This window comes from Notechis scutatus, chromosome 5, assembly GCF_049901735.1.
Source record: "Notechis scutatus isolate UNSWTSFEM ecotype Mainland chromosome 5, rNotScu1.2, whole genome shotgun sequence".
Taxonomy (NCBI): Eukaryota; Metazoa; Chordata; class Lepidosauria; order Squamata; family Elapidae; genus Notechis; species Notechis scutatus.
In genome coordinates this window covers 89,330,466-89,402,554 of record NC_142013.1, presented here as the reverse complement: position 1 = coordinate 89,402,554, position 72,089 = coordinate 89,330,466, and positions in this window count along the sequence as shown.

Here is a 72,089-nt window from a genome sequence, read left to right as displayed (position 1 = left end):
CCCTGTTCTCCCTGGGAACAATAATGAGTGGTTCTTTCTAAAAAAGGCCAAGCTTGCCAAAGAGTTATGTTAGCCTCTTGGCACTGTGGATAAAGTAAGAATCAGACAGTGAAGGACAAGCAGTGGCATCTAAGAAATATGAGTGGAAACGTACAGTAAGTTTTTTTTTAAAATAAAATAAAAAAATACAGGTTTGGATTTTGAAACATTTTTGAAAGCTGGGCTTTTTAAAGGAGATGTCAAGTCTTCTGAGGCTGAAAAACTCAAGAAACAAAAACAAGTTGGAGTTTTGGGATTGTCTTGATTGCTAGTAGTGTAATGTAACACAATCAGGAAAGCCTGCCAAAGCCATTCTCCATATCAATTTTTATATAACATAATTAAGACAGAGTTATTCTGAGTCATTTTCATGCTTCCCTCATTCCCTGACCAAGAAAACTCTGTAACAATCTTCTTCCCTCCTGCACACCAAACAGAACAGTGTATGAGGGCAATTCTCTCCAATATTGCAATATCAATTCAAGCTGCATCATCTCTTTTATCAAATCTCCATTATGCACAGGCTCACCTTCCACTCTTTTATTCCCTGCTGTCTCTGAAAGTTCCTCTTCTTTTTCCCCCTCTGAAATAGTAACTCATTAGTTGAAAATTGAGCAGAGTCAGTTTCCACCTGCAGATTAGGTGGAGAGAAAAGCAGGCCTTTGATATCAACCAACGTTGTAGGAAATTTTGAACATTTCTATGTACTGTAAGTTCCTTTTGATTAACGGTATAAATGAACAGTGCTGAATCAGTCAATTGCCCTGGAAGGACAGTCCAATATGGCCTGTATGCAAGTGAGAGCTTTTCACTAAACGGCATTCAAAATCTATACTTCCTGGAATAAAGGGACTTCAACAATGGAAACACAAACCTCAGTGAAAGGGGTTGGATTTTATTGAGAAAGGGCACAACAAAAGCAACTCGGTGAGAAAGGCAATGTAGAAACTGTTTGGGAAGTGGCATCCAGCAGGAGCATAGCATGTAAGAACTATTGAGGGAATAGCAATGAAGCACCCCTGAGAGCAACGGGACAGTATGTACACAGCAGGTTTCAGGAAAGAGACCAAATCTTTACAATGCAGTAGTCTTCAACTTATGATCATAAGTTTAGCAACCATCCAAAGTTATGATGGCACTGAAAAAAAAGTGACTTACAACCAGTTGTTGCATTTACGACTGTCACAACATCCCCACAATCATATGATTGCAATTTGAGAGCTGATCAACTAGCAGATATTCGTGTCATTTGCAGTGTCCCAGGATCATATGGTTGCTATTTATGATCTTTCCAGACAGTTTCCAGCAAGCACAGTCAATGGGGAAGCCAGATTCACTTAATGACTGTGGGGGAAAAGGCTATAAAGTCAAGCATGGTCACTTGATGACTTACCTAATTATTGTATTACTGAGCAATAGAACCTCCAGTCCAAACTGTGGTGACACAAGGACCATCTGTATACAGGCCTTTCTCTTTTCTTACTGTGTGTCCATGCATGATTTGGAGAAACTGAACAGGGATATTGATGCATATTTCTTAGCATTGATCCAATCAATCAACTGCTCACTCAATGAATCACTAGGATGCCTGTCTGTGCCCTATCTCTAGACAGCATACAATAAAATCCATAGTAAAATACAAATAAAAACCCTAGATGGCCAGAAGAAAAATAACCACCCTAAAAAAATAAAAAAAGTCAGGTTCCATCATTCAATCCAACCCAAGTCTTGGGGAAAGAATCCAATTTTCAGAGTTTTTTTAAGCATAGCCAGGAAGAGACCAAATGAATCTCCAGAAGTGATGATCTCTAATGCTCTACTTTAAAAAGGTATGTGAAGAAAATATGGGACTTGTTGATGCACACTAGAGAAGTATACTGAAATATGGTCCTTTATGTCAATAATCCTATGCATTCATTTGATTCTGACCATTTCTTTTGGGACTGTCTCCTTCAACTAGTTTCTGAACTCTGCTCATCTTTTTTTTTTATAGTGATGGGATCACTGATGTCCAGAGTCCTTTCTAAAATGATTTGTTTGAATGGTTGTTGCACCCAACACACATCCCTAACTACTTGAACATATCAGAGGGTTAATACATAGTGGAACTGCTTAATTCAGTATTTACATTGCCAAATGTGGTTTCCATCTTAAGCCTTGCCTACAACTGTCTGTATATTCTAAAAATAAAGTATGCCATTCCAACTACTTAACATATCAAGGTGTTAACTGCTTGATCACTTGTGGGAAGACCCCCTTCTCAACCTTATATTTGATGAAGTATTAATGTATATTGGAATAAAACAACAAGACAACTAATCACTGTGTCAAGACTAAACTGCTTTGCTTCTTTCCACTGTCACTATTCAACTTGCCAATGAACTGGGGGGAGGGAAGGGTGGAATGGAGTGCTAAGAATTCAAATTTGTGCATGGACCATGAAAGCCTGGAAACCATCAAGCTCATGACTGCAGGTGCTTGAGAAGGAGGTGGATTGTTCCCATAACAAAAGATGTCTCATAATTGGACAATGTGATCACCCAGAGATGTGGCAAAAGGGAAGCTATTGTTCAACTACGCAAGCATTTCCGCAGGAAACCAGAGCTAGTTTTGATTCTGCAGTATCAAAATGGTGTATCTAATAAAGCTTTACTTTTGGGAATTCAAAGCTCCCAAGAGTGTTTACTTGCTTTGGATGCACTAGTCAGACAGTTAACACACTGCTCTTATCACTAATGCTAACTGAACTTGCGTAAATGCCTACCAACTTGTTTCAAGTGCTCAATGATGACTTATTAAATAAGAAAGTGACAGTCAAATGTAACCCTGAAAATTACAACATGTACAAAGTGAATTTATTTTATATGTAGGTAGTCCTCAACATATGACCACAATTGAGCCCAAACTTTCTGTTGTTAAATGAGACATTTGTTAAGTGAGTTTTGCCCCATTTTATGACTTTTCTTCCAACAGTTGTTAAGTGAATTACTGCAGATGATAAATTAGTAATCTGGTTGTTAAGTGAATCTGTCTTTCCCATTGCTTGTCAGAAGATCACAAAAAGTGATTACATGACCCTGGGATACAGTAATGGTCATAAAGTATGAGCCAATTGCCAAGCATCTGAATTTTGATCACATGATCATGGGAATGCTATAAAGGTAATAACTATGAAAAATGGTCATAAGTCACATTTTTAGTGCTATTGTCACTTTGAACGGGCAATACTCCTTACTGTAAATTGAGGACTATCTGTAATTTAAAATGTTTTATAAGAAATAATTCATTATTTATAATATATTTTATTTAGTTGCAATCATGCAGGCCTTACATGAAAACAACTCCTTCTGAAGTAAGTAGAAGTTGACTGGATTAGGACTTGCATTGTTTAATATGAAGAAATTGATTTAATATGCAGTGCAGACTTGATGCATGTTTAGTCAAGACAGTTCAAAAGAAATAAGTCCACTGAAAATTCAAATCCAAGTATGGCATTAGCTGAATAAATGTTTTTTTCTTGAATATTAAATATTTAGGGAAAAATAGATAAATACTTTTAAATATGAAGTTTTTCAGAAGAAATAAATTTAGCAGAGAATCCATAGAGAATCATGTAACACATCTTCAGCAGAAGAACCTCTTCACAGGATGTTTCCTCTGATTTACCTGTAAGATATATGCTTTGAAATCATGTTGGAGAAAGTGTAAGGGTGATTTTACGTAACCATTAAAACCTGCTCCCTTCTGTTCTTCTCAGAACTTCTCAGAACCACTTAGAACCGTGTGGAAAAGTTCATCCAAATGTTACTTTATTCCATGCGTAGAAAAAAAAAGCTATATTATTGCAGATAATATCTTTGAGACAACAAGAGTACTCTCCTGTTTGCTCATAATATTGGACATGCTGCATGAAATTTCCTTTAAAATAAGTTGCATTTGTTTGTTGGAAGTTGGAAGAAAAACATCCCCACAAGGGAAGGAGGGAGGGAGGGAGGGAAAAGGAAGGAAGGAAGAAGGAAGGAAGGAAAGAGGAGGGAGGGAGGAAGGAAGGAGGGAGGAAGGAAGGAAGGAAGGAAGGAAGGAGGGAAGGAAGGAAGGAAGAAGGAAGGAAAGAAGGAAGGAAGGGGGAGGGAGGGAGGGGGAGGAACCATATACAGAATACTTTGAGATGAAGTTGCTTTACTAATTTCCCCTAAAAAGAAATATACTGTCTTTGATGGAAAGATGTGCCAGAAACAGGATATCCTATCTTTTGAAGAATGCCAAGGTCAGTGTCACTGAGGTTACCAGCATCTGCATGCTAACAATATACATATTGTGCCCATGTACATATCCCAATGCTACTATGTTAGATTTAGAACTGTTCAGCTCTTCTGCATTGGGAACTGACTGAGCATCTGTTTGACAAATTGCAGTATTGCAGAGGCAAATGGCTGCTATGACACATTATTTATGAAACACCAATGACTAAATAATCAAGGTACCTTAGACAAAAGAGAAGCAGAGCATTCAAATTGGTGTTGATTGGCCTGGGAGATAAAATATTACAACATTAATTATGGAACACCCAATATTTCATTGATCTACATTAAGGAATACATCACAGAGGTACCTTTTCATTCTGATACTCTTTGATTTCAATTAGATTCATGATTCACACATCACTGATTTAGCGTTATCAAGGGCATTTCCTCATGGCAACTTTAATGCACATTCTGCCAGTCCTTGAAAAGACTGTCAAATTTGAGAATTTGCCATCTCTGTTTGGAAGAGATTTGATAACATTCATTTAAAAGAATATAGCTTACAGAATGGATCATGGCTGTTCCAGTTTCCAAGGTTGATTTTAGAGTTGCTCAACCATAGCAAGACAAATTTGTGATTTAGCATATCTCGGATAAAAGGATGGGAGAGGGAGTAAAATGTTAGCATTTTATTCACAGAACTATAAAATATCCTTAAATTTCCCTGAATAGAAGTATTAACTAATGAAGGAGCTTTAAATATTTAGAAGTACAGTCAGAAAATAACTGTGCAGCTTTAGGAAATAATCAAGGCCAGGTTTCGTAAGTGTAAGAGAGCTGGAGAACTGACAATACAAGGTTTGTTTAACAATAGCAGAAGTCTTCTTTTTATGTATACTAGTCTTTATCTGGACTGTTGTGAATCAATAAAAGTTACTAGCATAAATGCAAATCAGGGTTTGAGAACCTGCATACCTGATTGGCCCTTATACAACAACTAGGGATTGGTCCATAAGTAGTCCCTGATTGGCCACTATTTGGACACTTCTCATTGGTTATAAGTTTGAACGTATTGCACATATCATTGGTTAACAAGGTAGCAGATAACCCTATAAAAGGGTTGCTGTTGCCTATAGCCTTGCTCTGTTCTATTCTATTTACAATTATTAAAGAGTTGAAGTCACTGGTCAGATGTCTGGTCTCCATTATTTCCCAAACTTAACATGGACTTTATCAATATGCCTCACATTCATCATTCAATCTAGCTGGTAGTAGTGTTTACTTGACTCTCCTGAACTCATGAGGAATTGAGCTAATCTCATAGGAGACTGTCTCTTATTCCCAAATATTCCCTCAATTTAAATAATTTTCATCCTCTAAGAATGATACTTCAGAATATATGGAAATGCTCAGTAACAGTTGCTTATCAGCAACTCTTTAAAGTAGCTGTGTCTTTTTCCTGGATGATATAACTTTGGCTATAGAATCCCAAGGAAAAGAAGATTTTGGTTTAAGAGTTTTTGATGCATGGTCCCCACACATACAAATACGTTTTTTCCTTTAAATCCAGATCATAACAGAAGCTTATTTCTTACCTAGTTGCCACCTTTACTGTAAGTCAAACTTTGGCTATTCTAAATTTCTTGACATGCAATATCAGCTACTGATTTTGGCCTCTTTCAAAATCTCACGTATTATATTCAAAAACTATGAAACACTGATAAGAATCACCAAAACCTCTCCATGTTTTGAGCATGTATGCCATTATACCCTGAACTAAGTAATTTGAACACATACAGGAAAGAGAATTGCTGTTTGCTTGAAAGTGCAGTTACCTCTTGATGTAACTGAACTACAGTACAAGCCTAATAATTGCTCATCTCTGCACAATGGAACACTGTCTTTTGTTAGTGAAGATGACAGTTTTGATATTTTGAATGAACTGATTTAGTTAAGAATTGAACAAGCCAGAAAAATAGAACAATGATGGTTTCCTTATCTGGTGAAACAGTGGTTCGAATGCAGTATTGCAAGCTAATGCTGTTGACTGCCAGAAATTCTGCAAAAAAAAAAAAAAAAAGTTAGTTTTTGATTTTTTGTTTTTTTGTTGTGTTTTGTTTTTTGTTTTCCCAAATTTTGTTCCATTGTACTTTACTAATTTATTTTATTCTTTGGTTAGCTTTTATTGTTTTTATTTTTATTTTATTTTTTTGTTTTAAATATGGTTTTACATTGCGTAAGCCGCCTTGAATCACCATGGGCGAATAGACGGCAATATAAAATAAATAAATAAATAAATTTGATCCTGACTGGCTCAAGGTTGACTCAGCCATCCATCCTTCCAAAGTCGGTAAAATGAAGAGCCAGATTGTTGGGGGCAATAGGCTGACTCCCTAAACTGCTTAGTGAGGGCTCTAAAGCACTATGAAGCAGTATATTAGCTAAATGCTATTGGTATCTGGTTCTTCTAAAAATCTGGAAAAGCTTCTATCTTAACTTCAAGATCCACAACTTTAAAGCTGATGGGCCCATCTCTATTGAAAACAAGTTTAAAGTCTATGATTACTATAGAGCCATGATGGCGAATCTATGGCACGCATGCCAGAAGTGGCATACAGAGCCACTTCTGCCAGCATGCAAGAGATCGCCCAGAAGAGCCCCACCACGCATGCACGTGTGCTGCCCGCCCACCAGCTGATTGTTGGATATCTGGCACACATGCATGAAGGGCAGGGGTGCGTAGGAGATGCGAGCGCATGTGCAGAGATGCAGGGGGGTCTCGCACGCATGTGCAGAGATGCACAGGGTGCGTGGGGGGGGGTTCACGTGTGCCTGTGCAGGGGCATGGGGTTCTGGGTAATGGCATGTGAGTGCATGTGCAATTTTCAGCACAGGAGCCCAAAAAGGTTAGCCACCACTGCTATAGAGGAAGGCTGCCAAATGTTGTGACAGCATTGTAGGTCCAAAAGGAATATGTCAGTTAGGTAGACAAATGAACACACTGATGCTCACCAACATTATTTTGGAGACTGCAGCACTGCCAGATTATCACTGGAATGAAATATTAGCTAATTCCTGGAAACAGAAACAGAGAAAGAGGGAAGAATAAGGAAATAGATGACCCAGTGCAAAAAATCATGTAGTGGAATTACCATCTGAAGGAGAAGGGCCCCCTGTAGGGTGAGTAAACAAACATTTCAGCTTGGATTGGAACGGGGAATGTCTGAGGTCAAACTCTTAGATCTATATGATCTATATCAGCTGTTTTCAAGATAAGACAGGTAGTCTGATGAGATGCTTGTAGTACAGGCGGTCAGCAGTAAAGTATCTATTTGGCCCTATTCACAGTAGCTCGGGATGTTTGCATCTCACAGTTTCAATGTAAAATAAGTTTGGCATGATGACATGTGGCTTAAAAATGCTCTGTTAGTACAACTAAACTTTGTATTGATTTGTATTACTGTTCAAACATGGAAATAAGGACCTGTTTTTCTGAAGTAACATGTTTTGTAAGTGGTATGCCAAATATTTCAAGCTGGAAATATTGAGCTGGAAAAATTCTGTTTGAATTGGTATTTTCTACATCACAAAAGATTTTACTAGAAGTGTTCAGAATCTGAAATTACCCTGTTTCAGGCTAAAAGTACTTTTCCCAAACTTGGAAAATTTGTTTCAAAATTCAACCTATTTACAGAATGCTGAGAATAGCAGAGAAATACAGTACATCCAGGAAACTGGAAGAACCCACTTTCGTTATGAAACATTTTGTCAGTCTAAGCTCAAGAATGACATAGATAGAACAATTCACCAGAGTTCAGTTCTTTATTTGCTCACATATAATACAATATTGCTAGACTAAAACCATACTACTTTCATCCTAATACCCTGGAAGCAGGGGTGGGATTCTACCAGTTCGTACCTATTCACTAAAACCGGTTGTTAACATTCTAAGTGGTTCGGAGAACTGGTTGTTAGAAGAAATTACTGGCCTAATCCTGTAAGGAAGGCAGGAAGGAAACATTCTGGTGTTGCTTACAGAAACTGCCTCTCCATTATTACATTCTCCCTTATTACATTCTTGGCAGGACTAGACTTCCTGTCTCAGGAACTCCTCTGGAGTTTTTTCCCCCCTCCTTTGCTGGTACTTTGCTTGTGTGGAGTGACCATTCAAAGTTACAATGGCACTGAAAAAAGTAACTTATGACCATTTTTCACGCTTACGACTGTTGCAGCATCCCCACAGTCATGAGAGGACAGGCGAGGAGATGCGTGCCTCAATGTGAGTGATATTGAGTTGGCCACGCCCAGCCAATAACATGACCACCAAGCCACGCCCACCACCTGAGCCAAGCCCACAGAACTGGTTGTTAAAAATTTGAATCCCACCCCTGCCTGGAAGACTCTAGGGAGTGGCTATCCTTATTCTCTTCTCTGCCGCTTATCCAGTTCAGGGAGGGCTACCTCTTATCTTACCCTCCCCCCTTTTTTTTCTGGAATGAGCTCCTGACATCCTGGGAAAATACTGCTTCACTGTACTCCATTACACCAACTTCCATTGGTAGGCACCACTTCTCACACATTTCAATTTGGGGAAATCAAACTCTGTTTTTTCTTTGGCTTTAATAATAACATTTTAAAATAAAGTCTCCTTCAGATTGAGCTCAACTCCTGGCGCCTTCCTGGTCACAACAGAACTATCTATTTTCTCAATAATACATTAACTGTCTTTTTCCTGAATTTGATTTCCTAGTCTTGTGTATAAGTCTGGTATTCTCTGGAGATCTCTCATCCACGTATTAATCAAGCCCAATTCTCTGAGCCCACATAAGGGCAGTCAGATGCTGTCACTTGCTGAAAAAGTAACAACACCGATATAATTTGAATGTTAAAATAGACAGTTTTGAACAGCAGAATAAACAGACAGTCTTCCTTCAAACCAAGAATAAAGTGAAACTTGCATAGCAGGTGCTCAAAATAAAATGTTCAACTTCCATCCAGGTCTCTCAGAATTGTAAGAACAGTTGTACCCTTTCAAAACAAAGCCAGTGACTTTATTGCAGCCAGATAGTTGGTTTCTGTATTCTGGAAAATAGCCTTCAAGGGCACTTCGTGGTAAACTCTGGTGGTGATAGAAACAGAACTTAATGTAATGTTCCTTCCTTATGGAGATAATGGGACTACCAGCCCTTCTTTTCTCAGAATTTTCTTATGTTCTTTATTAGTAGTTGTAGCCATAGCATGATTGAAGACCTCCTATTACATGACATGGAAACAGTCATGGTTGAAATGCAGCTATCAGAGTTAGCAAAGAACTCTATTTTTGTGGAATGAAGCTAGAGAAGCTAAAGTAATTGTTAAAGGACAAAGTGAACTGAAAGAAACCAGAGTGCAGGAAACAAACTGTCACTACAAAGGAAATCTTCATTACAGGGTAAAAGGGGTAGGAGCAGTCCAGAGCCCATAGCTTACAAAAACTGTCCAGAAGATTTAGTATCAGTTACTCACCATATTCAATATAGAACCAAGAGTTTGAGATTCTAGTATCAGGAAAATTATTGCACATATTGTAACTAGTACCCAAACCTAAGAAAGGGTGAGAATTTTTAAAAACCACAATATCACAAATGTCTCCTTTATTAGAGTTCTGAAAACTTCTTCAGTTTAAGAAACCATTTACCTTTGGGGGAGACTGAGGTTTGTAATTATTTCAAAAAAATACAAAATTTGTATTATATATACTACACACACACACACACACACACACACACACACACACGTATATATGTGTGTGTGTATGTATGTATATATATATTCTTATGTTTTTGCGGGTATTTATATGTATGGTATTCAGCTTTGTTTGGGTATTTTCCCACGTCATTATAGTTGTGCTTTTAAAGTTGTAGAAACGTTTCGGCAGAATCTCATCTTCCATCATCAGGCTTCTGTATAGTGTTCATCTGTGAGTCAGACTTTCACAGCCATTTCTGTTTTAAATTTGGGGCTAGCCTCGAGCTTTGTTAGAATGGTTTTTTCTTCATTCTGATTGGTTGGGAGTCTTGGTCTGTGTTTATTGGTCTTGGAGTTTGCTGTGTTCTGCTTGATTGGTGTTTCTAATATCTTCTGTCTGTTTTGTAGCGGTTTTTTTTTTTTTGTCTTGATTAGCTGGCAACATTGTGTTTTGTGTATTGGGGGCTTTTAGCACGGCTTGGCTGAATGGCCGGCTAAGACCAATAAACACAGACCAAGACTCCCAACCAATCAGGATGAAGAAAAAACCATTCTAACAAAGCACGAGGCTAGCACCAAATTTAAAACAGAAATGGCTGCGAAAGCCTGACTCACAGACGAACCCAATACACAAGCCTGATGATGGCAGATGAGATTCTGCTGAAATGTCGCTACAACTTTAAAAGCACAACTATAATGACGTGGGAAAATACCCAAACAAAGCTGAATATCATACATACATACATACATACATACATACATACATACATACATACATACATACATTGCATATACGAATTTTGTATTGCTTTTAAGATAATTACAAAGAAGAAAAAAGGGAATAAAATACAAAAGTTAGTGCATTATCAAAAATATACAACAAATGCTTAAAATAAGTACTGTTGAGGTAATTCCCTGTTAGGAGAATGAGTGCATATAGGGAGTCGTATAGAGAGTAGTGTTGGAATAATACACACACAGCACACAGATACACTGTACAGTAAATGTAGGTTTTTACTTCCAGAAACGTTAAGCAAAGTCAAAACAAGCAATCCAAAGTCATTCATAGGTAATTCAGTCAGTTTTTCAAGCCAGGGATAATCCAAATATCAAATTCCAGTGTCAAAAACAGTTCAGTATCAGACTTACATCAAATCCAGGAATATCAGTCAATTAGGAAAAATGGAACGGCAATACTCTCCAACAGAAGGAAACAGAGACTGACTCACACTCTCTTCTGAGACTAAGACTAAACAACCCAGGTTTCTGGCTCCATCTTATGGCTGTTTGAGAAAACACACCTAATTGCATGCTCTTGCATTCCCTTAAAGAGACAGTATTAAAATGTCTATCCTGGTTTATATATTTCTAACCCAAATACCTGTTAGGTGACTTATATTCCTAAAAAGTACAGAAGTTATAATAGAATAAAATTAAAAGAAAAATATGTTTTATTAGTAAACAAATACAATTCTGTACATAATTTTCTAATGCAAACATTAACAGATAACAGATAATCAGAGTTGGAAGGGATCTTGCAGGTCATCTAGTCCAGGATCCCCAACCTTTTCGACGCCAGTGACCCGGTTCCGGCATCAGCTGGGCGCCGCGACCCGGTACCAGCTCAACTGGGCGCCGCCATCTTTTATGACGAAAAGCGCTTCGGTGACGTCACCGGAAGCGCTTTTTCATCAAAAGATGGCGGGCGCTAGCGCCTCGGTGAGCTTTTTCGGTAGTGAAATGGCTTTCTACCTGGAAAAGCTCACTGGAAGTGCTAGGCGCCGCCATCTTTTATGAGCAAAAGCGCTTCAGGTGAGCTTTCTACCGGAAAAAGCTCACCGGAAGCGCTTTTTACCAAAAAGATGGCGGCGCCCAGCAACCAGCAGCCCGGTAAGGCTTGTTCCGCTGACCCTGGTACCAGTCCGCGGGACCGGCGGTTGGGGATCCCTGATCTAGTCCAACCCCACGCCCAAGTGGGAGACCCTACACCATTTCTGACAAATGGCAGTCCAATCTCTTCTTGAAAGTCTCAAGTGATGGTGCTCCCAGAACTTCTGAGAGCAAGCTGTTCAACATTATGCAAGTGTGTGCATGTATGTATATGTATATATTATATTTCTAACACACATATAACTATCATGCTTTTTAAACTTCTGCATTTTATATTAATGAGTCCCATATTTCATTACACTTCTTCATACAAATTCTATGTCTATAGGCAATATGCTCATATGTGCAAGGGTAATCAATTATTCAATCCATTGAGTAAAAGATTCTGGAAAATAGCCTTCAAGGGTTAACTATTCCAATGTTGTAATATGAGTCTTTTACTCATACTAATGACACACAAAAACCATTTATATTGTCCATTTGCCAAATTCCATGTACCACCGGTAGATATGTGATTCGAGAGAATATTATCCTCTGAAAATTCTACCTTTTTGTACATGTCATATTTACTTTTCCCCAAAAGTTAGCAAGTATAGGAAATTGTAAAAACATTTGTTTTAAAGAAACATTGTCTTCATTACATTGCAACAATTCATCTTTATCAGTTTTCAAATGTTCCAAATTCAATATTCTTTTTGGGTAACTGAGTTGAAAAAAATGTTAAATACAACTGCATATATTGTGGAATATATAATAAATATGGAAAAATCTCCAAGGCATATTTTAATTATATTTGTATGTGTGAGAGAAGAAAGAGTAAGTGAGTGAGACACAGAGAAAGATTTATACTAATTCCCTGCATACACAGTATACATGACACATATACACTGCAGCTATTTAAAAGGATTAAGGTAAAGAGAAAATTTCTGCAGTGTTATAGAACTTGGAAAATTGAACAATGCAGCACACTAACACCTGATGTCAAACCAGAGGTGGTATTCAGCAGGTTCTGACCAGTTCTAGAGAACCGGTAGCAGAAATTTTGAGTAGTTCGGAGAACTGGCAAATACCACCTCTGACTGGAGATTTCCCAGTATCCTTCCCCTGCCATTCCCACCAAGCCATGCCCACAGAACCGGTAGTAAAAATTTTTGAATCCCATCACTGTGTCAAACCAATGAAGTATTAAAATAGGTTAATTCACCTTGGAAAGCAAAACTATTTAAAGAAGAAGAAGCAGAAGTCCATTTCTGCAATGTTTCTCACCTCACCCCCACGTTCTGAAAGAAAACAATAAATCAATAAAAAATAGTCTAAAGTCCCACTGAAATGTCACTCAGCACAGAAAAGAAAATGACAATAAAGCCATTTGCTTAGCCTTAAGGCAACAACAAGTGGAGACTAAAACATGCCACAGCATATCAATGCTGTCATCAACTTCGTTATTTTTCTTCAAAGATAATGACAACAAAAAAAGCATCCAGAGAGGGTCCATAAGGGAAAAGGTGGACTATGCTTTCCTTAGGAGCCAGAATAAATTAGTGTATCTGGCAGGCATATAAACAGGAGTTTAAAAATTATGAGAAAATGCCAATGCATCAGCAATCGTGATTTATTTCATTAAACTTCATTTTTCCTGTATTTCTACATTATTTTTTAAGGAGTTAACCTAAATCAGTGCATCATTACTGATTAAGCCAGCAATGAAATGTCTTGAATAGAAGAAATTTTAATAAACAAAGTTTCCCTATTGACTATCCATATTTAAAACAAATGGTATCATATTATATCATAGTCATTAAAATTCAACCTTTGTTTAAAATTACTGTTAAGCCTTTAGTGGAGAAGCACTTATTTCTGAAGCATACAGAGTTAATTCAGGAAATGCGTGGCCACAAGATGTAGTGGCAGCTACCAGTTCAGAAAGATTTGGAGGGGGATGAATCAAATCCATGAAGATGGAACTATCTATAGCTACATGCCATTGTGGCTAAAAGGAAGGCCTGCATTCGTAAGGACTATGTCAGACAATAGCAGATGCAAGTGCAAGGGAATTGCAAGTGAGACCAAAGTCTCTAATTTCTCCTGGTGGTTTTCCAAAGAGCAAGTTGTTGAGCTCCATGAAAATCAACATATTAAATTAGGGGAATGCTTGATCAAACGTGTCAATCAGATTTTTTGTGAATCAAAAACAAACCATTTTCTTAGTGTTATCACAAAGAAGGAATAAATTATATAAATGTTTATTCCTATCAACTACTTACTATTTAGTATTCTGACAAAGACTACATTGTCCAAAATTGCCTTGATTGCAGTGAGCTGGTTAATTACATGCTTATATCTTTCCCAGTGGAAAAAAAGATATCAAAATGCTTATCCCTGTTCCCATAAACATGCTTTGAAGGGACAAATCATACTAATCCTTATTATGCATAAATTGTATAATTATTTTTCCTCACTCTAGTTGACAATAAAATTTGGAAAAGGGAAGAGACACTGAAACTGGGATTGATGTTCCATGCTATTCACACCAGGATGAAGAAATGTCAAGGTTGTGGTGGTGGCACAGTGGTTAGAATGCAGTACTGCAGACTACTTCCGCTGACTGCTGGCTGCCAGCAATTTGGCAGATCGATTCTCACCAGGCTCAAGGTTGACTCAGCCTTCCATCCTTCCGAGGTGGTCAAAATGAAGATCCAAATTGTTGGGGGCAACATGCTGACTCTGTAAACCACTTAGAGAGGGCTATAGAAAGGGGCGTGCATAATATAGGGGGAGTGCATAAGCGCGCCAACGTGCCTACCATCCCTGTCCTATTGTTTTTTTTTCCTTATATGTATCCATTTCATGTATTCAAAACTATGTTTATACTTATACCTGTTATCATATAATCGCTTGACAAAATAAAATAAATAAAATAAAATAAATAAATAGAAAGCACTGTGAAGCAGTATATAAGTCTAAGTGCTATTGCTATTGCTAAAGATTGAAGGAGGTTGTCCGAAAGCTGCTTGTTTTCAAGGGGCAACTGGACTTTCTGGTTTTTCTTTGAAGATGTTTTGCTTCTCATCCAAGAATCTTCTTCAGCTTCTTGAATGAGAAGCGAAACACCTTCAAAGAAAAAAACAGAAAAAAACCAGTTGCCTTTTGAAAAGCACCTTTGGGATTTCCTGCCAGAGGGTTTTTTCTCTTTGTTTTTTTCCCTTTAATTCTTCTATTGTGTGCTCTCCCGATATATACAGTACAGTAGATATCTCCCTGTGTATTCTACTTATTATTCTTATTCTTATACATCTCTAATGTGTTATACAAATACTATAATAGCAAACTTATGGTTTAGAATGAGTATTGGGTTAATATAAATCATATAGTATGTTTCTAAGGCTTCCTTTTTCCAGAATTAATATTATTGAATGGAATTTTCTAATTCACTTTCTTCAGGGATATATTTATGAAAGAATTCAGGTGCTTGTGTACAAGGAGGAGTGACAGAACCTAAAGGCAGAGTTAAAAGAGGAATCAGCCTAGAATCCCTACATATTCTTATGACTAGGTCCACTTGCGGCTATGTAGGGATTCTAGCCTGATCCCTCTTTTAACTCTGCTTCCAGGTTCTGCTACTCATCTTGCATCTTTATGGTTTCTGATTAGACAGCTCCTTCGCTAGACTGAACTGGACCAAAATGTATGTGAAGGGAGCATCACTCATCAATTTGTAATAGCAGACAAGGCTCAGCAAAGTCTTTATAGCTTTGTGTGGTACTTAAGTGATTAATTTCCAATTTGCTGACTTTTTGAAGAACAAGAGAAAATTGGAATGAGCTTAATGCTATCATCTTAACTGAAGGTTTTGTTTATTATGGATTTTTTAAAGAGAGTCAGGATTTTAGGACTAGAGATGGATGACCTGATAGTGCTGTTTATTTCAGTTTGTCTTCATTCCTCATTTTACTTGCTTTATCTGTTTTATGCTTAAGCTTTATGTTTATTTAAAGATTCTTATAACAATATCTAGGCATTTTTGTATATATTTCTCCTCATCTACCCTTTTCTATATGCAATTTTCATTAATATAACCATTCTGCAAATATACTTGTCTAAGAGAAAGCTTTCGTATGCTATTTTTACTAATATGTGACCACTATGTACTTTTTCTCATAATATATGCATTTTATACATTGGAGAATTGCATTGAAAAACAAATGTGAAAGTATAAATGTCATTGCATTTTGCTTTACATATTGATTCAAAATATGAAATTAGATAACTTGGTATAGCAACACAAACCAAATCAATTTGTCCCCATCATTAAACAGAACCTGTTGATAAAACATATTGATAGCATAATGTTGAGTTCTTAAAATAGAGATTTCCAGTATCATTTACCTTCTGTCTTTCTGTCATGTCCCTGTCAGAATCTGATTCCAAGGAGGAGGCCGAGCAGCTAACAGGGAGTGGGAGTGTGGCTCTGGGTGGCTGTGGAAGAAACTGGGAAAGGGCAAAATCCGGCTGGGCAGAGCAGGGAAGAGGTAGAGCAAGGCAGAGGGAATTCAGAGGAAGATCCAAGCCCATCCCCTCTTCATCCTAGGGCACGCAGGGAGGAACAGAGAAGGGAGCAATGTGAGTTGCATGGCTTACTGGGGAGAAAAGGGCCCTGATTCCCTTTATTAGCTGCAGCTAGGAACACAGTGTTTAAAAGGGGAGATTGTACAGAGCAACTTGTTGGAAGCAAATCATGAGTTATCTTTTATTGTTCGAGGTTTATTTGGGTTCCTGGCATCTTCCCAACTGTGTGTGTTTTGTTGGCCTTTGAAGTCTGCAATTCCTTGTTCAGTTAATTGCTGTAGCGTGGTTTGTGTGGATTTTTATTTACAGTTTATATGTACTTTGTTTTCGGACTAAATTTCCTCCACTTAAAGACTGTTTTTGGATGAGTTTTTTCTCTAGCTGAAAGTAACTGGACATTGGGGGCAAAGTTGGAGGTATTAAAGGGACTTTTCTTACTTATATGACTGTGTTGCCTTTGTGCCACACCCCGGGTCATCACATTTCCCAAGTAAAATGTATATACAGATTAACTACAACCTCAAATAAATAGATAATCCTTATAGTTCGAGAAGCACCCACATGAGTTAAGAATACAGATATCTTGATAAAGTAAATAGCATATACACTGGGGAGGTTCTCAGACAGATACTAAAGATGCAAGATGATGAACAATATGTTGATTAAATGCATAATCAAGGGCTTGCAAATTGCATAAAGGTTGGATGTACTGTATTCTCTGGCACTGTATCACAGATGAGGAAACACTAATGATATCACTGGCACACTATGAAGATAACAAAATTTAGGGTGACAAGAAATGGACCCAGCTCTGGAATTGAAGGAAAGAAAGGCAAATGTGATTTTTCAGATGAACCCACTATGCACATGCAGATTAATATGAAGCACCAATCTTTTTTTTTTAAAGCATTCAAAACCCAAACAATTAAAAGTGTCAGAGATGTCAAAAATCCTAATTAACAACAACTCACAATGAGAAATTTGTTCACCCTTCCCCACCACATTCTGGGGACTCCAGGTCATACAAAAGAATGAGAACTGAAGCACTTTCTGACAAGCCAGTTTGCCTGCCAGGTTCCACATGGCATTTGTTAACCTTGCAGCAGACATCCTACATTATCATTGAGATGAGTTCTGTTGTGATGGTGTATCTGCCAAACATCAGTTCCTGAACAGATTCTCATTCCATTTGGTGATTTCCGATGGGAATGTTATCATTCTTCTGATGTACAGTAACTAGATAAACTTCAATTTAACACCTGTATATCACTATTTAACCTTTATAGAATACTGCAAGTATGCCAGTACTTTTTTTAATCATAGAGTACTCACCAGTGGTTGAGGCAGATTAATCGGGTATATTTTTCTACAATATCACATTGTGTATCCTGCAGCCTTGTTAAATCCCAACTAACAACAGTTTCATCATCCAAAGAGCTTGCTGTTTACACATGATAAGGCTCCAAGGATTGTAAACTTATTTAAACAATCCAGTCTGACACAGTGACCATATATAAGCTGTCAACATTATTGTTCAAGCCAATGTTATAAATGCCCTATATACATCTGTCTCAGGAAACTCTTTGAGCCACAAACACAATTAGCACATTCTCATTCACTAATTAAAATATGCAGAGGTTTTATTCTTTTTCGTTTTCTATGTGGAATTTTTAAAAAGAAAACCTTATCCTATTTTGAATAGGGTGCCTTTAAAATACAGCACTAAAATGTAAGAAACTACAAGTTAAAGGAAGGGAATGCAACCACCAACAAACATGTAAAATCCAGCCAACATACTTTACAAACAAAGTTTGAGATAAATGATTTCCCCCTATTTTGTTTTCTAAATAGGGAAAAATCATTTGCCTCAAAATTTATTTATTTATTTATTTATTTATTTATTTTATTTTATTTATTTGATTTGCCAATTGTTTACAAGATAATAAGTATAAGTGTATACATAGTTGTGAATACATGAAATGGGTACATATAAGAAAAATAAAAGAAGAATAAGAGAAACAATAGGACAGGGACGGTAGGCACGTTGGTGCGCTTATGCACGCCCCTACAGACCTCTTAGGAAAGGGGTGAGGTCAATAGTAGACAGTCTAAGGTTAAAGTTTTTGGGGTTTGGGGAAGAAACTACAGAATCGGGTAGAGTATTCCAGACATTGACCACTCTATTGCTGAAGTCGTATTTCCTGCAATCAAGTTTGGTGCGGTTAACTTTGAGTTTGTATCTATTGTATGCTCTTGTGTTGTTATGGTTGAAGCTGAAGTATTCATTGACAGGTAGGACATTGCAATGTATGATTTTATATACCATGCTTAAATCAGACCGAAGACGGCGTAATTCAAGGTTTTCTAGGTCTAGAATTTCAAGTCTGGTGGCATAAGGTATTCTACAACGAGTAGAGGAGTGGAGAACTCTTCTTGTGAAATATTTCTGGACTTTCTCAATTGTGCTAATATCAGATATGTAATGTGGGTTCCAGACTGATGAACTGTATTCGAGTATTGGTCTAGCAAATGTTTTGTATGCTCTGGTTAGTAGTGTGATATTACCAGAGAAAAAGCTACGTAGGATTAGGTTAACAACTCTTAATGCCTTTTTGGCTATGTAGTTGCAGTGGGCTCTAGCACTTAGATCATTAGAGGTGAGTATTCCAAGGTCCTTTACAGAGCTTGGGTCATCAACAAGATCTTGACTATTCAGCTTGTATTTTATTTTCTGATTTTTTTGCCAATATGTAAGACAGAGCATTTATTTGTTGAGATTTGAAGTTGCCATTTGTTTGACCATTCTGATACATAGTCAAGATCTTTTTGTAGGGTAGCAGTATTGTCTGTGGTATTGAACAGCTTTACATCATCAGCGAAAAGAACGCAATTGCTCTTAATATGATCACAGAGGTCATTTATGTAGAGTATGAAGAGAGTTGGTCCTAGAACACTGTCTTGGGGGACACCACTATTGACAGGTACAGAATTTGATAGGACGCTCCCAATTTTGACCATTTGTTGTCTGTTTGCCAGGAATGCTTCTATCCAGTTATTCAGTTGTCCAGAGATACCATAGGATTTTATTTTTAGGAGTAGTTTGTCGTGTACCACTGAATCAAAGGCTTTACAGAAGTCTATGTAGATTGCGTCTATTGCTTTGCCCTGGTCGAGTTGTGTCGTCCATATGTTTTTGCAGTGTAAGAGTTGCAGATTACAGGATAGTTTTTTTCTGAAACCAAATTGTTTATTGGAGAGTAGGTTGTTTGTCTCTAAGTGGAGGATGATGGATTGGTTAATAATTGATTTCATGACTTTACAGGTGACGCAGCATAAGGAGATTAGTCTGTAATTTTCAACTAGGCTTGGGTCTCCCTTTTTGAAGATGGGGATGACTGTGGCTTGTGACCATAGGTTAGGCAAGGAGCTGGTCCTGAAAGATTTTTCAAAGATTATGCTTAGAGGTTTGGCTATGGCAGTGGATAGCTTTTTTAAGAAGTAGGCACATATTCCATCCGGTCCAATAGATAGAGATGGTGATAATGTTCATTTTCATTTCCTTTTTTTCCTTCACTAAGACACAGTATGACACTGTGACACGTTACCATTGTGTATAAGGTGCTCAAACATACTTATATATTGTTATTATATATTGTTATATACATACGACAAAGTGTACATAGAAAAATCTTTCTCAGCTGCGAAGCTCACTAGTGTAGGAGACTGAAGTGTGGGACTGAAGAAACTTTTAACCTGATTTAGCCTGCAGAATCATTTTATCCATGGATCAGGGATAAATAAGTACAGAATTATACATACTATGCATGAAACATACTGTGGAAACATGGTTGAAGATATCTTGCTCCCTCTAGGTGAAGCAGCAAATGAAATCAAGCATCGCTCCCCCACTTACATAACCTAATATTTAAGGCCAGCCCAATTATTTTAGCATTAGAAACAGAAAACCCGCAAGCAGTTTTTCCTGTCTCTAGAGGTAAATATACAATTATAATAACAATTTGGTGACATATCACGATACTAAAATTCTTCTGCCTTAGGCAGATGTTGAATAATGGAGGTTGTTGTATAAGAAAAAGAGTTAGGAAGGCATTCAGAAAACAAACCTAGCATCAATATGGAAAAAAAGATCCATAAATCACAGGTGGAAATCTCATCATCTCTTTGTCTCCATGTAGGTAGAAGCACCATTTGCTGAACATGTGAGTATAATTGATTTAAAAGCAGCAGACAAAAAAAATGTGGAAAATCCAGCCCTTCTTTCCTGTTGTTCTCTTCTATGGTTTTGAACAAATGGGCACTGAAAGATTCTGTTGTACAAATGTAGTAGAAACATGAGAAAGAAAATAATTATCTGGTCCATAAAACCAGACATCATCAAACTCTCATCCCATAAAAATAATGAAAAACAGAGCTACTTTTCTGTGGGAAGAGCCAGTTGACTTTGGAGAATTTATCAAAAGGCCTATCCCAGTTGGACACATCAGCTCTTCCGTAGGTAAGTAACAAAGTATATGCACTAGTGTTTGATGACAAAGATAAAGCTTTCATTGAGCATGTATGGAATATTGACTTTTTTTTTTTTTTACTATTTAATGATTCTTGGCAAAAATATTTGGTATAAAGAGAGGGTGGGTGCCCCTTCTGCAAACTGACCACATGTTAAAATAATTGGAGATGAGTGACCAGTGTAAAAATGTGGAAAACACTTTCCTAGGAATAGCAGTTGGCTGAAAATAGTGATTAGTACATGTTTTTATTCATTCTCACAGTAAAAGAAAGATGCATGACGGAGAGAAAAACATGAAACTAGTGAAAGGTTGATATTTTTATAATTAGCATCCCTAATAAGTATAATGGACTTGTCATAGTTTGAAAAGTATCATTATTGCCATCACTCACCTTTCTTTAGTTGCCTATGCCAATCAATATTCATCTCATTCTGTGAGGTGAATTTAGCAGTCTAACCTGCTAAAGTCTTTTGCCAAGACACAAAGGCTAAGCTCTCAAAATGGTGGCAATCACAGTGGTACAATCATTTTTTGCCAGTTCCATTGTATCATCAGCTAAGCCATTTGCTCATCCCCAGGATATCTGGTGGCAGTATTTTTAAAGTTGTATATTTATGTGGCCAACTAGCAATCTAAAAGTGAATAAAGAAACCACCAAGCTGGAGAAATCAAGTTTCGTTTCTGATTATTCACTTTGCTGGGTGTTCACTGAAAGGCCAGATGGGGCCTTCAGTCTGAAACTCCCCCCCACACACACACAAACATATCTATTATAATGCATTTCAATCAAATTTTGACACACAGCTCAAATGTTAACATAAATAGTAGCTAAAGAGCTGCGACGAAATGACATTTTTACATTTGCGAATTGAGAAATTATAAGAACAATTTCCTGTAATTTTTCCAGAAAAAAGAAAGAAATTCATAGGTTTGTGTGTGTGTGTGTGTGTGTGTGTGTGTGTGTGTGTGTGTGAATGGCAGAATTCCATTTTAACAATAATGAAAAGACTACTGTTAATGCTTCTGATGCTTTTTCTTGGATTTACAGTAAGTAAATCCACATTTACAGTGTTTAGAGTAGTTTTACAGTAAGTAGACATGCCAGTCAAGTTATAGATTGCTGGAAATATGATTCTACATGAAAAGGTAAGATATTTACTCCTGGGCAAGCCAAAGGCTATGAATGAGAGAAATTGGGGGGAGAGGGAGGGAGAGAAATGTGGATCATGCAAGGAAGCATAGCAGGGAGGGAGGGAGGAACAAGAAAAGGAAAGATGGAAGATTTCTGATGCTCCTTGCCAGCTTCCCAAAAGGAAACTCACGGGGAACTGGCAGCATTTTACAAGTGCTCCTGCTCCCACTGCTCTTTGGCCCACCTGTGGTCATTTTGTTTCTCTGTTTAGGTAAGACATACCTCTGGAAAAAAATGAAGCATCACATCAAGGCAGTTTTCACAATCCACTAGGCTTTAAGCAGGCTGGCTCAGATGTGGTTCAGTGTGTTATTTGAACAGATTCACTGTGGCTTTTTTCCTCTCCAAATTGTTTTGCTTTGGTTGATCACCCCTTGCTTTTTACTATTTACAAATAACATTTTCTCCTCAATATCTTCATTTGGCTATGATGTTACTTTCTGAAAAAAAGTTTGATCAAGAAATCTTGGCCCTTTTCCTTTCTTCCCTTCCTGGAGTCTTCCCCGATTGCCTTTTAACTCCAAACAGTAAATCATCTCATTTGCTTAACTTTGGAGCTAATGCTTTAGAGCCTTGAAATTCTGACAGGAAATTATTTGGAACTTTAGCCTTTCACAGATTTCTGAATCCTGTTATACCTGCATTTCATTGCAATTACAATAATTGCTTCTTATTTAAACATCTCATGAGCTAAAAAATGGAAGCTTTATGTTACCACTGCCGATTTCTTGCCACAACTCCCAATTTTTGGGAAGTACACACCTCAGTTTCTTTTTTAAAAGAAAGCAATCATGTTCTTGTAATTTTTGTGCAATGTATTTTTTTTTTGCTAGTGCAGAACTGTAGATCGCTGTCCAATCTGCCCAGTTAACATTTTTAAACCAGATTTGTCAAAGACAAATTGTTAATTTTACTTATGAATGAGGGATCAAAAATGTATCATCCTCAGGGTTTTTCTCTCATGCTCTGAGCAGATACTGCTGAATGTGCATTCACTCTTTATCTTCCAGGAAAGAGACACATTACAGCTAATTCTGATATGAAAAAGTGATTCCTTCAGAAGGTGTGCACACTATTTGATGATTATTACTAATGTTATAGAAAAGGCTTATTTATTTAAATATTAGATTTACATATTGACTTGCCTCCAATTTATGTAGGTAAAATCCCATTTCCCCATAACAATCCTATGAAATAGGTTGGCTGACAGAGTGTAATTAACTCAAAGAAGTTTGGTAAACGTCAATGACTAATATTGGATTTAAACGTAGGGTTTAAACCAGCACTATTTATTTCTTTTGTGTAGGGTTTTTTCTTCCAAAGGCACCCAAAAGAATATATAGAAGATTAAAAAGAATTACTAATCAATCACTAATAAGCAATTCTAAAAGCAATAAAAATGCAAATTATTTTACCCAAATTAGGGCAATCTGATCCTGGCAGGTGTTGATCTATGCCTGGAAGGTCACACATGTCTTTAGTTGTCGGTAAAATCCTACTAGCTCATCTTCCCTCAGGAGAAAGTTTCATAACTGAAGCAGTGTTATCAAGAAGGGCTTCTATCACCCTCCTATGAGTTAAACTCATTAGTGAAATCATGAGTTAGGCATCCCTAACTCATTTTAGTGCATGGGCAGCTAGAAGAAATCATTGTCATGTCAACACCTTAAATTGGACCTATTAGTGCACAGGCAAACACTGCATCTCTTTCAGGACTGATAATTTAAGCACCTACTCAACTTCTGGATCACCCTCATGAGTACTATTATGTAGGGTACATTACAGTAATCCAGGTATGAAGCTATTAGGTCAATAAAATGATTCTGGTCTTAAGCATCTGCTAGAAATCAAAGGGACAAAAATAATGAATCTCTTCCCATTCCCTGTAACCAAATTGATCACATATCCAAAATGATATCCATAATTATATAGGGAGTCTTCCTGGAGCATGGGGTTGGACTAGAAGACCTCCAAGGTCCTTTCCAACTTTGTTGTTTTGTTCCTGATCCATACCTGGCATAAAATGTTCATTTTCTTTCTATTTCAAAATATTTCAGGAGACTAACTTCCACTAAAATCATTACTTTCAAAAATGACATGTTTAAAATAATTGAAGTTAACTGAAAGCTAAGATTTCAAATCCATCCAGGTTTGAATTCTGCCTTCTACACTTTTATCTAATCTAGGATTTGGTTGAAATTTCTCTGTAGTTTTCAAAGATATCTCTAAAATTAATAAAGAAGCTAGGATTCAATAGTATTCTGGAATATGAGATTATGAGATGTGAATGAACATTTCATTCATGCCAGTTTATTTTGTATTGTGGATGAATTTATTTTGCTGTTGATCAGAAATCCAACAGCTTCACTAACCCAATTTTAACAAAAGCAATTAGTCCATGCTTTTAGGCATACCTTTATTCTGGGGAAAAAAGATCAGCCCTCAAATTATAAATTAGAACTTTTTGTTTATGTAATGAAAGTTACCAATTGTACTTTGAGTATTTACAAGGAGATCAAAGGAACCTTACTGAGTCATTCTGTAGTTTTATGACTGATATCCATTTTATCTTCCTTTGCCACTTCTAAAGTGAGAATAACTCTGCTTGCTAGTTATACAACATATTGTACATAATTATTCTAAAACACGAGATGTCAGGGACAAAGTCTTGGTGGAAGAATCACAGATCTTTAAATCCTGATTCTATGGACTGTTTACTAAAGATAAATACAGTAGACATGCTCAGAAGCATATAAGTTATTATTATATTATGCAATCCAACCTGAAACTTAGCATTGTCTCCTTTTATAAAATACAATAGCAATTGATTTATGTATGCACATCAACCAATAGTGAAACTAACTGTAATAATATGTAAGGTTTTATAACCTGTACAATGATCAGCAATAGGGATATATTTTATCTAGTATTGTATGGATCTAAAGTAGAATTAGGCAATGAAATGCCTTCAAATACTGTATTTTATTATTTCCATAAGTTCATTTGGTATGGTTTCCAGGACCTTTCCGCCACATTCTAGAAAACCTGAAGTTACAACTAAATGATTAAAAGGGCCACTTTCTGCAATAGGGTCACCTTGTGAAATATTCTTGAAATTATCTTCTATTTTGCTAACCCAGCTTTCATAACAGACACTGCAGACACCTGAATCATAACATGGATGCTTATCTACATGGAAACAATGCTGACACAAAATAGCTCAGATTATAGGACAGACCATTACATGAAGCACAACCAACACCACATGATGGAGCTGGACAATTTGGACAGACAAACAAGGAAGCTTATGATTATGAATCATGCCTTGCACCCTAAAAATGAGCAGAGGGTGGTCGAGGTCTCCTACAAGTAAAGCAGACTGTAGAAGAAGAAAGACACAGCTTGAATGACTACTTCCAGAAAAGTGAAGAGCCAATGATTAAGGAAATACATAAAGGAGGCCTTTTGAAGACAATCAAGTCAAAAGCTGAATAAAAAAATAAATAATTGAGAAGCAAATTGGAAATTGGAAAAGCAAAGCTATGCATGGCCAATACCTGAAAAGTAATGAAGGCAAAGCTGACCAAAAGCTTACTTGGAACTGGCTAAAATCAGGAATACTGAAAAAAGAAACGGAAGGCTTTATTTTGGCTGCTCAAGAACAAGCCTTAACCACAAATTGCATGAAGGCAAAGATTCAGCATGTCACCACCAACAGCAAATACTGCATCTGTAATGAGAAAGATGACACAGTTGACCATTTCATCTGTGGGTGCAGCAAAATTTTACAAACTGACCACCTAGAACACCATAACCAAGTTGCAAAAATCATTCACTGGAAATTGTGCCAAAAGTTTGGATTTGAGTATAGTAACAACTACTGGGAACATCAGATTGAGAAGGTTCTGGAGAATGAAAAAGTCAAGATCTTGGGGGACTTCAGAATTCAGATGGACAGGCACTTGGCCCACAACACACCTGACATAACAATAGTTGAAAAGAAAAAGGTTGGTTCATTGACATTGCAATACCTGGTGATGCACGAGTTAAAGACAAGCAGCAAGAAAAAAATCACAAAGTACCGGGACTTACAAATTGAAGTTGAGCAACTTTGGAAAAAGAAATTGTGTGTTATCCCAATTGTAATTGGAGCCCTTGGAGCAATACCTAAAGGGCTACCTCGCTATTTGGAAATTCTGAATTTATCAGACTTGAAGACCCCGATTCTACAAAAAAACCACCCTACTTGGAACAGCTTATATCCCCCAATGCTATCTTAACAGTTCCTAGGTCCTTGGTTAGGACTTGAGCTATTGAGCTACCAACCAGTCCCAAAGGCTGTGAATCTCACCAAAGATTAACAATAATAATAATAATAATAATAATAATAATAATAATAATAATAATAATAATAATAATAATAATAATAATAATAATAATAATAATAAAAAACTTAAGGCTCCCAAGATATAAACTCTTTAAGAAGAATAACCCTGATCAATAACCCTGAGTAAATACATAGTTACAACATTAAAATCAAGGAATAATTTCCATACCCAATAAACAATACAGAGCCGCATATTCACATAATCAAATCTGCAACTATATCTGTATAGGGGAAAAATAGGTTTTGGAAGAACAGAGAGATATGTAATAGTTAATAAAAAATGCATTAAATTCTACAGAATACATATCTCATGAGAAAACAGAGAATTTATCTGTCTGACAAGTTTATTATAATGCACGAAAGATACCAAAGTGATATTTTCCCCTTGGCCAATTTCTTGCCATACAAAATCATACACTTCGATTTAATATTTCTGTCAGCTGGGAGTTGCTTCTATATACTATACACTCTGCTGTCTTTATACCAGGGATGTGACTCTTTTGAATTGTTTTCAAAGGCACTTCAGGTAAACTCTTGCAGATTTCAGACATTCTGTTTCCTTCTGATTCCTGGGTCTAGGACTTCATTCCAACAGAAATAATAGAAAAAATTAATCTGGTTTGTACCAACTTTGGAGTGAAAACAAAGGGCTGCATGTACATTGTTGTCTCCCACCACCACAAATGTCAATTGTTCACCCTCCCAAATGTCAGAAAAGTCCAAACAATGCTTTCTTTGAGATTGATGTCTTTAAAAAAAGCAATTTTACAGAAGGTGATTAATGTCTCTTTCAAATTCAACCTAGAACTAAGGAGAAATTTTCTGATAGAACACTTAATCAGTGGAACAACTTGCCTCCAGAAGTTTGGGTGCTCCATCACAGGAGGCTTTTAAGAAGAGATTGGACAACCATTTTTCTGAAACAGTAAAGGTCTCTTGCTTGAGTTGAGGGTTGGACTGGAGCACCTTTGGCATCCCTTGCAAATTCTATTATTCTGTTATTCTTTCTATGATCATGGGATGGATATCATCCCATCAAGCACAAAGGAAGTTTGGAATGGTATAGGATCTCCTGCCACTGGCAGGAAGTTGGACTACAAGACCTTTTAGATCTCTATTATTATTCTATTATTCTCTCCCAACTCTATTATTTTATGTTCTAAGAACTCCAAGATTCCCTTCCAGCTCTGTTATTCTGTTATATTCTGTTACATCCACTCTGATGCTATTTATACTTAAGTAGTATAGTTGCAGATAAAGTATAAATAAAACTACATGGGCAAACATATTTAATTATATTTTGTCTGTTTGTTGGAAGAGAAGTTCATTTAATTCTAATAAATTTGAACTCACCAAATTTATATTTCCTAAATTAATCTTAAATAACAATAGCAACTAGCCTTCAGTATTAAACCACCCAGAACTGTATAATACAGTATATAGAAGCAACTCCCAGCTGACAGAAATATTAAATCGAATACTGTATAATACAGTTCTCAGAACAAATAGAAACAAAACACCCCACTGGGGGAAAGTATGCCCCAAAGATGTACATTCTTGCAGAAATAATAATGAACAGTATTATATTAAGTAAAATGCATATAAAAGGATATGCAAATCACCCAAGATTTGGCATGAATTTTAGATATAAAGGTGTCAAGATTTACTTCAAATCTGAAGTTCAAAGGCAAGAAGAGATTTGGACTTATCTGAGATTTCACTAAATAAAATATTTCACCATAGACTATAATAAGGAAATGTAAAATTGCCTGCAGCTGCTTCATTCTGGGGCAGAATGGAATGAAAATTGCAGGCGTATAGTAAGACCCTTTCAAGGAAATTAGCCCAGCAACATTTTAGACAGATAACTTCAAAGGTTTCAACACCATATATTTTTTAAAAAAAATATTTTAAAAAATGGACTTGCTAGAAGGCAAGGATGAGAAAAGGAAAACATGGCAACCTCCAAATTATCCAGCGAAGAGACAAACATAATATAGTTGTTCATAACATGAGCAACATAACATAAGTTCAAGTTGTGTTGAACTTTTGAAAAAAAGGGTCTTTCTTCATCCTAATCCTACTACAAATTTAAAATAACATGTTCAAACAATATTTAAAATGTAAGCGTTTGCTGATTTGAAGGTGCCAGCATCTTCTGATTGCTTGTTTTTCTGCCTAGCAAGTTTGTTGGCATGGTTCACTTATGAAACTCTGGTGAAAGTGATGCAGAAGAATGAGAAATGGAAAGATCTTATGTTACACAATTTCCAGGGTCTCCAAATCTAAGATTATAAAAGTGAAGTTACCCTTCCTTCCACCTTGCTTTCTTGTCTGTTAGTGAAAGTATGAAAAACCAGTTTTACCAACTTATCAGAACAATGCAGAAGAACATCCAGCTTCAAGGCTCATCCTTACTGCTGGTTGTTAGTATATGATTGTATCCAATTGCTTCATGCTGCTTATGTTCTTTTAAATTTTCAGTCATTGACTGAATAAATAATATTGTATTATAAGGCTCATCCTGATGTGATTGCTGGTAATACTGTACATTATTAGAGGCTACAGAGTTTAATTTTTTAAATAGATAATTTCCTGTCTCCCTGTCTATTTTTGTTTAAGAAATTGCTGATCTCAGGTCACTCCCTTCTGCCTTTGTTCCCAGGGACAACTAAGCTGGACTAAGGTGCCAATTACTAGCTAAACTACTACTTCGATGATGGGGAACCTATGACATGTATGTCAAAGATGCCATGCCATGATAGGGGTGATACACCAGCATTCATTGGAACCAGTCTACTCTTGAAAGTATGGCTCACTCTCTTGTAATTTTCAGAGGCTGTGGAGGCCATGCAACAATGAGGTATGGTCTTGTGTGGCCTCCATCCCTCTGGAAATCATGCAAGAGGCCATGCTCTTATGCAGTCTCCAGAACCTCTAAAAAGTGTGAGCCTGCACAGCTTCCAGAGACTGCAGAAGTTGTAGAAGAGCATTCTCCAATGTTGCTTCAAGTCCTCATGCAGCCCTGAGTTTCATAAAGTAGACCAGAGGGGCCTGACAACAGAAAAAGAACAGTGCCTGAAGGAGAATGTTGCCAGTGGAGGGAATCATACATTCCCCCAGGCTTAGGCACCTTGGGGTATGAATGGAAGGCAGCCATTTTGGCAGGTAGCGTTGAAGGTCCAGGCTTCAACTTCATACCTACCTTGGCAGTGCTGCCGAGTGCCACTGTTCAGAGTGGCCTAGAAGGTGAAGAGATTGAGAATTGTTTTTCTTTGGTTAGTAGTAGGAATGTAACCTTTCAAAGAGAGTCAGGTTGGCATTTTCTGAAATTTTGACACACAGAAAAGGTTCATCATCAGTGTAATACTGTAATGAACTCTGCCATCTATAAATTGCTCATATCTTGAGGCAATCCAAATTTCTTCTTTGAAGAGAAGCCACAGCTTCCTCACTTTCCTTGAAACTCTGCACATTCTCTGTAAAAATAGGGTGCGTGGGGGAAACATATCATGGTCAATTCAGGAGGGACACTCTTCAACACTGGATCCAGTTTGATTTAATTTGATTGGACTGCACTCCTTTTTAGGAATTCTCCCAGAAATTATTTCAGCATCCCTGTCACATTGCCACAGAGAGGCTAATCTAAGAAAGAAAAATGCTACGTGAGAAGAATATAATGAGTTCTCTTGTAACAGTCACCAACAACAGTTCTCCACCAAGTGGCCCCATTGTCTTGATTCTATTTCCTCTGAACTCCCCAAGTTCCAAATGCAAAGATGTCTGAGCCTTTTCCAAATATTTGTCTTTTATGTTTGGGATAGATTTGTGAGCAGAATTCTGAATTCTTCTTGGGTTCTCTGGTGAATAAGAATAGGCTGCCTAGATGGTTCATTACATTGCCACATTACATTCCTATATATTTACCCCTCTGGAAGTCCTTTGAAATGAGAGCCCAGAGTGCTCTATATAGGAAAAGGCCCATGGCATCCTTCAGGCTTTACTGATTCCAACAATACACTGCAGATGTCTAATTTGCTCTTACTTAGATTTCTATCATGTATCCTATTGTATCACAGATTTAGCAGCTCAGCCTGGCTTTACACAATGGGAATGCCTTAAGGATGAGGTGTCAATAACAGTAAGCCCCTATGCAAACAGACCCATACACTGCACTGAAAGACATCTTTCTTTGTTTAACCTATCCCTTTGTGTTGTTTCACAATCTTGTCTACGCCACTTCTATTTACTTTAAGAGTTTTAAAAACGCATCTATATTTTCACAGCTTGTCATGTTTTGGCAGCCTTCTGTGGTCATTATCTGCCTGATTATTTTTGTCCCATAAAGTGGATCGCAACATTTTTAGAAAAAGCCAAATAAGCCATAATAGCCATTAGATGGGTTCCAAAATCTACCTAAGGCCAATGCTTTCACTAGGCCAAATTTTAGGTCATAAAAATATTTAAGTTGTGAGAGCTTCAGTTGTTTTAGAAAGCAAGACCACCTAAAACATTATCTAACTTTGCTGGTATAATTTTTATTTCTCTCTCATTTTCTTTTCCACCTGTCAGTAAACATTCATGTTTCCCAAACTTTTGGAAAAAATAGAAAAGCCATTGTTTGCTTGCTTTCCTCCAAGTACCCTAAGTGGTGGTATGGATGCATCATGGCCATAAATGGAAGCTGATCTAAATATATTCATCTTTCTTCCACATTCTATATAAACTCTGGCCATGCCAACTCATGACTTCAGCATTAGCAGACTTCTGTCCTTTCCTTCTTTCTTCCAACTCAACTTTTTAACTTTTTGTAATATATTTCTTTATGAAAGAATCTGAAAATTTTCAAGATTTGCAAATTTTATTACCCTGGCTAAATAAAGAATTTGTGATAATTTTTTTTTTTAAATGCATCAACTTAATAGGAATAGGGTTGTAAATAATGTTCTCTCAGTCCTCTCCACTCCAAAGGATAAGAAACCTATGGTACCAGACTCTGCAGATGGTAGCAGTTGAGGTTGGGCAGGAAAAAACAATGAATAATTACTTCTTCTGTGCCATTTCAAAATGCATAGGAAGAGAGTATCCAAATGGCCTGGGATGATTTCAAAAAAGCTACACAATATTGGACCTGATACAGGCATAGTGATACAGTGTAGCTAGTGTTGTAGTGTTGGAAGAAATATCCTTCTAGGTTCAGTTCCAAGTGGGGAAAAAGACACTGGAAACATGGAGGCTGATTGGAAAGATGGTTTAATGGTGGACAGGACCCAGTGGTGGGACTGAAATTTTTTTTACTAGCAGTTCTGTGGGAGTGGCTTGGTGGGCATGGCAGGGGAAGGATACTGTAAAATCTCCAGTCAGAGGTGGTATTTGCTGGTGCTCCGAACTCCTCAAAATTTTTGCTACTGGTTCTCCAGAACTGGTCAGAACCTGCTGAATACCCACCTCTGATAGGACCACATGGCTTGGAGCTCCAAAGTGAAAAGGACAATTACATGCTTCCAGATTTTGGGTGAAGGAAAAGAAGGGGCAAGATTCTGAGAGACCCTTAGTTTTATACCCTCTGTTGGGACCCACCTTAATGTTTCCTGTTCCTGTGTAAGAAATATATTCCATTGGCTATCAGACTCCCAGGGGTGAGGGTCTTAGCTAACTTTGTGGACTTTCTTTGGACCAATGGCATCACCTGAGTGCTGGCTGATGCAATCTTCCCAAGCCATGTGGGTAGAGGGCTTTGTTATGTAGAATACTCTGGCCCAGGCCTTAATGGCCTGCCCATTAACAAAGGTGGGGGTGAGCTTCTGCTTCTGTGGTGAGTATCTGCTTCTCAGTTTCTACTTCTCTTTTTAGGGGAAATATTTTGCCTTTTTAGTACATCCTAAAATATTTCATTTTCCTAGGAGAGGGGTGAGTTTTAACTTTCAACAGTAAGTAGAGACTTCGCCTCCCAACAATATCCTAGAAGTAAACCATCTTCATTATATTACCACAAAAAATGAAGTTGTCTGTGTAATGACTAAAACAGGACTCAAATGAGATTTAGATTAATGGCAGCCTGGTTATGTCAAGATTTCATTAGTCACCAGAGTTTCCCACAAAAGAATGCAACATGCTATTGCTTCAATGAGCCAGTTTAGAAATAAAAAGGAGACATAGGCAAAAGATGTTGGATTTGAACGAGGAGGAGATGTAAGTGGGAATTAACCTGAACTGCTCAACAACTTTCTGCTGCTTAAAATGGATATCATTCTTGAATTATAATAAAATTTAGTTCTCTCTGTGATGGCTTGTACTAACGAAAGCTGAGAGTCCAGATATGAAAAGGTAAGTTGTTTTTGCCTAAGATGCTTTTGTCAAATAGAGAATAAATGTACTCCAGACATGGTAGGGTCTAACTTAGCATGCCTTGCAAATTTGGCCATTGCAGAATTGTCAAACTGGTATAGAGTTTAGTAACAAAGTCAGCCAATGAATAGGCATGGCAACAGAGCAGCCAATGGGAGCTGAATTGGAAAGTGAAACTAGAAGTAGCCTGGGTGTGGCGCTAGTCTCTGCTCTGAACTCTGAAGCTGCTGTTTGTGTTTTGATTGTAACTCTCTACCACGTTGGAAGAACCTACTTTGGTATTGCACATTTACTTCAAAACTTATTATGTATATAAAGAAGTTAATGAATCCTGCTGAATTAGTCACCCGTGTGTGCTTTCTGGGTTTAAATTTATGCTGCAAAATCTTTTTTTTTTAATATAGTTTATTAATTTTTACAATTAAAACCAGTCACAATACATACACAAATAAGCAAAAGAAAGAAAAAGAAAGAAAAGAGGAGAGGAAGAGAGGGAAAGAATTTTGAGAAAGGAAAGAAAAAGAAAGGGGGAAGAAAGAAAGAAGGAGGTTACAAGGTTAAAAGTATTCTTATTTTAACAGTTTGCAATATCTTCTTTTGTTTTCATAACCTTAACTTGTGTCATATAACCACACCTGTTTTTTACTTATATCGCTACCTTGTTATTATGGGTTGATACTTTTCTTTTAAGCCTTATGATATATAATTTATCTTTGGTCAATCCAATTATACCAACAATTCCAGCTATCGTAGTATAGTGAAGTGGTTTTGTTTTTTAGCGCCAAAGTCAATTTATCCATTTCTGCGCATTTTGAGATTTTTTCAATAATCATTTCTTCTGATGGAGTTTGATGTTGTTTCCAGTGTTGAGCGAAGGCTAATCTGGCCGCTGTTAAAATGTGTATTGTTATGTATTTAGCTTTTTTGGAAATTTGCTTATCAAAAATCCCTAGTAGGAAGGACTCTGGTTTGTATTCGATCTGCTCTTTTGTGATTTCTTCCAACCAAGTTTTGATTTTCTTCCAATACTTTTGGGTTTCTGCACAAGACCACCACATATGGAAAAAGGTTTTTTCTTTTTTCCTACACTTCCAGCAATGCGGACTCATGTTGGGGTGCATCTTCGCTAACCTCGAAGGGGGGAGATGCCATCTATAAAACATTTTATAAAGATTTTCCTTGTATGCTGCCGATTTGGTAATCTTATTGTTTCTGCCCCAAACTTTCTCCCATTCCGCTAATGTGATGCTGCGCCCTACGTTCTTACTTATGCTGCAAAATCTAACAAGAATAAGTTTATACCAATCCTCATAGTTTATCCAGGATCTGATCCTTTTCTAGAACATTACTCTGAAATGATTGACATACATGATAGGGTTCCTGATTTTGAAAACCTGACATGCTTTCCTGTTGTTTCAGATTTAGGAGCTCAGTACAGATATTTTGCAGAATTGTCACATTATGCCTGCAATAGCATGCAACAACTCAATTTACTTGGAGACGTTAGAAGTAAATGAAACCTAAGTGCTTCAGCTTTTCCAAATCAGCTTCCATGCTTTGTCTTTATTGTTTCCAGTTCTCATGTTTTAGGCTCCAGTGTTCTGGATTCCAGGGTGAGTAAGAAATAGGAATGGAAAATGGTTCAGACTCAGATGATTTCCCTTGCTTTTTGGCAAGTCTGGGAAATGATTCTTAGCAAATGAAATCAACTCCAAATCCTCAGTCATTTGCCTAATCCAAATACGAATCCCAGCCTTTTGAAAGTCAGCTTTCATTTGCCTCTGCTGCTTTTTCAATGAAATAATCTGTCATCAGAAATATATTGATGTTGTAATATTAATTGACTGCCAAGGACTTTTTAAAAATGGTTTCTACTTTTTTTTTCAACGTTTTAGTCCCTCCCTCTTTTTAATTAACTCCATCTGGCTTAAGGCTCTCTCTTTCAACAATAGGTCTCAATGCTATTATGCAGCACAGCAGGAGAAAGCCACAGATCCACTCAACAATCACTCAGCAGAGAGGCACTGGGAACAATGGCATGAGAACATAGGAGGAACAGCCTGGCTTAGTCATAGGATAGGGAAGATAGTTGTATGTGAGTTTCAGGAAGATATTTGTTACACACACACACACACACACACACACACACACACAGAGGGAGGAAGAATGAATATGTTTTTAAAGCAAGGTACATCTTATAGAAATGTAGTTTCTTCCATTTAAATTGTTCAGATTTTTTGCAATAATGGCTCATGAATCTTGAAGAGTAAAACAAAATTTTGTAAACTCGAAACTGGGCTAGATTTTCTCTTTGATACCCACCATTTGTTCAACACCTGTTTCATGCAGGGTTTTCCTGCTCCCTCCACCCTGAAGAGAACCTGAATTCTCCCAGGGTGGTAGTAAAATCCATGCAATAAATAAATACATTTTTCCTCTCAGCACTTCTGAGCTTATAAGCGACAAAGTTTACTTGAAGTGTATTCTCAGCGTTACATTTCTAAGATGTGAAGTATTTGTAGAAGTCCACTGAAATGTCTAAGCAAAATCTTACAATAAGGATTTTATCCTCACTCCCAGTTTATGGTATATAGACATGTCAAGTGGAATAAAAATGATACATTGTATCAGTAGGAATTAAATTCATTGTTGTTAAATAGGTTGGTGTATCTTTTGTGGGTATTTTATCTCACAGGGAGGGAGAATGACATTTCTTTTGATATTTGTCCCTCTGAATGCCTATTGATAATTTGCCTGCTTTTTTCCATAAGTTTCTTTGGGGTTTCTTGCAGGTGGCTTTTTGATGTCACTGCAGTGTTTTCAATGGAGACACGCCAGATTCAGGATAAAATATGGTGTTGGAAAGCCTGTAGCTATGGCAAACTTCAGCCCTTCCCAGGTCACTTGAGGGGAGATGCCATTAAAGGTACACCTGGCTTTGGCATCACTCCATTCAAGAGGAGAGAACCAGCAGTCAAAAAATTTGGAACCAGAAGTAGCAACTACTTGGGGAAAATCTGTCAGAAAACACATGTACTAACAAATCCCTGAGCACTACATTGTTCTACATCCAGAATTAAAAACATAATACATAACCATGGGCACATTATTAAAGGGCAGAAACACAGACAAGCATAGACATAAATTATCTTGTTCTCATCCATGCCAAGGTTTTCCTAAAGAGAACCACCTGGAACATAAGATTTAAGGAAGTTTATGGAAGGAAAAATTTTTAATTTCATCTTCAACTCTGTAGTTGAATGTCACTATAGAACAGCTTTACAGGGGTGGGGGGCGATTTCTGAACAATATGGAACATAGGGATGATTTTAAAATCTTAGCCATTGTCTATCCACTGCAGATGAAGGCCTCTTCTGCATGTTTCCAATTAATATGATTTGGAAAATAAATCGAACTTTTTCCCTTCCCCAGATTCTCAAATGATCTTAAAATGTTCAGCATATTTCCTAAGTCAAGCCAGCATTTGTAAATTAACAAAGTCTCAGTGAGTCACAAGGTTCCTTACTTAAGGTATTTTGGATGAGTGAACAGTGAAAAAGGACTTAAACGTAAGTATATAAGAACAACTTCATTGGATCATTCTCTTCTTAGTGTTACGTTTCTCACAGGAGCCTCCACAATAATTGTCCTGCAAGTAGCATTTGGTGGCATATTGCCCTCAACATGGAGGTAATGTTGAGTTTAAAGCTGATAATTCTTAAGAGACATGTTTTGGGTGGATTTAGCCAATCCTCTTTTAAAACTATCCAAGGGAGTAGGTGTTCTCATGGCTTGTGAAAATTAATTCAGTAGGTTATATCCCAAAGGAATATGTATTATTACCTTCATACAACAATAAGAGCATTTTGGCTCTCTAGTTTGGGAAGATTTTGTTAACCTTGATAAAATTTGGGAAGCTACATTGAATAAGTCAGGGAATCTGGGTCCCTTATTGCAGGCAATTAAAATTATTGTAGAGACTCTATTTTCTAGCCTTGTTGCCATCTCTACTCAAAAATAAGTTTCTGAACTCAATACTGCAAAGTTCATCCTCCATTTTTTCTAGAAATTGGAAGGATAAATCTTTGTGGTACCATGGGCCAGTATACTTCTCCATTGCTATTATTTCCACAACTCATGTCTTTTAGAGGTAATCATGACAAATATATCACATGCTCTATTTTTTGGTGTTTAAGATATAAAAATCATATGGAAATATGAATTGGATCTAGTTTGAAAACATAAAATGATGATTGTATTTTATGATTATGACCATGATTGACCATGACTTATTACTTGTATGTACTCTGAGAACTTATGCTCAAGAGACAAAATCCTTTCTAGAAGCTTTATTAATTTGGAGAAATCTCATTTAATAAACTTATCATGAATACTCATCAGATTTTGTTCATTAACACAAGTCACCAAACAACAGATTTGTCTGTGTCAAGACAATTGTGCTCAAGACCTATTTAAGCTGTTTGTCTTTTTGCATTCACTTATTAAATGCTTCTGAATTGTACGCCAATAAAGTACAGAGGTGATGGTAAATATTAGGGGTTAAAGGCTGAACAATATTTTTGTAGCCAAAACCATTGGATTATCACTCCACCTTTCTCATAACACTAGGATATAGTATATAATGGTATACTAGTACAACTACTATATAAAATGCAGTTGTTGAGGGAGCAACAATGAAGACTTAATATCTGTCACTTCTTTTTTTTCCTTTTTCCTAGCTCCTTTTAATGGCAAATCAGGCTGCAATAAGAGTAAAATTAACCTGTAGTGGTTCAGTGGTTTGATCTTTATGGAGTACTGAACCAACTGCTAGAATCGAAAGGTGGCAATTGTCTGTCTGCCTGAGCTACATTGATTCATTCAGGAAATCAGTCAAGTTAGAACAAATATTCCCTTCCCAAATGGCCTGTTACTGTGAAATCAAATTATAAACTTGAGCTCGTCATAATGTATGCCTTGTTTTTAAAAAATAAATTCATGCTGTGCAACAACATTTCATTCACTTGGGTAAATACATTACAGAAGCTGGAGTATTTCACATTAAAGTATCCATCAATCATGGCTGCCTTTTTAGATGCACATTTACATATAGATCTTACATTACATTTTCAGGTCTTGGTGCCATAATGGAATATCTGGATCTTTCCCCTGACCAGACATCTCAAGCTGGAGAAGGACTCAGAACATGAGAATCTGGAAAGGGATTCTGTTTTAAATATAGGAGGCAGTGTTAGAGAAGACTTTACGTACGTTTACATGAAATTGCATGATTGCTACAGATCACATTTTGAAGTTATAAAATTCATTATGATGATGTTGCATATTAGACAGGCTCCGGATTCTTAACTAGAAATTCCTCTTCATGTCTGTACTATTAGAATACCTCACAAGCTGATTCTGTGTTTATATATCTGATCACCCTTTCCAGACCTGAACTGACTAGAGAAGGCTGCTTTTTGATATGGTCATACGTGACTTAAAGGCTTAGCTATACTAGATGCCAAGGAGTGAAAATGTAGGTCACTGGATTTTCTAGGAATGGTTTAAAAACAAAAACCCAGAGAACAGACAGTGAAAGAGGATCAAAGAAAGATATAGTTAGAGCTCTACTGGAATGCCAGGAACTGAGTCACTTTATGTCTGTCTAATGTGTGGTCTTTTAACCATTTCTAGTTTCTAAACTGCTTTTTTTTTTTAAAGCAAAATCCAAAGTTAAATTTTTAAATTCTATTGAGTTCTGTCCTTAAATTTTAATGTATAAGTCTATTTAAAGACCGGAGATAAATCCTGTGCTAAGTATTCCTTTTTGTTTTTAAAGTTTGAAAGAGATAGTACTCTTAGTATTAAGTTCAGAATTAATAAAAAGATAAAAGGCATTGAACTAACTTGGTTCATAATCTTTGTCTATAAATCAGAACAAGCCATTCTTCTCTGAGCCTTTAGACCCCTCTAACTCCTTTGCACACCTCTTGTCGTTCTAGTCTGGTCCAAACTGCAGGGACTTTTTAAGACCACAAAATATTGTGGAATGCCATCTACAGGTTGCCTGAAAAACAATAATGAAGTAGGTGGGTAATTACTTTATGCCATGCTACTAACTATAGGTATGCTGTATTTATTTTCTTAAGCTTCTGATTATGAACCCTGATAACAGCATGGCTTACATTGACATGTACAATGATATTGCTAGACTCTTTCATTTAGTATACTGTTCTGTACCTTACAAAAGATGCTAATTTATTCCGAGCCACTCAATGAGCTTATGACTAAAGGTGATTTGTGCTCAGACTATTAAAGACACATTTACTGTAGGGCAAGGCTATCAAACTCCTGGCTGATGGGCCAGATGCATCACATGCTTGCCACACCCACGCCATGCTTAGTGAAGGGGGAAAAAGTCCTGATACATCTTGTGACGCTGCCCTGACGACATGAGTTTGACACCATTATATATAGGGGAAGGAATGGAGGCATCTAGGGGCAGAGTTAAAAGAGAAAGCAGCTTCTCTGTAGCCATAAACAAAATCCACCCACATCTCCAAATTCCATTGACTCTTACTTAACTCCTAGCAGGTGCTAACTATTAGTTGAGAATAATCCTGAACATAAGTGTGAGTAGCAATAAATCAGTTTAATTGGATTTTAATATGAGGACCTGATCTTTCTCACCTGAGATTTACTCATTTGCTAGTTGTTATAATAAATATTACTTTTAATGTAGCTGACTATTGTAATGATGTCTTTACGATATTTTGCTGTATGGCACAGGACCAGATTATTTGTGAGACCATCTTTTTCTAAGAAAATCTATCTGTTGTATCAAGTCAGATAGGGTAGGCATGCTCCTAGTTTCTTTCCCTAAATATTGCTACCTTATGGGAACTAGGGGGTGGCATCATGGCTCAGTGGTTAGGACACTAGGTTTATTAGCTGGAAAGCCAGCAGCCCATGTTCAAGACCCAGGTGCTGCATGATGAGGTGAGCTCCCATCCTTGCCCTAGCTCCTGCCAACCTAGCAGGTCGAAAGCATGCAAATGCGAGTAGATAAATAGGTACCACTGGTGGTAAGGTAACAGCACTCTGTGATGTCTTGCTAGACACATAACTGCTAAAATGGCTTCAGACAGTACTGGCTCAATAGGTTGAAATAGAGATGAGCACTGCCCTCTATAGTTGGCAATGACTTGCAGAGTAAAATCCACAAGGACTCCTTTACCTTTTCTTATGGGAGCTAGGAAGTCTGCCTTTTCTGGAGCAGCCCCCCCACCCCCCACCCCAAGTTTGGCAGGCATCTACCCTCCTAGCTTTCTGCAAAACTTTAAAGATCTAGCTTTTTGGCCAAGTGTTAGGAGAAGAGACCCTATGTTTTTGTTGTTTTTAATTTGTTTATTTCTACAGGTTTACTATGATTTTAGGTTGTTTTTACTTTTTATTCAAACCAATCCGGACTTGGTTATAAAATGGGTGACTATATAAAAGTTTTATATAAATGCATAAATAATTTTCTGTCTTAATATCAATATTACTGTGGTGGCAATTCAGAATAGATGCAACACAACCATAGATGGAAGTGTTGCCATCAGAACAGTCTGAAGGCACCTCCAGAGGAAGTCTCAGATCTGACCACGGACTTGAGTGGCAGCATTGTTCTGCACATGAAAACAATCATATTCAAGGTTCCTAAAGTTCCAAGTACAAAAGGCAATACAAGAATCAATATGTGGACATGATGGAAACCAGGATAATTTGCAAGGGAAGAAATGTATAGAAAGGTAAAATTAATAATGTTAATATAGAGTAAATCAATTTTAAATACCCTTTCCTTTATCTCCTGCCTCCAGTTATTTGGCTTAGTGCTTAATTCTTTGTTTTTGTTTGTTAGATTTTGCTTACTTGAAAAGGGAAAGCAAGGAGGTATGGATTTATGATGTAGGTTTTCAGGAGCAATTGGATTTTCATGTGGGGTATAAAATAGCAGCTGCTAATTTATCAAGCTTTCGAGCAATAGGAATCCACTAGAATCCTATTTGGTTCTAGAAACTCCCAGATTTTGGGTACACTCCTCAGCCAGAAGAGATTAAGAATCATTATAATGCCCTTAACAGCTTGCTCTTCTCTCATTATATACTGTGCCTTAAGTATGTGAGCTCTGATGGTTTTAACCTGACCTACTTTATAGGGTTGGGAACAAAAAGGATAATGTAACTACAAGGACATGGCCTTGAGCTTTTTGGAGGAAAAATGGACTATGAATGCCATAAATAAGATCTTACTCATGGTATTTTATAATTTTATTTATCTAGTGATGCTCTTGTAGCTAAGGGGGCAGGAAACCAGCCTTGATAATTGATTTTCAAGGGGGGGAAAAGGCTATTTGTAAAGGATTCAAGTGCCACTTAACTATTTTGAAATCTGCTGTGGTACAAGCGGAATGACCAGAGTCAACAGGCACCATTTTAGAAACCATTTCTTTCAGCTATAAAAAGCTTTATGTTCCCTCTGGGGCACTATTTGTATTTAGCAAAGCATTAGCTGAGCTTGCTATTTTAGCTTGACAGCTCCTGATTTTTAGCAGGAGAAAAGAAAGCAAAATTAATGGATGTGTTGGAGCTTAGAATAGGAAACGTAACAGTCACCATAAGCGCTGGTATTTTAGGGAGCAAAATGAAGGTGCTTTTTATATATATGAAACAAGATCATTGATCTTTTTCCCCTAGAAATTAAGCATGTTGTTTAATATATATATATATATTTCTTTTTCTTTATAATTTCAATTATATACCAATTTTCAGCCTGTAGGCAAAACATTATCCTTATAATTGTGTATAATTATATTGGCATATGAATGCTGTGCGTTATATAATAATTTATTTTATTACTTTAATAACAATATTTTATGTCATGTGGGATGGTATTTTCTCTGGGAGGACTACTCTGCATGATTAATGTCTAAAGACGTTTGCTTGAAGGATACCGAGGCTTAGAAAATGCTTATGCAAATCAGTATGAATGGCTGGTGGCTACTAGCAACTTAAAGCAATAATTCACTTCGTGACTGTTCAGAGTTACAACAGAATTGAAAAAAGTGACTTAAGACCATTTTTCACACTTATGACTGTTGCAGCATCCCCACGGTCATGTGATTTACATTTGGATGCTTGACAACTGGTTCCTATTGATGACTGTTGCTAAGACTGAGACTGACCTGAGATCATGTGATCCACTTTTGTGACTTTCTGATGAGCAAAGTCAACAGAGAAACCAGCTTCACTGAACAACAGTGTTACGGGTATAACGACTGCAGTGATTCACTTAAAAATATGCCAAGAAAAAATGTAAAATAGGGCAAAACTCACTTAACAAATTTAACATAAATATTGGGCTCAATTGTGGTCATAAGTCGAGGACTACCTGCATATGTATCAAGAAACTAAGTTAGTTGTGCCATTCAGGTTTTCCTGTCTATCAATCAGTGCTATTGTTATTTATTTATTTGTTTGTTTAAAAATAGCATACTGGTTGAAGCAAACCCAAATAATCCATGTGTATTTTTTTCTCACAGAAGTCATTAAATGGATAAATTATTATTTTATTATTTAATCTTGGTTTAAAAGTCACCATCATATTTAAATATTATTAAGTATCTTCCAAATTCCTCAGTGTAACTCTTAAGTTTCACTGTTCAATTTTTCATTTGGCCCTGCTTCTAAGAACAAATGGTACTTATATCCAAATCTATATGCATTACATATAGGAATAGAGAAAAAAAGGACATTTGATACTGTTATCTCTGGTCATTAAAAATATTCTTTTCCTCTTAAGTATAGTGGGAATTTCTGGGCAGTTCATCTAAAGACTGTTATGGTAAATGGTCAAAAATAAAACTGCCAGGTAGTAGTCTCATATTTTAAGCATTGTATAAAACCATGAAAGCACAATAATGCTAAACTATAGAAACCTAGATATAAAATACCTTATTTTTAGCCTTTCTATATACTCTGAATTTCAATGGCATATTAGGATCCTGCTTCAACAATAAATTATGTAAGAGGTAATTTTCCAGTGTCCTTTTATCAAGTCATCCCATGAGTTCATCTAACTCAAGGATCTTCAAACTTGGCAAGTTTAAGACTTGTGGACTTCAACTCCCAGAATTCCTGAGCTAACATGACTGGAGGAGGAATTTTGGGAGTTGAAGTCCACAAGTCTTAAAGCTGTCAAGTTTGAAGACCCCTGATCTAACTCATCGTTGCATGTCTGGTCTGGAATAATTATCTGGGATTTCAGACAGGAATATTTTTCAGTTCTTTTCTGAGAGGTAATGTAGAGCACAGAAACTTTGGAGTGCTCAGGATTTGTACCATTTAAATCAGAAGAAAGCAAGGGTGCTTTGGATCCCATATGGACAACCTCACTGGTTCTGTGGCAACTCCTTAAAGGCTAAGAAAACTACTCATTTCAGAGCAGATGGTGGTCACAGGGTGTGTTTTAATTTGGTCAGCATTAAACAGTCAGGGCAGCACTAATTGTTTGCATGATTAAGACACCAGAATAGAGATTGACTGCTGTATGGTGTTTCATGGACTAGAAGAATGCCTGTTAAACTAGCCATCTAAGATTATTCAAATGTGTTCACTAGTCTACACCTAGAGTTAGCTTCCAGCTTACCTTGACAAATGAATATATGATAAAGCCAGAAGTAGTAGTGTCAGTACCTTTGGGCAAAATCTTTATCCCAGTGCATATTTCCATTCTTTTTGAAACTTCTTGTGTAGCTGATCACTGGAAAGTGAGAATAACGTGATGAAATTTATATTTGTCCTTGTTTATTTTTCCCTTAATATCAGAAGTCAACTGTAGAATTTACTGAAGTTGCAATGCAGTTGCTGAATTTGGAAGTTTTGGCATTGATCAGTATGAGCAAAATATTTAGATTAGATCAAGCTAGACAATGTGATGCTTCAGCAAAAAGAATTGCATTGTTCCCAAAGACTTAAGACCTTTTGAAAAATTTAAATGCCTTATTAACTAAAGGACCACTTCTCCCATTATGAACCTGTCCAGTTGTTATGATCACCCAGTAGAAGTTTTTTTTTTAAGATCATGTCATTATCAAAAGCATAGAATAGACCTTGTACATTAATCCCAGGTGATAGAATGCTCCCTCTGGAGTTGCATTTGAACTTACTTTTTTTAGTGTTTATAAAATGCATAAGAGCACATATTTCTGGATAAGTTTTAACTGTAGATTTGTTTCAATATTTAATTATTACCTTTAACTTTTAATATTCTGTTTTTATTTTATAGCCAAAGCTGAAAGGTAGGGTATAAATCAAACAAGCAAAGTAGTAAATGAATGAACTGGGCTGATAAATGTACCTGTCTAAAGCTCTTAAAAAGTCACTGTTAGTTATTTTAAACAGTATTGATCTAGATGAACCAGATTGCACCAAGAACACCAAGAACATCTCAAAGGAATTACATTGATAACACAATGTGATCTATCTCAATTGACGTTGCTTTTTCTAAGTTGATTTGTATCATAGTATTTCACCTGAAAACATTGATTTCACAAATTGGAGAAATAAAAACTTAAGTTACTTCATTTGTGTAGCCTTAATTTTTATTTATTGCATGCTTCTTCTCAGATTTCACAAGAGGTCCTGTGAAATTGATTATTGTATGTTAGAAATCTATTTTTAATAAACAAGTGCAGAACATGAGAGTATTTACCTCTTGATCCCCAAACAAACAAAATACAGGACTCACATTTATATAGGAGAGAGGGGGTAGACTTTCAGCTTTGTGGAGTTACAAACTTTGTATGATTGAGCACTCAGGTACACAGTCACCCCTGATCTTAGCTGACCTAGCTAAGAAATTGATCCTCGGGTCAATTTCTTTGATCAAAGACACGTTATTCAAGATGATGCTTGCCACGTATTTGAAGCTGCTAATATTTGTCAGCTAGATGTCAACAGTGATTTTTGGTTCTGTGAGGTAGATATTTGGCACAGGCTGGTAAAACACTTTATTCTTGTTCAGGCTGATTGTCAGGCTGAAGAGTACAGGTAGTCCTTGACTTAAAACACTTAATTGAGCGACCATTCAAAATTACAACAGCACAGAAAAATCTGTCTTAGAACCGTTTTTCTCAGTTTGACCTTTGCAGCATCCTTGTGATCATACAATCAGCATTCAAATACTTAGCAACTGGTTCATCCCAAGGTTATGTGATCACCTTTTGTGACATTCTGACAAGCAAAGTCAACGGGGAAGCCACATTCACTTAACAACTGGGGTTGCTAACTTATCAACTGCAGTGATTCACTTAACAACTGTGCTAAGAAAGGTTGTACAATGGGGCAAAACTCACTTAACAGATGTCTCACTTAACCACAGAAATTTGGGGCTCAATTGTGGTCATAAGTTGAGGGCTACATGTATAGCAGCATCTGAGAGTTGTTTTCAGCATCAACTATAGATCTCTATCTGTGCACCTGTAAATGGGGTTCCTTGAATGACAGTATGGAGGCACTTTGGCCATCTGTTCAATATAATATAATAAAAAATAGCTGGAAGTGGTGAGATGCAATCTTCTAGCTAGCTGTCTAATTTCTCTTGTAACCAGTACAAGGTGATGATAATGCAGGAGGGCATCCTGCAACAAACTAATTCAACACGTAGGGACTGGTTAAGTTAATCGGTGAAGCACTCTAGATTTGTCCACATTTGAGAACTGAATTGGGATAGAAATGCCACATTCACACTACCTGAGGGAGATTTTAAGCTGTTCCAGTGATAAGATGCTGGGAAGAGGTGTCCTCTAAAATTATTAAGGAGTTATCTTCATGCTGCAGTAAGCAGGATGTGAGAATAATCTCATAATCATGGTTCATTTACTTCCACATCTTTGCTTGTTATTCAGCTTACTTCTTCCTGATTTCTGCAATTAGCGGGACTTGGAATTTTATCTTAGATCCTGACTTACTTTCAGTGCGTTAGACTAAATACCTGGAATTGGATATACTGGTCATGGAGTCTGAGAGAAGTATCAAGTTGAAGAAGTCTGCTTAAAAAATATTAAAGGCACTCAAAAATCAATCCTAAAATTAAAGGCACACAAAAATCAATCCTAAAAGCTTAACCAGGCACAAATTGGGCCAGAGACCAGTAATGACTTTTTCCAGAGAGTTGTATTTCTTAATGGTGACAATATCACTGGGGTTAATATTCATGTTTCCCCAACTTCTCTCTGTAATAAATAGATACTGCAAAATGGCAAGGAGAGAAAAGAAATATTCTTGTAACATTGAGAAGAATGTCCCTTTCATGTCTTTTTAATTCTCTTGAAAGCTCTTGACTTGGATTCAGATTTCCTGCTTTGTAACTGGAAGGAATTGGTCAAAAGACAAACATCTGGTAGCAGTAGATTTTCAACAACTTCTATCTCTTCCAGCTCCAAATTTACCCATGTATTACAGAGTATGTATAATGCCAATATTACATTTGCACATATTCAGTTTCTACAGGTGCTGAAAGATATTCTGCTATGGTTTGTAAGAATCCTGTTGATGCTTGTTTTGTAACGTTACATAGAATCTAATTTTAAACTTTCAGTATAAGCTCCATTTAATGATGGGTGCAGTTACTTAGAAGCCTCCTTTAATATTACATGTGATTTGCTTTAATGCTGCATGTGCAGCCTCCAGATCAGAGAAATTATTAGCTAAAATCACTGAGTTATATCAATAATGCCCAATGCTTATTCAGTCTATTAGGTGACTTCACATTTTTCTGCTTTATCCTGAGCCATGGCGGCATAGTGGTTAGAATGCAGTATTGCATGCTAATTCTGCTGACTGCAAGAAATTTGATTCTCACCGGGTCAAGGTTGACTCAGCCTTCCATTCTTCTGAGGTTGGTTAAAACAGATTGTTGAGGGCAATATGCTGACTCTGTAAACTGCTTAGAGAGGGCTGTAAAGCACTGTGAAGTAGTATATAAGTCCAAGTGCTATATTACAAAGAGTTTGTAACACAGCAATTTCTGCCTGTAAATGATTGAGATGGCAGAGTATCACATACACCCTCGGCATGAGTCTCCCTTCTACGATTAAAGAGGGTAGCAATGCTTCTTACTTTGATATAGATATGTAATCTGTCTGTCTGGTTATTTTCAAGCAATTCAGCAACAGGGACTCACTGGAGTAACCTCTGGCATTGTGGAATGTCCCTGTTTTCTTCTACATGCTGTTTATTGTGCTGAAAGGTTTGTTGTTGCCGATATCTTCAGGCTACTACCCAATAAGTGATAGCAGGCAATTTTCAGAAAAGAACACCTGGCAATTGTTATTGTCAGGTTCTTCTCTGTTGTTTCCTCAGGCTTGGTTTTTTGACCTTTCAAGTGATCCCATTAATCTGTATGTGTTGAACAGACAATAGTGTAAATATTCCCGGCTGAGATTCAAATTAAATAGGACTCCACTATCTTCTTTTATTTAGAAACATGATTAAATAATACAGTGATAAACCTGACAACAGCCTTATCCCTGTCTTTTGTTATATAAACACTACAATCCGGCAAACATTTGCTGTGCTAAGAGGCGTATTTCCATTTTTCAGGAAATTGAGCACACAGATGTAGATTGGGCTTATGGATCTCCACATCAAGTACCTAAAACTGAATAAGAGATATAAGAGACAGCACTAGCTTCTTATTGCTGTCAGCAGGGGAGCAATATCCAAAATGTTAATTTGATTATACTCACATGAATCCATGCATGAGAACATAGTAGCATGAGTAGCTCTCTACTATAGCTTTCCCCAACATGGTGGTCTATGTTGGATTTCTACTAAAACAACTCTCCATTCTTATAAATCAAGTTGTAGTTAAATACATCTGGAGAGTACCAGACTAACTGAAGCTATTCTGTTTGAGTATAAAAATATTTATTTGGACTAATGAATCTGCTCTATAATAAATATCCAGCAATAAAGTTAAGGTTCCATTATATAAGGAAACCAAAGAGTTAGGGTTATTCATTATAGCAATAGCACTTAGATTTATATACCGCTTTACAATGCTTTGTAGCCCTCTCTAAGCAGTTTACAGAGTCAGCATATTGTCCCCAAAAATTTAGGTCCTCATTTTACCCACCTCGGAAGGATGAAAGACTAAGTCAACCTTGAGCCTGGTGAGATTTGAACTGCCAAATTGCAGTCAGCAGCAGTAGCCCGCAGTTCTGCACTCTAACCATTGTGCCACTGTGGCTCATTATGTATGATTTTTTGTTGTTGTTAGTTGCAAAGTCATGTCCGACCCATTGCGACTCCATGGACAACTTTCCTCCAGGCCTTCCTGTCCGCTACCGTCCTCCAGAGTCCATTTAAGTTCATGCCGACTGCTTCAGTGACTCCATCCAGCTACCTCATTCTCTGCCGTGATGTCCCCATCTTCTTTTGCCCTCAAACATTCCCAGCATTAGGCTCTTCTCCAGTGAGTAGAAACCCATAAAGATCCATTTAGGTTATCAAGACCAACCCCTTGCTGGATGCCATATCATAATTCAAGCATCCCTGGAAAATGGTCATCTGACCTCTCCTTGAACATCTGCAATAAAAGGAATTCTATCACTCTCTAATTGCTGAATTGTTCTCACTTTTTTTAAAAAAGAGGAACCTGGTTTGATACTAATGTCTATTTGCTATGTAGATACACTCCATCAGGATAACCGTAGTGGCTCGCTGTTCCTAGCAAATATACTTAAAACAGAAATGTGCAGAAAATGCAACATAGTGATTTGTGCTTTGCTGATATGGGGAAGTCTGATATGAATTGCTTCAGGCATGACTCACTTTGCCTAATTCTGAGAAAAATCTAAGACTTCATATATTACTGTGTTGTCTTACATGAAATGGGAAGTATGTCACTGCCTTTTCACCAGATTACATTAAATTTGCAGGGCCAGTAACATTTCTTAAGTGAATAAAGTAATTTCTATTTTAGGCATCTGTAATACTGCAGGATTTTTCTATTACAGTGGTCCACATTGATACGGGCAAAATCAACCATATTTCAAAGAAGAATAAATAGGGAAGATTGTATGAAAACAGTTGGAAAATTAGTGGGCAGGCAGACAGATCAAATCTTGTAAAATATTGGATATCTTGCAAAGAACAATGATAGCCCTTAAACGATAGTGCCCCTAATGATAGAACACTAATCTGCTGACCCAAATTAGGTCTATCCTTATCCCTTTACTTTCATGAAAGATACTGGAAAAGTATCAAAAGTTTTAACATTTTGCCTGGCAACAGCAATGCCATTTCTTCTTCCCAAACTGATATCAATGACCAAAACAAAGTTTATATCTGTTTGTTTGTACTGTGGTTAAATGCAGGACAGAAAAGACCTGCTATCCAAAAGTGTAAAGAGGCACTTGGGAAGGCATGTAGCAAAACAGCTAAGTTACAGGAGGTGATGATGATGATGATACAATAAAAGAGTCTCATTTTCTTGCTTCTCTTTCTCACAGCCCAGTATGATAGGACTAACTCAGTTCATGATTTCTGCAGGCTTTCCCGTATTTATAAATGCAGCAGAGAGAGGAGAACAACTGAGAGCTGAATATCTTATTTTGCCATCAGCTACTGTATTTCTCTTACTACAGCAAGGGATGAATTCCATTATGGGCAGTTGGTGAGGAGAAAGAAGGAAACTCAACACTGGCAAAACTGTCTTTACCCCTTAGTCCAATCTTCTAGTGAGCATCTGCTGAAAGTCTGTCAGACTTGTGAAGTAGTCCATACAAAATGCTTGGACTGATTCTACTCTATTGGAAGCTTATATTAACAAAATCTTGAGAGTCTGAAGAACCATTGGATCCCCATTGCCTTTACAACCCAAGAAACTTACAAAGGTCCCATCTGAGATCCTTGCCACCCATATTCCTTTTGTGGGCCAAACTGTCTCTTATCTAACTATTACCTTGGCTGTGGCTCTTCCCCTGTCTCCCAAGTTCATTCCCATGTATCCAGAGGTGGTATTCAGCAGGTTCTGACCAGTTCTGGAGAACTGGTAATGGAAATTTTGAGTACTTTGGAGAACTGGCAAATACCACTTCTGACTGGCCGTGCCCCCATCTATTCTCTGCCTCCCGACTCCCAGCTCATTGGCTGGGTCTTCTTTTGTTTTCCTACACAGGAGAACGGAGCTGGAAAGCAGGTTAGTGGGCTGGGGAGGGAATGGGGATTTTGCAGTATCCTTCCCCTGCCACGCCCACCAAGCCACACCATGCCCACCAAGCCACACCTACAGAACCGGTAATAAAAAAATTTGAATTCCACCACTGCATGTACCATTATAGAATCCTTCCATTGGACAGGTTCTTGTAACTTAGTCAGAGTGGCAGGCCTTTGATGTGGTGCCCTCCACAGCATGCAACAGACTTCCTATCATTTGTTTGGCTACATTAAAAATGCTACTAATAAAATATTGATATCAAAGATTATTCACTGAAGTTACACATTAGAGGCATACACATTCAAATTTATTTCTCTTAATAAACTGAAAATACTGCATTAAATAACAAGCAAGAGTGATTTTTCATAGTTGTTATTAATTACCTAATTGTAGTACCATGTTGATGGTTATTATTCATTGATTGTAATGCACATATTTTTGGCTATCATTCTCAAGCTATCTCAACTTGAGTATTTGCGTATACTAGACATTCATATTCTCCCACCTTCTTGCCAGTGAGATTTAAATTTTGAATTTTCTCAATAAAATTGGCATCTCAAGACTTGGTATGGTACTGAGTTTAAAAAAAACAAACAACCGATGTCTATAATTGAGATTAGTGCCTCTTCTGTAAGATTGTATGCACTGCATTTTGTTACATTTATTATACAAATTGAAATGCATAATAATATGCAGCTTAACATCCTATGAATATATTTTAGCGTTCCCCAGCAGTAGTTAATATGCTAACCAACTTTACTGAAAGGCATACAGATGTGGAAAGAGTCTATCTAGGGACTTTAATTATCACCTTGTCAAATTCAAATTATTATCTTGCAAGTTCATTTCCATAAAGTATCCCCTTTACTGTTGGATGATTTAACATGTGTCTGCTTCTTATCTTATTTGTAGGCCAGTTCTGTCAGTTCATGATGTTTACCATAACTGATTTTGTCACAAAGATTTTCACAAATGGGAGATTTGGGCAGGAGATGAGGTTGTGTGAAGTAGAGAAGAGCTGGCTGGTATCTACCAACTATTATGTTTCATAAATCAAGCAAAAAGTTAAACCAGTTTAATTTGAGAGAGGGCAAATCATCAAAGGAGCCCTAGCAATAATTTAGTGGGTTAAAATCTGGAGAAAGTCATTTCTCAAATTGGCAAATCATTTCATGGTTGAACCTAGAATGGTTCCAAATTTCAGAGATGAAGAAGAAGGCAGACTGGGCTGAACTGCAGTTGAGAAGAGTTAAAATATACAGAAGTTTCATACCACCCTCAGTATATAATCTTCAAAAGAAAAATACCTGCCAGCTGAGAGGGGGAAGAGAAGGACAATGTACTTCAACTGTCATGATTAAAGGATCTAAACCAAAAGGATCAGCTGGTCCAAAGGATCAGTTGGTGATTTAATTGGTTCAACTGATTCCATTTTAGTGTGCAATGTGCATGGTTGTATTGTATGGTTGTTTAGTTATATACTTCAGAGCACTGTTTGAACTAAGTTATCACTTCTACTTATTGCAAATAGTGTCTTGATTATATGCTTTAATAATGATTATTCTCATTTCTGAATTTTTCATTTCTCCTTTCAGTTACTTTTAATTCTAGCACATGTACTTTGTTTTTTTTAAAGCATATTAAATCAAGCACAAAAGCATATTAAATCAAGCACAATTCTAAGCAGGTTGCTTCAGATGCTAGTGCTTCTGCATTTAGTGTACAATAAAGATGGGCAACCCATAATTCTGGAATTGTAATGACCTTTGGCAATTTAGATCTCTGGCAAGGGAGATCTGGCTCACTCTACTATATGGAGAGGGCAGAAATGAAAGAGGGAAAAGTGATGTCACAAAGACTCTTCCCACTTGGGAACTAAAACCACTCATTGCTTGTTTAAGTTCTTGATACCGCAGTGGAATTCTGAGAGTTGAAGTCTATACCTCTTAAAGTTGCCAAGGTTGAGAAACACTGCAGTGCTGCCTTCTTACAGTTTTGTCTAAGAGAATGAGAGAGAGAAATATTTGGACAGCAATTTGAGCTGCTGTCTTTTCCCATTAATTACCAACAAAATTATCTTCTATAATATCTGGAAGATCAAGAAAATTAGCACAGACCATTTTGTGTGATGGGAATGAGTGGATTTGAATTTTATTTGAGGAGCAAAAGTTAATTAGAATTTAGAATCACAGGGAAAGGAGCCCAACAATTAGTAGCTTGAGGTAGTGATGTAATGTTGATCAAGCAGCTAGGTCTTATCTTATCCCACAAGTTACATTTTTCTAACTAGGTCAAATGACCTGCAAAAAAAGAGGGATAAATATTACTTTACAGTCTGGGCTTTAATCAAATTCAGAGCTGCCTCTCTTCCCTTCAATTACTTTAAAAACAAGCTGTTGGGAGGCACTCCATAGATCTTCTATTCTGTATCACATCTACTTCAGGACATCCACAATGTTTCCAAGCAAGTAAGCTGCAGAGCTGTATGAGTAAAACTGCAATGCAAGCCCAAGCCCTTCAGACAAAGCTCTTATTAGATAAAATACTTCATTATAGACAAGCCCAAAATAGCAACATAAATGTAGCAAAACAAAGAAATTGCTTAAATGGATGCCTTTCACCTCTGGTACATTTGTGTATAATTAGCCAGCAAGACTTGTAACTTTTGGATTCTACAGCCTTTCATTAAAAATATATCAAAGCCTCCATAGAAACACCATATAGTTTCAAGGCCACCCTCATGTTAAAGCTACACTGGCCAACTCAATTATGTTTTTAGGGAAAGTGTCAAGGAAATTGCCAGAAGAGAAATGAACTGGAGAAAGTCTACTATAGCTTTTCCCAGTCTGAGAATCCTGGATGCCCAGATATATAGATGGTGCCAAATTGAGAAAGGTGACTTTATTGAGGGCTACCAGAACTGGACAACACTTCCAGAAAATCACTCATATTCAGTATTTTCTGCTGTGATCTAGTATTCATCTGGATTTTTGAAATATGGATATGGAAGCCCTAATTTGTCCCTAATAATACTTCAATATCACACAGAGATACCATAAGCTAAATACATCATGTAAAGCCAAGTAAAACAAGGTAAAGATTTATTTATCAATTGTGTCTGACACTAGGGCACGTTGCTCACCTCCGTTTCTTGGCCAAGGGAGCTAGCATTGTCCAAAGACAATTTCTGTAGTCATGTGGCCAGCATTCCTATATGTTAAGGTGCATGGAACACTTACCTTCTCACTGAAATGATACCTATTAATCTACTTGCATTTGAATGCATTTGAACTGCTAGCTGGAGGGTCAAATGACAGGAGCTGAGATCTGAACCCCAGGCTGTCAGTTCTTCAGCTGACAAACTCAGTGTCTTTAACTGCCGAGTTGTTATGCCCCCAAATAACCAGTATATTAGCACAATGTGGACCTCTTTTAATTTTGACGTCTGCTGAAAGTCAGTAGCTCAAGTTGAAGCAATAGGCAATTTGATTTTGGCAGTAGACAAGACTATCTGCAGTCTCCCATGTTTGGTGACCTAATTTGAGCTGGACTGCCATGGGTTTTGGCCATGATTGGAGGTGGAGTTCATAAAAATAGAGCAAAACACAGATGGAATTCAGTTACTGGAAAACTAAATTGATCAATTCAATTGTTTTAAAATCTATTTGTGTTTGACATTTGTCTAAAAGCAACCCATTCTGTTGCTCCAAAAGGAGCTTGGAAATTTAATCCTTCAATTCTGCTCCTAAAGGAGGATATTTGTAGCTCATGAGGGGTCCTTGGTGGCCTTGTGAAATTAAAGAATTTTCACTACCAAAGCAACAACCCTACCTCCCATAAGACAAGCTGTATAAGGACTTTATTTAGATGAACCCAAGCACACTGCAGCAACCTGGAACAGCAGAAAAAGGAAATGAACATCTATGCAACATATTCCAACAAAATGGATATCCACGTAACTTTATCAACAAGACCCTGACAACCCAATACAGCCCAACCAACATAAGCCCTAAAAAGAATTACACTGCCATATGTCAAGAATATCTCAGAAACCACCATCAGACTGCTACAATCAAATGGAATCAGCATAGCACACAAGCCAGCTAAAGCTTTTCAAAAAACACTAAGCAGACCAAAAGACCCAAGAAACCCAGAAGAAAAAGCAGGAGTCACCTACATCATACTATGTAAGATCTGCAACAAGTACAATAGTATGTAGGACAAATAGGCAGAAGACTGGCAGGACACATCCACAAAGACCAACTAGCAGTCTCTTCGAAGACTTGATGAAATTTCACAACCTATAGACAGATTTAACCATAGTTTTAACAGGGAAAATGTGACCATCCTAGTCCAAAAACACCAAGGGATTTCTAGAAGCCTAGCACTCTGACAAATCAGCCATCAGCAGACACGTAGACATTAATAACATATATAGACTATGCAAAAGAGACTGTCATCCAGCCCAAAAAGACCTAAGCCCCTCTTCCACTAGCAATCAGCACCCAGATCAGCATAGATTAACTCCCAGGTTAACATTAGACCAATAATCAACTAAGCAATACCTCAGTCAAGAAACTGCCAAAGAAGCCAACAGCAAATAGCCAACCAAAGAATCTCTCAGCCACCTCCACCAACACTGAAAGGCAAACCACCAGAATATAAAACTAATAGAAACTGCACTCTTTACTAGCACTAATGATGTTACCTAGTTTGGATAATGAAACATTAGCAAGAAAACAAACAAGCTCAGAGAGCACCAAGAGTTCCTCATTTCTGCTCTTCCATTTTGATTTTTCTTGACTTTTCTTGACTTTTACATTTTTTTCTTGAATTTTCTTGACGTTTACATTTTAGATTTTATTGTCATATTAAATTGTGCAATTAGAATACAACAATTTTAAATGTTTCTGTCAAAGGTATTTCATTCCTAATGGATTCAGTGTTAGTCTATATTCACACACAGATATAAAATACAAAAGATTTTGCAAGGTGTGATTCCATACATTGATTTATAATCTATTGGTTATATTCAGTGGCCATATTTGGACATCTGATTTAATCAGGACTAACAGCTTACTGTTATATACTTTAAATTGCCTCTACTTCACTTTTCATGGCAATGAGAAAGGTTATACAAATGAATCCTGCTCTGTCCATAGTTTATTTTGCATTATTTATTTATTAATCAAATTTACATGGCCACCCAATTCACAGAAAATAACTCATTATATGTGTGTCAGAGATCATCTCTCAACAAACTGACCTAATTGATTGATTCATTTGACTTGCAAGGCCACCTACTTAGCATGCAATTTTGGACAGCTTAACAATCCATTAAAAAAAATCTAGAAGTATCCTTTAAAGGGAATTGAAATGTTAATGGGGAAATTAAAATAATTTGATGCATTAAGAAGTTTTAGGATGAACAAAGAAAAGATGAAGACATTAACCAAAAAAAAAAAAAAAAATACAAGAGCAAAGAGAATTGATGAATAAAATGGGTGTTAAGATTGAGAAGAAGGTAAAATATTTGAGTAACTCTATGACAAATATGAATTGTATGTTATTTCAAAATAACTATGTTAAGACCTGGAATGACTTTTTAAAAATACATGTTAAAAAGGGTGAAACTACAATTGCTATTTCTGAAGAGAATTTCTGTGATTAAGATGACTGTTTTGCCTAGAATGGTGTTTTTGTTTCAGATACTGTTGTCAGTTTTGACAACTGATGCACCATTTAAATAATGGCAGAGGGATACTTTATTTATTCATGTATTTATTACATTTATATGGTTTGCTGATCTCACAAAAAATGACTTTAGGTACTATATAATAATCAACAAGAACAATACATAAAAACAATCATTATAAAAATTATAAAGGTCACCTTTAAAATAAAAATTAAAAAAAATAATATATGCAAACCATATGGTGAGAGTAAAATATCAAATGCAGTTGAGCCATCTAAGAACATCTCAGATTCCCTGACACAGAGCTGGTGACACATGAGGTCTTGAAGGACTTCTGGAATGATAACAGAGTGGGGGCAACCTGACTTTCGGCTGGGGGGAAATGATGACTTGCAGCAAGATTATTATATGCACAAAGTTGGAAAGATTAGATACTACCCAGAATGGAGTAATGGCTGGTGAAGATGATGGAACTTGCTGAGATGGCCAAATTAATGTTTTTTTATCAGAGAAAAGACACTATCTACCTTTACTGTTGATTGGATACATCTTATAGACATTTTGCATGAAACATAAACATGAACTTACAATGTTTGGTTTTGATGACTAGACAGATTAGCTAATAAAAAAGGAGTTAGGTTGAAATCATACAACAAGAGGTAACAAAGTACTTATAATGGCTGTAAAGAGGAGTGGAAGCAAACTCTTTGTATTTTCTTTCTGTTCTATTTAATTTTTTCTCTTCTTACATTTTCAACTTTCTCTTTGATTTTTCCTTCACTCTATATTAGATTCCATTAGTTTCGTCCACTTTCTCAAAAAAAACATCATGCTCAGAATATACTATACAGCCACAACATCAGGAGTGGCTTATCACCAACTTATTTTATTCAAGATGGGTTAGGTTACAGTAAATAAAACTGCCAGCTGGAAATTTGTGGACATAGAAAGAACAGCAGAACAATGACATTTTGCTTCTATTATTGCCTTAAGATGCTCCTTAATAAATGCTCTTACCCATGGATCCAGTCAGATTCACGCTTATCTTCTTTCAGTGTCAGTCATGGGAATCTCCTCTGCTACTTCTCCCAGGGATCCTTTGAAAATTAATAGATTCTCCAGAATCCACAGGAAAGAAGAGGTTTCTCTTGCAAACCAGGGCCATCATCATGCTTTCGTTCCAAACTTTGACTAAGATCTCAGTCTAGCCAAGAACCTGAAGAAGAATGTCAAAGTCCCAACAAGTTTCATTGTCTAACACTTGAATTCAGGCTGCATAAGTTAATGTTGGATCTCAGGTGCAAAAATCCTAATGTGAAAGTATTTTCAGATTTATGGTTGCATGTATAGTAAACATTCAATATTTCTTTAAATTATAAAAATGCAAGCATGACTCATTAAAACATGCTATAACAAACAAAACCTTTGTTATAATGTCTGGCTTTGTGAGCAAAGCTCTAGGATTATATGAAGTATTGTCAACTTGTAATTTTACTATATCAACTTATGACTTAAAGTTTCTCTTTCTTCTTGACCACTCAGTGTTAAGTTTCAAGTAATGAGAGATCTGCTTTTACATTAGAGGTGATATTCAGCAGGTTCTGATCAGTTCTGGAGAACTGGTAGTGGAAATATTATGTCGTTCAGAGAACTGGCAAATACCACCTCTGACTGGCCCTGCCCCCATCTAGTCTCTGCCTCCTGAGTCCCAGTTGATCGGCTGGGTCTTCATTTGTTGCCCTGCACAGGAGAACAGAGGTGGAAAGCAAGTTAGTGGGGTGGGGAAGGAATGGGATTTTGCAGTATCCTTCCCCTGCCACGCCCACCAAGCCGTGCCCACAGAACCGGTAGTAAAAAAATTTCAATCCCACCACTGTTTTACATCTTAGCAATGTGGTACCTAGAGTACTTCTGGGCTTGTAAAGAAAGAAGTTAGATGAGAGTAAGAAGAAGGATAAGAACATGACATCTAGGCACCTACAGTCTATTATAAATTTGTTAATCTCATTTTTCCTACTAGAATTGCTCTTTCTACCCTTACACAGACTCATTGTGGATGAGGCAGCACCTTTTGAGACCATAATATCAGTTCTTCACTGACGGGACTATTGCTGTCATTCCTAATTCTTAGCATATTCTGATGGAAAATGCAGAATTCTTGCTGGTGTTGCATTTGTGACACAGAAAGATGCAGACAGTGGGGTGAAACAGAAGTAGGCAAACAATTGATCAAAGATACTGTATAATACTGAAAGTTTCCCACCAGGTATAATACATGTGCTTATTTCTTTTAATAAAATGAACTGCTTTCCTAGGAAGTTATTTTTTTCAAGAAAGGAAATGTATAGAGAAAATGGGGGCAAATTGGAAATTTACTGTCACTTTAATCCTCTGTTCCGAAGCATTCAGTTATTCTATTGCAATAACAAGTTGAGAGCAGTCTTGTCTTGAATACACAAAAGCAAGCCAACTCCTTTCAGTAGGAGACTGTGAGCTATTGATCTTCTAGTGAACATTATATGAGAGTTAACAACACAAGCTCCCTTGACTATGGAAAACTAAATTTCCCAACAACTTAGTTGAATGAAAGGCAAACTTTGGAGAAAAGGTCAAGGGCATAAGCATCTTAACTTTCATTGTGGAAGTTGAAGACACATTTTGAGTCATGATGAAAAGCAGTACCATTGATATACATGCTTGAAGAATGTCTTTAGCAAATCACAGGTGACAAGTATGTGTGCCTTCTCAGATAGACAGTACAAAACTGGAACTGGAGTGTGTCAAGGATGAATAGATTTTCTGCAGGGTTGCTAATAAATAATGTTTCAGCCACTTGAATTTTAGCCTAATGTCTTACTGAGAAATCCAGCTCTACAAAGATAGATTCACTTTTTAAAAAGACACAGTTCAGTTGACCTTCTTTGCAAATATTGTTTCAAAGTGTTTGAGTTCTTTAGAAATGTTCTCAAGGAAACATGGCAGTTAATAGTAGGGATGCAAAAGTATGTATCTAAGTATGTATAAATAAAATGGTCATACTTGTCTATGACACTGGTAAAGATTGATTTGATTTACAAAAAACCCTCTTCCCTTTTAAATTATGAGAAACAGCAAAATGAAAATATTGTCATATATAAAATTGCAAAAATGGATAGTCTTCAATGTGTAATCATAATTTGTATTTAATTAATATAAATTATTTGTATTATCTTTTGACACATTGTATGAAGACCTAGTTCTCTGAAAAAGGCTCTAATTTTAGGAAAAAGAGAAGAAAAGAGAAAAGGAGAGTGACAGCTACTAGTGGATGGATTTATTTAGAGTAACACTGATGGAAAAGCTAAACGATCAGGTCAGGGACAGATCTTCATGAAGGAAATCTAATGCTAAGGGCTAAGCCTGACTTAATGGTACATAATTATTTGTAATAATATAAATAATGCAAATATTGTGCTATTCTATTAATACAATATTTAGTTTGCCAAGGTATTTGTGAGAAACAGTGTCTTTCAAAAAGAAACAGTCCTACTGGTGGAACAAGAAGAGTACCTCTTGATTATATAATGTCCTACATATGAGCCTGAAATTGAGAGCAATTTTTCTTTTTTCTGTGCTAGAGGAAAAATATTCATGGATGATGAATTGCCACCTAAAGGCAGTTACAGCAGAATCAACAATGCCACGTCTATCTTCTTTGGAAGAGGAGCTTTATGTTCTCACTAGATTTCTCTGCAATTCATCTCTTGAGATTCTGTAATAGCCATATGCTGGTATGATTATGTAATGAAGACCAAGAGAGAACTTTGGGAATGAAGGGAGAAAAATATAGAATGAAAAGAAAATGCTATCATTGTAATCCCTTTCATTTTTGTGGAAAAGAAAGACCTGTATGGTGAAATGGGTGAAAGGCATGGATGAAATGAAACCCTCTGTGTTTAACTGTTGGTCCATAAGGAACATACTCATTGGCCGGGCTCTCCATGCACTCTCTGAGTTCTGCAATACTGTTTGCCATATCTCTATCTCTCTATCTCTACCTACCTACCTACCTACCTACCTACCTACCTACATACGTATATGTATATGTATAAATCTGAATCTTTATCTATTTGTAGCTATCATATATCTACTTTCTCTATGTCTATATATCTCCAACTCTGATTTGTTTCAGATAGTCAATCTATATTACCATGCAAAAACAAGCAAAAATGCAAAGCAATAAATAAACAGAATCTGAACAGTCTTACTCCCTTTATATTTACAGTGGTTGTCGATTCTCAAGACTTTTACTTGAGTTGCACTTTTACTCTGAGAAATTGGAAGGGGGACATAGGTGCATTTGTGTATTTTTATTAAAGTGGATATAATATCTGTCAGTACTGCTGTTTTATGCATGGATTTTATCAATGTATTTATGCACTGGTATTTATACACATTCACTGAATAGATTTTGCAAATGGGATGAAGCTGATTCCTCATAATTTACTATTCAGACAGAATAGAAATGCACCATTACCATTCAAGTAACAGAGAGACTCACCTTTCTATCTACTAATTGTATCACATTGAATTGTAATGTTTGTAAATACATGCATGAGATTTTGAATTTTAAACTGCTACCCAACCCAAAAGAAATCACAGCTAGTATTCAGATTTTCAAAAACAGACATAATTCTGGGAGTTGAAGTCCACAAGTCTTACAGCTGTCCAGTTTGAAGACCTCTGCTCTATTGCATTTTGTGGGCAGTTCTTCATTTTTATATTGTACCACATGCTCTCATCCTTTTCAGAACCTTGGACTTACTCTTTGAAGTGGTGATAATATTATAATAATATGTATGTAACAGAAGAAAAGGAAGTTACAGAACCATGAAGAGCTATTATTCAAAGAAACCCATTCATATTTGCTTTAGAGCCTCTACTATCTTGGGCCTAAAGCACTGAAAAGTGGCATTTAAAGCTGCTATTTTTGGCCAATAAACTGGGATAGACCTCACTGAACTTTTTAGCACCAATTTCTAGATAAGCAGAATAGGATAAAGAGAAAGTTGTAATCTTAGTTTTTATGTAGATACATCCATGTTGTTTTCTTGTGGCAGAGTGGAAATGGTTTTCTATCAACATATTTTCTAGAATGTTTTTCCTACAACTGTCTCTTCTATAGCCCTGGGATTTATTGGTAGCTCTTCACTTAACTACTCTCCAAATCCAACCCTACTTAATTTTTTCAGGACCAGACAAAGTTGGTTGGGTGTTGCCATCTACTGCCAACAACATATCAAGTCTTTTGAAAGAAACCAGCAATAAGCACATCATTCCCTTAATTTTGCAAAAGGCTAGTTGTACACACAAAGGATAGGATAGAGAGATACTTGGTAGAAAAAAAGTTAACTTATCAATTGAAAAGTTCATGTCATTGGCTATCCACTCTGGTTGCTAAGGAACTTGGTAGCTTAAGCTTTAGTTTGCAAGATTGGGTTGATTTTTTCCCTTTGTGGAGCAACAGAATCAATAAAGTATGTTAAATGGGAATTTCAACATCTGGAGAGCAAGACATGGCTGGATCTATCTGGGTAAATCTGAATTTAAAATTCCTGTCCTTATATACTCACCTATAAATAATTAAGAAAATTAATTTAGCTCTGATTAGTTTATGTGCTTTCCTTTTAAAATAAATATTGTCTCGCCCACCTATAGTTACTAGCAATATTTTTCAGTTTATTTATTTATTGGTCATTTGTTTGTTTTGCAGTTAGTTTCTCCAGATTCCAATGACTCTTTCTCAAAAGTTTTAGGGGAAAAATATTCCAATCTGCTTGATAGCTTGGGTGAATATGTCAGTTTGCCTTCTCTCATATTTAATCTTCTTAAAATCTTACTTTTTAAATTATGTGATGAGGAATTATGTAATGTTGTTAAGTTCAAATTATAAATAAAATTAACAAAATTGGTTTTGTTACCTAATTAATAAGATAAATGGAATAAGAGTTGGGATGGAGGGGCCAAAAAAGTCAAACTAATAGACACAAAATCAAAACCATCAACCTCACATTATTCAGACAAATACAGGTAAACACCTATCACTAATTCCTGGTGTGGCCATAGTTAATCAGCCAATGGGGAACAACAAATCAAAACAACATATAATAACTTTAATTTGGAGTCACAGACTTCACTAAATTTTATATTGTTTAATCATTTGCTGTGTTCAACTCTTGATAAAGTTATAGGCAAGTACTCTTCATTTTACCCTATCTTTCAACTGTTGGATATTCAACTTTGTATTCATTGATTGAATACTCAAAAAATAAAATCCTGATATTGTAGTCAAAGTTCTCCTTGTATCTGGGCTCATTTGTCACTTTTGTTTGCTGCCATATTTAATACTGTACATATTTGTTCTCCAAAATTTACATATATTTTTTGGATAATGCTGTGGGTGGGTGAGTGCATGTGTGTGCATGCACATGCTTTTTTGGTCCTGGCAACTGCTTTGACAAATCCCTGCTGTTTCCTTGGCAAGATTTTGGAAGTGGTTTGTCATTGCCTCCTTCCTACAGCTAATAGGAAGGGACTGTCCCACTGTAAACAGCTAGCATTGTGCTTAAGAGAAGATTAGAATTCATGTTTTCCCAATATCTAGCCTGGTGCTTTTATCCTACACCATACCAATTCTCAAACTTTTTATTAGCAAATAGGAAGTCAACTGAATTTCTTCATCACCTATAACTTTACCAATACTATTTTGTCTAGCAAAGTGTAGCATGTATGATCTCCATACATAATCTTCATAGCATTCCTGAATCATCACTTCCCCATTTTGAGCCCTGACATCATTGCTGTAAACCAATCTGTTTATGATTCAGCTGTATGCCATCCAAATTCACTGCAAGGTCAATTTTCCATTTGAAAATAGTGTGGGGTGTTTTCAGGGGTGGGATCCGACCGGTGTAAATACCAGTTCGGTGATTTTACATTTTGCAGGTTGGTAGCAATTATTTTTTCTGCAGTCCTAATTATCCTCTGAAATCTGTGTCTGTCTTGTTGGGTTGCAGAACTAAACCAGACAGTTATAGAGGTGCAGATGACAGACTCAATAATTCCTCTGTAGAACTGGATCAGCAGCTCCTTGGGCAGTTTGAGCTTTCTGAGTTGGCACAGAAAGAACGTTCTTTGTTGTGCTTTTTTGATGATGTTTTTGATGTTAGATGTCCATTTTAGGTCTTGTGATATGATAGAACCTAGAAATTTGAAGTCTCTACTGTTGATACTGTATTGTAAGAGGTGGTAGCTTGGGAGCGTTTCTCCTTCATTCTACCACCATTTCTACAGTTTTGAGTGTGTTCAGTTCCAGATTGTGCTGGTTACACCTCGAGGCAAGTTGTACAACCTCCTGTCTGTATGTGGATGCATTGTTGTCTCGAATGAGACCGATCACTGTGGTATCATCTGCAAACTTCAGTATTTTAACAGATTGATCGTTTGAGATGCAGTCATTGGTATATAAGGAGAAGAGAAGTGGAGAAAGCACACAGCCTTGGGGGCGGGGGGCTGTGCTAATTGTACAGATAATAGATGTGATTCTGCCTAGCTCCACCTGCTGCTTCCTGTCTGTTAGGAACTGGCTTCTTTATCACCCTGAGCGTAAGCTAATAGAGTAACTTTTCACCCTCTTTTAAAGTCACAATTTTATTTTTTTTAAAAAAAAACCTTTTAGTCTACTGTTTATCTGTGCACAATCCAGAAATCATAATCTTTTCAGTCCTGGTTCAGCAAAAAGTTCATTAGGAGTTACCAGAAATATCAAGCAAATAGTTTAGCCCTGATCAACTAGTCCAACTTTATATTCCTTCTTATTGCTATGCCCAATCTTGACCTTTAATTCATTTCTATGGCATTATAAAATTTGATCTCTCAGCACTCATTCAAGAGGTGCCTCAAAAGCTTTCCTCTGAATATTTTGTAAATTCCATAAAAAGACATCATCTTGTTGTATTAACTTTTATCTGTTCAATTTCTTTGAAAAGTGATTCTCTTTAGTACCTAGGACATTTCTATTACATTACACCACATTTTATAATCCCCAGTCAATCTGTGATGGTCTTTCACACCTTCACAAACTAATTTATGAATTAAAAAACCAAACTTAATGTCTCACTCTGTGATTTCACAAGTTCTGCAGTAACAAAAAATCCCTTACTTCTACCCATCAAAAGGGAAATAGGAGAAATTGTTTCCATCTGCCCATTCACCTCCTTATTTTGAAGTTCATTGCGTTTGTCTGGTTATGTGCAGTAAAACTCCGGTAGTTCCTAAGAAGAAAGGCTGAAAGGCCACAAGTTCTACAAAGGCTCTTTTTTTTTTTTCTTTAAACAGCATTTTCAAATAAATTGCAGCTGAGCTGGAAATAAATCATCTCGTTGCCCTAGAGTGTGCGTGGAGTGGAAATGCCCCAGTTTAGATGGTGAATGGCACTGAATCTCAGAAACTGATCAATACTATCACAAAGCTTCAAAACTTCAACCCTTGTATGAGAGTCTATTAGACCAACCTTTGTTTCTTAAAGCAGAAAGGACTGTAAGAATGCTTCATTTTGGGCCTTGTCACTTCATTTTAACCTTCTAGTTGTAATTGTTTTTTTAATGCTTTTTAAATATTTTTCCCTAAAAAATACTTAGATGAGGTTTTCCTATCTCAAACTATCTCAGGGAAAGCTATCCTTTCCAAAATGAGGACTGCTTCAAAATATCATTCCAAAACTTATGTTTCTGTCCTTGACATTTGTTGCATGTGGTAGAGTGATTAAAATTATCTTAACAAGACTATAGTTCTATTGAAATTAGGTTTTCTTTTTTGTAATAGCTTTTTACCGTATACAAAGCTTCTTGCTTTATAACTTTTCAGCCAGTAATAATGTGGCATTTTTTCAAACACATTTTATGAATCTGAGGGGAAAAAATAGGACCAATTAAAGCAAATGACTTTAGTTTAAAATAAATGTTTGAATAAAGTAGTATAGGAGACTTAAAGTAGGTAGATAGGTTCATGGGTTTGTTTTGTTTTAAAATTACTGGTTTTCTTAAAGGTTCTTCATGAACTGAAAGACTATAAAGAAATAACTTGAAGTAAGCTTGGATGTTTGTATTTTGCATGTTACGCTCGGTGTTTTGCCTGAAGCCAAGAATTAAAATATTGCATGATGATATACGTTAATTCTCTTGATAGTGGTGAAAACCATTTCTGTAATCCAATTACTCTTGTGAGACTATTTAAAAGCTTACAGGGAAGTAAGTAGAACAATGGGAGCATTTGGGCTGAGCTGGAAACAGGCTGCAATTGAAAACAGAAGGGGAAAAAAACACAACTCGTTTAGGGAGGTATGCCTGCCTGATTTCATCAAAGCGTAGTCCTAAAATCATAAGAAGAATACTTGCTTCTAAACATCAGCAGTCAGAAAGAGCTACACATAATTAGATGACAAGCAGAGAGCACTCTGTTCCTTAAGATGCTAATGACTCCAGTTGGGTCTCTGCTGCTTCAAGGATGTTTTTGCTTGATGAAAAATGGTAGATACAAGGGCCCCTTATACTTATTGCTTATGTACACTTGGTTGTCCATTGTTTCAGCTCAAGGGGGGTCTCTTAAGCCTAAAGAGGGAGCATCATTTCATTTGAGAACAGAGAAGTCAATGGTTCACTTGACCTCATGGCTTACTATTTTTCCTCCCTGAGGACATACATTATCCAAGAAAAGTTTTGTGTCATTCTCTGCTTGCAGCTGGAATCATTGACATAAAGAAAGCTACAAATGAAATCTGAATAAAACTCATTGAAGGAACTTTTTTAAAAGATCTGTCATTTAGCCTGAACCCAGACATTTTTTTAAAAAAAACATTAAGGGAGCAATGCAAACAAAGGATCCTTGAGCAGTCCTATAATTTGCTCAGGACAGGCCCAATGTTCTAAACAATCTAAGCAGTTTGAAACAAAACTTATATTTTGATGAGCTTGTTAAATCTAAGGTAGAAAATGAACATGGAGCATTTATCAGCACATAAATATAGATTTTCACATACACAAAAAAGGGTAGATAATTATCAAACTGGTATTGTCTCTGATATAGCAATAGCACTTAGGCTTATATACAGCTTTACAGCCTCCTCTTAGTGGTTTACAGAGTCAGAATATTGCCCCCAACAATTTGGGTCCTCATTTTACCAACCTCAGAAGGATGGAAGGCTGAGTCAACCTTGAGCCGTTGAGAATCGAACTGTTGAACTGCTGGCAGTTAGCAGAATTAGCCTGCAGTACTGCATTCTAACAACTGCACCACCAAAGCTCTCTGATATCTTCTCATACTTGTGTTATTTCTTTTAAGTTTAGGGTACATCTTTATATAAGGTTTTTCAAAAGCAGCTGTGACTTTTCCAGCCTCATGACATAGCTGTGAGGAAGTAAGTCTTCTTACTTCTAGCTCTGCATCAATTCATTGACAACCAGAGAAAAACTAGTTTTCCCTTTGAAATTCTCCAGAGAAAGAGTAGCTCAGGTGGGACACTGGTTGAATGACACTGTTCATAATCTTATTAGTCAGCTGGTGGAAGAACTGGTTGGTTTATAGGTTGTTTAGTTGGTCTCAGCATTTCAAGAATAGCAGCAGTAAAGACAGTGAGAATAGGTTTGTGAGGGATTTGTGACTAGAAATAATTTAATTTGTCTGTGGAAGTAGGAAAATGATAAGAGATCAGAATTTTTCCTTATTTCTCTCTATAGAAAGTAAAAGGTAAAGGAGTCCCTGCTGACTTTACTCCTCTAATCACTACCAAATTTAGGGGGCGGTGCTCATCTCCATTTCAAGGCCATTGAAAAGTGCTGTCTGAAGATGTTTATGCGGTCATGTGGCCAGCATGATGTCATGTAGTGCTGTTACCTTCCCACCAACGGTATCTATTTATCTACTTGCATTTGCATGCTTTCAAAGTGCTAGGTTGTCAGGAGTCTCTCTATATAAAGCAAGGCAAGCTTAAAGACAGTGGAACAAGAATCTTGCAGTGTATGCTGTTTTCCTAAAGACTGCTTTTCCTTTTGTGTTATTTCATTCTTAAGCCAGATGTGTGTGGAGTTCTCGCTTAGATTCTTTCCAATATAAAGGCATGAATATTGAGAGGGGTGTTTCTACCGTAGCTGCTGAATGTGTTGTGTTTATGATTATGTGTTTTAATTATTTTTTTCTTGTTATCACCTGTTCAGAGTCATGAACTTGAGATGTATAAACTGAATAAAAAATGAATAAAAATGAATAATGCTTAATATTTAATATAAGAATCCACTTCCACAGCTCAAGTCTCCTATCGAGATCATTCTTTGTTTCTCCAATTTAGGATTTTGTTAATATATTATGTCAGTTTGTGTGTGTGTGTGTGTGTGTGTGTTTGTTAGTAGTTAGCCACTTCTTTCTCTTTATGTAACTTTTTCACTTCCCTTGAATTTTTTGCTTTTTCTTTATTTCTTTTTCTCTTTTCTTCCTTTTTGTGAGTTCTCATTTTCTTGCTTAACATATTGCATGTATGTATGCATATAATGTATGTATGTATGTATGTATGTATGTATGTATGTATGTATGTATGTATGTATGTAATACATTATGGGCATTTTATATAAAAATGTGCCATTGATATGGAATTAGAATATCCATTCATCTCTTCCATGCATTCCCCAAAGTATGCTTTTATAGAAAATGATAGGGTGGAAGTCCAAGAAGAATCATAGAAGCTAGAATGAAAATTCAATTGTATCTGCAAGATCTAAAGAAGCTTCCAAAAGTTATATGAATTTGCAAGACATACATGTGTAAAGGTAAAGGTATAGGATTTGGGATGGAATGAAGAATGTTTATTTCTGCTGCTGGAAGAAATGCCTAAATATGAAAAACATACAAGGTTAGATAGCTTGGTAAAACTAACATGAAATGGTATTCAAAAGCTCACATCAAATATGGCTTCTATTCTGCTTTTAAACAAAATAACAGTAATAACAGCAATATTCTGGAGCTTAAACACAAATGATTTGTTTGTTTTTAATCATCAATTATAACCATAAAAAACAAAAAAGAATAATTAATACAACTATGTTCAATGCACATTTAAAAAACCTCAAATAGTCAAACCTTTGATTACACTTCTGTGCTTTCATCTTGATGATGTTGACCATACTTTGTAAACATTCCTGAACATAGTGATATGTTCTTCTCTTCGTTCTCATCTTAACTTTTCATTATTCATTTTCCAAGAATTCAGTTCCATTTCTGTTATTACTGTCATTTAAGATGAATTTCAAAGCTATTATATTTCTCAAGCCCAATATCATGTTCTAGTTTTTGACCAAGAATCATAATAGTCAACAATGAAACAAATAAATATTTGTTAACGGAGAAAAAGCTGAAAAATGACCAATGCAGATCCATTCTTGTGGTAATTTGTGGGACATCATGACAACTGAAAAGAAAAAAAAGAAAAAAAAATAGAAGGAAAGGAAATATCACTCCTAATACTGATGGCAATGAGAATTAGTGGTAAAATAAAACAGCACTACTGTCAGAAAATTCATTGTGTCATTAACAGAAACCAAAGTAGTTTTTTTTTAAAAAAATGATTATATTGTAATAGTATTACTACTCTTGAAAATCTTTATGAAATGGCACCTATTTTAGCCCTGAAATAATAAAATAGGATCATAGATGCAAATGCATGAACAGTTTCTTTTTCATTACAGTAATGAAAAGGTAATTCTAGGGTAGTTTGTTTTTTTAAAAAATAATGTCTTGATGGGGACTTGTCTCTCCTGATTGAAGTCTCATACATGCAAGGCACCGAGTGGAAACTTTGGTAACTGTGAAACATTGTACTCTAATATTGAACACTGTCATCTGAATCCACAGCAGAACAACACACCAATTGCCCTTTGATGCTTCTCAGCCAGGTGAATGTTTGGGCATCGCTGTAGCCTGAATGATGCAGGTGTCTGGCCTGAGTGAAAAGATGCAGCTTACATTACAGGCAGATCTTGACTTACAACCATAATTGAGTCTGGAATTGTGGTCCTAAGACATTCTGCTTGTTCAGCAGGTCATCCATTTGACCAATGTTACAATCTTTTTTTGCAGCAGTCATCAAGTAAATCTATTTTTTTGCAATGGACATTTTTTTTTGCCAGATCGTGGAAGTAAATGCTGGTTTCTGACAGCCCCCCCCCACCCCCATATCACAAATAGCAGTTACAGGACTCCAGGATGTTGCAATTGGCCATAAATTGCTGAGTGCCCAAATGCAATCATGTGACAATGGGGGTGTGGCCTGATCATCAGACTCTTGTATCTGGATCACTAGTAGCCCTAGGGACATCTATCATAACTGATCATAGATCAAGGGACTACCTCTAGTAACTTCAGTCATGCAAATAGTTGTTATTTTCAATTAAAAATATATGTTTTCTCCCAATATGACAGAAAGAATCATTTCTTTTCTCTGTTTACCCTTTTCCAATACTTGTTAAATAGATAATATATGTGAGTAGACAATATATCTGTTATGATTTCAAACTGATGCAGTATTAAATATGATAATATCTTGCAAGCTTTTAAGAAACTGGCCTATAGTTTCTGTAGGTCTTCCACCTTATCCTAGGCTAGTGACTGATGCTGGGATAAAGATCCATTGTGTCTGAAAAGAAAGATGGAAGAAGGTGGGAAATGCTGATAGTTATGTTGTTCAATTCAAGGAAGGATTAGAAACCTTCAATGCAACTATAATCAAGAGTACTTAGGAGCTAGGGATTTTAAGCATGCTTAATACCAACATAGAAGATTTAAATAGAACCATCAACTTTCAGAGAATTCAGAGAGTTGGGTTCTGATAGATATAGACCTTTAAACTTTCTTAAGTAGCTCTTTTGATGCACATGTGATGACCCGGGTCATGGCACAAAGGCAACATAGTCAAATAAGCAATGAGTCCCTTTATTGTCTCCAACTTTGTCCCCAATGTCCAGGTTATCTTCAGCTGGAGAAAAACTCTCCCAGGAACAGCCCTTAACTGTAGAAAATTCAGTCCAAAACAAGGTGCACACAAACTGTAACTTAAAATCCAAACAAACCAAACTGAAGTAATTAGCTTGACAGGGCAGGAGAAGGAATTTCAGACTTGAAAGCACAGCAAAACTCACACAGTTGGGAAGATGCCAGGAACACAGATAAGCCATGACTCTACAAAATAATTTCACATTTGCTCCCAACAGCTTGCTATGTGCAACTTCCTTTTTTTATACACTGTGTTCCCAGCTGCAGCTAATGAAAGGAATCAGGGCCCTTTCCTCCCCCGTAAGCCATGCAACCCATGTTGCTCTCTTCTTTATTCCTCCCTGTGTGCACTAGGATGAAGAGGGGGTGGGCCTGGGTCTTCCTCTGAATTCCCTCTCCCTTCCTCTCCCTTTCCCCTGCACTGCCCAGCCGGACTTTGCCCTTCCTCAGTTTCTTCCACAGCCAATGGAGCCACACTCCCACTCCCTGTCTGCTGTTCAACCTCCTCCTCCAAATCAGATTCCGACAGGAGCATTTGTGAACACTGCACATTTGTGAACATTTGTGAACATTTGTGAACACTGCAATTTCCAAATGTCATTAGAGCTGGCAAGCAAAACCTGAAACTCTTTAGATTAAACATAGTCATATATGTAAAGCTGTCAAAAACAAAAAAGGCTCAATAGACAAATCTTCTATCTGCTATTTCTTTAGGTAAGAAAAATAATAAAAAACCCAAACAATTTGGTATATTTAGAGCTATGTTTCTAAACCTTAGTAACTTTAAGATGGGTGGACTTTAACTCCCAGGATTCTGCAGCCCACACATGGACTGGGGAATTCTGGGAGGTGAAGTCCATACATCGTAAAGTTTCTGAGGTTGAGAAATACTGATCTACAGAGATACTAGAGCATGTGTTGTTTGGATGGGGATAGACTACCTTGGGCATAACCTCTCAATAGTACCCATAATAGGTTTTTCATCTTGTTAAATATTTCTTTTCCTTTAGCCATGTTCTCAGTGCAATTCATCGACATACTTCATGGACTAGAAATTGATACCAATGAAAATGAAAAGACTTGTGATGTTTTCCCATATCTTTATAATATTATGATGTAGAATGAGACATGAAAGCACATTTTAGAGTCATTCATTACAGCAAACTATGGTTTATTTTGTAGTACTAGGTGCACAAAGTATCCCTTTCTAGTTATAGTGTGAATCTCCTACAATTCCATTTCATTTGGTGATTATTCTACCAGTGTGAAATGCTACAGCATTTCTCATATAATACATAATTTTGAACTTTGTTTCATCATTTCTAAAAACTAAATATATTCTAAGGGTTGTAGCTGTTTCTTAAAGCATGTTGTTCCCATCCTCTTGATCATGTTGCTATTTTGACTCTTTACAATTCACTTTTTAAATTGCAGACACCAAAACTGTGTGTGTGTGTGTGTGTGTGTGTGTGTGTGTGTGTGTGTGTGTGGTGATCTTTTGATTATGGAGATGAACCCATTTTTTTTTCATCCTTGTAGACCTGCACTTGCTCAAAACCTGATTGTAAGGTCAATGACAATATACCCTTAAATGATAATAATCCTGCTTACAAAAAGAAAAAAAAGGCAGAATTTTCTATTTCTACTGATAATTAACATATTCCACAATATGATTAGAATGAGAACAAGGAGAACAAAAGAGAAAAAGGCATAAAGTATACTTTGATGAACTGCCTATTAATTGCCATCCAGCTGAATTAGCATATGATAACAGATAACAGATAATCAGAGTTGGAAGTGACCTTGTAGGTCATCTAGTCCAATGCCCCGCCCAAGCGGGAGACCCTACACCATTTCTAACAAATGGCATCCAATCTCTTATTGAAAGTCTCAAGTGATGACACTCCCACAATTTCCGAGGGCAAGCTGTTCCATTGGTTGATTGTTCTCACTGTTAGAAAGTTTCTCCTTATACAAACTACGCTTTCATCTGTGCCAGAGGCTGTCCAGGAACAAAAACGCATTAATCATCTATTAGATCATGAAGGTCAGAAGAAATTACTAAACAAATATTGAATGAATTCCATAACTAGAAGGCACCTCTATTTACTGTATATTTTAGGATAAGCCAATT